This window comes from Emys orbicularis, chromosome 7 (genome assembly GCF_028017835.1).
Source record: "Emys orbicularis isolate rEmyOrb1 chromosome 7, rEmyOrb1.hap1, whole genome shotgun sequence".
Classification (NCBI taxonomy): domain Eukaryota; kingdom Metazoa; phylum Chordata; order Testudines; family Emydidae; genus Emys; species Emys orbicularis.
The window spans coordinates 79,610,973-79,681,938 of record NC_088689.1 but is presented as its reverse complement, the minus strand read 5'-3'; the positions used below and the strand labels follow the sequence as shown (position 1 = coordinate 79,681,938).

General features: G+C 51.5%; 1 protein-coding gene across 5 annotated transcripts; it reads left to right on the top strand.

Moving 5' to 3' along the window:
- Positions 1-51,328: 51,328 nt before the first annotated feature.
- APEH (acylaminoacyl-peptide hydrolase) lies at positions 51,329-70,725 on the top strand. Of its 5 annotated transcripts, none has more exons than XM_065407394.1 (22): positions 51,329-51,372; positions 51,735-51,864; positions 52,955-53,081; positions 57,334-57,424; positions 57,972-58,047; positions 58,319-58,470; positions 58,806-58,943; positions 59,327-59,418; positions 59,829-59,869; positions 60,828-60,949; positions 61,475-61,535; positions 61,886-61,983; positions 62,153-62,204; positions 62,334-62,422; positions 62,862-63,000; positions 63,077-63,160; positions 64,836-64,916; positions 65,459-65,547; positions 65,835-66,025; positions 66,114-66,216; positions 69,880-69,986; positions 70,555-70,725. In XM_065407394.1, the coding sequence occupies exons 1-22, from the start codon at positions 51,361-51,363 to the stop codon at positions 70,658-70,660; spliced, it is 2,181 nt and encodes a 726-aa protein (XP_065263466.1). In that variant the 5' UTR covers positions 51,329-51,360; the 3' UTR covers positions 70,661-70,725. The 5 variants fall into 5 exon arrangements, with proteins under 5 accessions (XP_065263466.1, XP_065263465.1, XP_065263467.1 ...); XM_065407393.1 differs by having other exon boundaries at positions 65,459-65,550; XM_065407395.1 differs by having other exon boundaries at positions 65,459-65,550; positions 69,837-69,986.
- Positions 70,726-70,966: the final 241 nt, after the last annotated feature.

Below are 70,966 nucleotides of genomic sequence, written 5' to 3'. Positions count from 1 at the left end.
CAGTTCCACATAGTTCACCCCAAAGGGCCCATCCCAGGCAGCTTGTAGCTTATTCTTTCACATTGGGATGAGAGCACTGGGATGAGAACAATCACTTGGTCCCCAGTGGCATAGGAGCGGGCCTGTGCTGAGTGGTCATATCAGACCTTCTGCTTCCCTTGGGCCCTGGTTAGGTTCTCCCTGGCCAGACCCATGAGCTCAGTGAGCTTTTCCCGGAAAGTTAGTATGTACACCACCACTGATTCCCCATTGGGAGAGGCCTTCCCCTCCCATTCATCCCTCACCAAGTCCAGGAGTCCCCTCACATAGCAACTCGAAAGGGGAGGACTCCGTAGATTCCTGGGGCACTTCTTGGTATGCAAACAGCAGGTGGGGTAAATACTTGTCCCAGTCCTGCATATGCTGGTCCATAAGTCTTCAGCATCATCTTTGTTAGGGGGCTTATTCCTTCACCCTCTCACTTCCCTGGTCCTTCTCGCATGAACAGAGAGCAACAATATCCAAAGTCCAAAGGCACAAACAATTCGATGTTTATTGGGGTGAACTTCCAGCAAGCATGATTCCAGTTTCCTTCCTCAGTGTCCCCCTTCTCAGCTCTGACACCACAGAGCCTTACCTATTCCCATTCCTCCCTTAGCAAAACATGATTCCAGTTTCCCCACCCCCATTCCCTGTTCCCATTCCCCCTTAGCAAAACATGATTCCAATTTCCCCACCCCCATTCCCTGTTCCCATTCCCCCCTTACTTCCTGATTGACTGCAGACTATGTAGTAAAACTTGAGTTCTGCTTAGCTATACCTTAACCAATCATTTTACTGAAATTTAACTAACCAATCCTAACATACTGTAACATGGTTATTTAACCAATTATATTCCACCACCTTAATTGGTTTACACCCAACAAAATTAATTATACAGCAGACAGAAACAATCACAGAACCAGACAGAGACCATGCAAATAAACATACAAAACAATACAGAAGTGAGGATTTCACAACTACATTTATACAGACATAAGGGTTTTCCAGCTGTGTCTATTGATAAGATTCCTAACAGCCCAATAGCACCTTATTTCCATGTGACTAGTTTGGAATGTGAGGATGTGACCGTTCACTTCTCAGCCCATGGCTGCCTTTGCTACTTAGCCAAAGGCCTTACTTAGCCTAAGAACAGAGCCTCAGACTGTCCCTTACACATACAGAGAGTGATTTTGATTCTCTCTTTTATACTTCTATAACTAGCTAAGTGATAAGAATATACCTAAATTCTTAAAGACAAGCCTGAATATCTATATCCTAACAATCTTCAGGGTCCCATTAAACCTCTCCACCAGCCAGTTAGACTGAGGGTGATATGCAGAGGCCTAGGTGTGCCGGACCCCACATTTCTCCCACAAGCACTGCAGCGGCGCTGACATGAAATTGGGCCCCTAGTCTGTAAGGACCTCCCACAGGAACCCCACTCAGCTGAAGATGGTCAGCAACTCTTCTGCTATGGTGTCTGCCTTGGTGGAGGACAGAGCCATCGCCTCAGGGTAGTAGGTGGTGAACTCCACCACCACCAGAATGTATTTCTTCCCTGCCTGGGGTGCCTTGTTGAGGGACTCCACTATGTCCACAGCCACCTTCTGAAAAGCTTCCTCCATGATGGGCAGGGGCCTCAAAGCTCCCCCTGAGCTCAGCTTTGCCCCTGCTGTCCCAATGAGGGCAGGCAGCGAGCCCGCTGCTCTGGTCACAGCATCAGAGCCAGTGTGAGCCACCTTCCCCGTGTACGGGGGTGGGGGGTGGGGAGCATCTCTCTATCCCACTCAGCTCCAGGGCTCTGGTTACAGACAGGCAGGGCACCTGAGCTTAGCAGCTCCTCCTCCCTGCCAGCCAGGTCATTTGCATTTACACTGACAGCTTCAGTCCCAGCAGATTTATTCTCTGGATTCAAATTTGAATCCTTGGCTGTTACAGGAGCAGGGCCTGGATCCTGTCCCAGAGAAACACAGTCATCGTCCAACAGGACGTCAAAGCTGATATCTTGGATATCTACCAGCCAGCCCGACCCCTCCTGTCTGCACAGGGATCTGGGCCATAGGCAGGGTGAGTGGTTTCATTCCTGGGACCTTCACCCAGGTCACACAGCCCTGTAGCACTCAGGGCCTGACAAGGGGTTTCTTTCTCCCAGAATCTCGCCACTCCAGGAATGTCTCCACATTGACAACCACCTTCCCCTCCCACTGGGTGTCCGAGGGGCCTGAGGCCAGGAGAGTACATGCTGACATATATGCTGGGGCTGGGAGTGGAAGCCTGTCTGCTGATGGCGTCTATTGACTTGGGACCCAGTAAGGCAGCCAAATGCCAGAGCTTTTCCATGGGGTCAACTGTTGTGTATTTGGTTGTCGTGGTAATAGAATCTTGTGTTGCTATGGCAACTGAGTTAGATTATTAGGAAATAGCCCAGCCTGTTTTGGCTGGCTGTTGGTTAGTTCTGTGTGTAGCAATAAATGGCTGCTCCAAGGTTTACAGCTCTCTGTGTCTCCAGTGATTTCTTCCTAAAACTGTTGCCCCCCAAGGATATAACAATGTGGCGACGAGGATGGGATTTCTGTGCTGCCCCAGCAATAGAAGGAAGTAGAAGTTAAGGTACAAAAAAACAAAACAAAACAAACCTTGTTTGCTGCTGGAAGGGGGTGAGAACTGGCTTGTTTGCACTGACTGTGCAAACTGAAACTAAAATCATGGTTACACTTACAGGGCCACTGGAAGCATTTTGAGCTTTTTGTTATTGCAAATGACATTACAGAAGAGAAGAAGGTGCCAATAGTGTTGGGGCTAAGACCTACTCCCTGCTACGCAGCTTACTACACCCTGTTAAGCCAGAGACTAAATCTTACAGTGACATTGTGGAAATCCTGGGGTCCCATTTTTCTCCAAAACCACTGGTAATTGCTGAAAGATATAGGTTCCACAAAAGAGACCAGAAAGAAGACGAAACAGTTGTACAATTTGTAGCAACTTTGAGAAAGCTTGCAGAACACTGTGAATTTAAGGAGATGTTAAATGATGCCCTATGTGACAGGTTAGTGTGTGGCCTGCACAGTGAAGCTATACAGAAGCGCCTATTGACAGAGGCTCAGTTTACCTTACAGAAGGCCATTGATATTACTGTCTCCATGGAACTGGCTACAAAGGAGGCACAATCCATCCGTGCATCCCCTAGGGTGTATAAGGTGTCACAAGAACCTACCCAGAAAACTGGGGGGAGTCAGGAATGTTACCACTGTAGTAAGCCGGGTCACCCTGCATCAGAATACTGGTGTAAGGACCTGTTGTGTCGACACTGTGGCAAAAAGGGACACATTGCGTGTGCCTGTAAACAAAAGAAAAAGAGGCCTGTGGTCTGGCCGACCAAAAAGGGAAATCTGCATACCCTAGAGCAGACCCAGGATGACCAAGGAGACACCTCATCACAAGAAGAAGAGCCACTCCATGTTTTGTCTTTGGCAGTGGGCTCACATGAATACTGGGTAACCCTGTTGTTGGACGGCAAACCTATATGCATGGAACTGGACACCGGTGCAGCCATTTCGCTGGTCTCAGACACTGTGTATAAAGAAAAGCTACAGCATCTTCCGCTTAAAGCAACAAAAACAGTTCTGAAGACATATACGGGAGAAGCTGTGCCCATGTTGGGCACCACTGATGTTAAGGTGGAGCTCAATGGACAGGCTGCTAAATTGCCACTGTTTGTGGTGAGAGGTAATTACCCAGTCTTAATGGGTAGGTCTTGGCTTAGGAAGATCCAGCTGAATTGGGTAGAAGTGCACCGAGTGACTAAAGAAGAAACCAGTCTGACCACTATACTAAGGAAACATGCTGCTGTTTTTGGAGAGGATCTGGGAAGTATGAAGGGAATCACTGTGACATTGAACATTAAACCTGACAGTCAACCAAAATATCTGAAAGCCAGAACTGTGCCATATGCCCTCAGGCCGAAGGTTGAAGCGGACTTGGAACGCCTGGTCACAAATGGAGTCCTAATACCAATTACCCATAGCCCATGGGCAACTCCTATTGTTCCAATAATGAAGAAAGATGGCTCCCTCCGGATTTCCGGTGATTTTAAAGTCACTGTCAATCCAGTGTTGTGTGCAGCGCAATACCCGCTTCCCCACATCGACGACCTCTTTGCAGGCCTGGCTGGGGGACAAAAGTTCAGTAAGATTGATCTGAGTCAAGCATATTTACAGATGCACGTTGATGAAAAGTCCCAAGAGCTGTTGACTATTGTTACGCATAAGGGGCTTTATTGATACTGTCGCCTACCCTTCGGAATAACATCTGCTTCCGCCCTGTTCCAGAGGGCTATGGACCAGATCTTGTGTGGCTTGACAGGAGTCCAGTGCTATCTGGACGACATCCTGGTCACTGGAAGAAATGAGGAGGATCACCTAAAGAATTTAGAGGCTACCCTACAAAGACTGGAAGAGTATGGACTGCGAGTCCGCAAAGACAAGTGCGAATTCTTCCAGCCGTCTGTTGAATATTTGGGACACATCATTGATGCTACAGGTCTTCGTAAGGCCCCTGCCAAAGATAAGGCTATTGTGGAGGCTCCCCCGCCTCGAAATGTTAGCCAGCTTCGCTCGTTTCTAGGACTATTGAACTATTATGGAAAGTTCATCTCACAGTTAGCCACACTGCTAAAACCACTTCACGAACAACTTGGGCAGAACAAGGCCTGGAAGTGGACTGAAGCCTGTGATATTGCATTTAACAAAGCTAAGGATGCATTGCTAAATTCTGAAGTTCTAACGCACTTTGATCAATCCTTACCCCTACAGTTGGCCTGCGATGCGTCCCCTTATGGAGTGGGAGCAGTCGTGTCACACATTATGCCTTCTGGAGAAGAGAGACCTATTGCTTTTGCTTCACGCACTCTAAGCAAAGCAGAAACTAACTATGCCCAAATCGAACATGCGGCATTGGGAATCATTTTCGAAATTCAGAAGTTTCATCAGTACCTGTTCGGACGGAAGTTTACTCTTCTCACAGACCATCGACCTCAGACTTCAATTTTTGGACCCCACACTGGCATTCCTCCATTAGCCGCTAATCGTATGCAACGGTGGGCATTGTTGCTTTCCACGCACACATATGAAATCAAATATCGAAAATCCACTCTGCACGGCAAGGCGGATGGTCTCTCAAGGCTGCCTTTGCCAGTCAACTGTCAAGATATTGCCCAAAAGGAAATCTTTTACTTTGAACAGGTAGAGAATACACCCATCACCGCTATTCAGGTAAAGAAGGCAACTCGAGTTGATCCAGTATTGTCCCAGGTTAGGGACCTGGTGATGCATGGAACATCTTGACGAACGACCTCTCTGGTCTCGCCCGATCTTGTTACCTACACGTCCAGGAGGACGGAGTTATCAATCCAATCTGGTTGGTTGTTGTGGGGGAGACATGTCCTTATCCCACCACCACTGAGATCACAGATGTTAGAACACTGTGGAATAGTGCGCATGAAGGAAATTGCACGAAGCTATTTTTGGTGGCCTGGATTGGACAGTGCTATTGAAGAGAAGGCAAGAGCTTGTATGTCATGTCAGGGTGTGAGGAATGCACCCCAGTGGGCACCCCTACATCCATGGGACTGGCCTGAAAACCCGTGGCAATGTATTCACGTTAACTTTGCTGGCCCCCTTGAAGGAAGCATGTTCTTGATGGTGATAGATGCCCATTCTAAGTGGCCAGAAGTCTCTATAATGCAGTCCACTACTGCAGAGAGTACTATCCAAAAACTTCGAGGACTCTTTAGTCATTTTGGTCTGCCAGAACAACTTGTGAGTGACAACGGACCGCAGTTTGTCTCTCAGGAGTTTCAAAAGTTTATGAAGGCGAATGGGATACACCACATCACTTCAGCACCATATCATCCATCCACCAATGGATTAGCTGAAAGATTTGTGCAGACAATGAAACAAGCTTTGAAATCGGCAAGGGGACAATTATCCATTCAAAAGCGTCTGGACACCTTCTTACTATCCTACAGAAACACACCTCATTCTACGACCAAGGCATCCCCGGCCTTTCTAATGATGGGATGACAACTGCGCACTTGCTTTGATCTGCTGAAACCTTCTGAACCCCGACAAATTGTGCAACGTCAGCAGCAAGATCAAGTCATCAGGCATGCACCCAGAGCAAAAGACCGAACCTTTGGCTTGGAATTATACTTCTGGAGCTAAATGGGTCCCTGCCACTGTCATCACTCAGACAGGACCTGTTTCCTACACAGTCCGGACTGCAGAGGATCTCACCTGGCAGCGACATATAGATCAGCTGCTGCCAGGTCATACCAGTCCTCAGGACACATTTTTAGTTGAGTTGCCAGACTTCACCACCTCTGGCGAGACACAGAATCAAGAGTCACCTGTTCCTGACTTTTCCCCTCCGTTACTGCCAGCGGCAGAAATACCACTCTGCCCAGCACGAGCTGATACCCCATCCTCACCCATTCGCCCTACGAACCCTGAACCCATTGTCAGGCCCGCGCCCAAGACACTTTCAGGTGCAACAACACCAGAAGTCTGCCGTAATCCACCTAGAGACAGAAGGCCTCCTCGTCGGCTGGATCTTTAGCTAGGGCGAACCCATGGTTACGGGGCAAAATAATCCCCAGGGTTTAGCCGGGAATGGAGGCAGTCTACCCTCCTTCTCTAGTTTAGTGTTTGTTTTATTTAGGGGACATTCTTATTAAGGGGGGAGGAATATGTTGTGTATTTGGTTGTCGTGGTAATAGAATCTTGTGTTGCTATGGCAACTGAGTTAGATTATTAGGGGATAGCCCAGCCTGTTTTGGCTGGCTGTTGGTTAGTTCTGTGTGTAGCAATAAATGGCTGCTCCAAGGTTTACAGCTCTCTGTGTCTCCAGTGATTTCTTCCTAAAACTGTTGCCCCCAAGGATATAACATCAACCTGGTTCAAATTACAAGCCCTTCCAAAGGCAGTGAGGTAGGCATCTATATCCCCCCTCCTAAAACTGGGACAGCAATTTAGTAGCTAGGTTCCCTGAAGAATTGGCAACCCAGGGTCTATCCCTACTTACCACTGGGAAAGGCCCTCTGCCTCTCGTCTTCACCATTGCCAGTTCCTGCTGCCATGGGCTCACCTGCTGGTCTTCCTTGTGCTTTCGCTGTTTCTCATGGGCCTCTCATTCCTTCTCACAGTCCTCAAGCTCTTTCAGTCTCAGCTCCAATTCCATCTGTTTCAGATCCACCAACGGGAACTCAGTGAAGACCTCCTGCTGGCTGGGGATGCAGGGCTTAGGGACACCCGCTGCTGCTCCAGCTGCTCCCAGACTCTCTTGTAGCTCCATTTGGGTCAGGAACCTGCTCCATAGAGCAATTCTCCTCCTCCAGCTGCACAACCAGCTGTGCCTTTGTGAATTTTCCAATGCACAGCCCTCTCTCTGCACAGCTCTACAATGCCCTTCTTAAGGAGATGGTTATAGGCCATTTTCCACTGTTCCCGGTAAGTCCCTGTTTTACTGCTACAAGTCACTTACTGCAGGATGCGCCTCGTGCCCTCAACAGTCACATCTATGGGGTTGTATTCTTCCGATCGCTGCCACTAGCTGTCCCGGAGTCACAAATTCGGTGCTCTGAAACTGCTCTGAAAGAAGTCAGTCAGGAATCTAGTGCTGTGTGTCTCCCCTCAGGGAATGCTGTCACCCAGGAAAGAAGCCTGCTTGGCTTCAACGCTTCCTGGATCTGACCTTGGAGCGCTCAGGACCCCTGTTCCATTTCATGAGCTCCCTCAGTGAGTCCACCTGGATGGAACACCTTGAGAAGCCTCTGGGTCTCTGCATCCCAACTTTGCAATCAGCCGTGACTCTCAGCCAGCATAGTGAAATAGAAGCATTTATTAATTGCTAGGAACATGGCATAGAACAGATCTTGTTAACACACAAAGCAGGAAGTTACAGCAAAGTCCATGTGGGGGGGAGGGGGCTCTTGCACTGAGTCCCAAACCAGGAGACTGACTAGCCTCCTGTAATCCAGCCTCAGACCCGCCCGTTGCTCTCCTCCATCATTTGTCTCTTTTCCCAGACAAAAAGGTCACCTGGTCTCCACCTTGCACCTTATTCCAACTTGCTGCTCCTGTTAGAGTGGCCCTGGCCATCAGTTACCAGGCTGCAAAAGTGTCCAACCACTATCTGTATTAATGCAAAACATTAAGACAAAACCTCTTACTTTGTCACATTGGCCCACAGCGTGACTGTGCTGAAAGCAGCAGGGGGCTGCGGCACCCACATCTAATGTGGGTGTGGTTCTGCAAGCTGCAGTTCACACCTACAACTCCAGTGCAGAAGGAAGGGGCAAGGCCAGAGCCAATGGGGGCAGCATGCCGATTCTTCTGCCCCTAATTGCGTGTCACAAGGCCCAGTGGTCCCCAGCCTCACTCTCACCTGCCCGGACCAGGGGCCCATCCCTGTCACACTGTCACAGGCGTACTGGCTGTCATGGAGTCACCGGGCCAATGTTCTGGAACTACTCCATACGAAGCCAGCCAGGCCTCTGGGGGAGCCTCCTCTCTCTGAGCACATGGTCACGAAGGCAAGAAGCTTACACAGCTTCGACCTTCCTGGATCTGACCTTGGAGCATTCAGCATCTCCTTCCAGAAGGCCCTGCACCCCAACTCTGCAGTCAGCAGTGATTCTCAGCCAGCTGGTAAAACAGAAAATTTATTAGTTGACATGAACGCAGTGTCGAACAGAGCTTGCTAGAAGAGAAATCAGTGACTTTCAGCCAAGTCCATCAGATGCCCTGGACTCCCCATCTTCCAGTCTCCCCAAGCAGACTGCCCAGCTTCCAGCAACCTGACCTCAGACACCCCTGTTGCTCCTCCTCCTGGTCTTTGTCTCACTTCCCGGGCAAAGAGTCACCTGGTCGCATCCCCCTCCTGGGTCTCAGGTTACAAAGGGCACCAGTCTTAGCATACGTGCAGGCAGCTGGAGAAGCCTCACCTGCCTCCAAGGGCCTCAGCCAAAGTCACACACCCCTATTCCAACCACCTAGGAATTGGTGCAGCACCCAAGGAAACTGAGGCACACACAGTATTCATGCAAAACAGTAAAACTCATATAGGTTCAACAGTAAGACTCACATAAAACGTAAAGAGGGAAAATCCCCACTTTGTCACACTGGCCTTATTGCCAGGCTTCCTGATGTACTGCTCCATGCTCCCTGGGTGCCTCCTGCAACTTTGACATGAGCGTCCCATGTCTGGTCCCTGGCATGGCTGGGGCGGCCACAGACTGCACTGCTAGGGATTGTTGGCTGTCCCTTCTCCCCACTCACTGCTGGGAGCAGACAGCTCCATTCAGCTCCTCAGGCATCTCACAGGATTGCAGTGATGGCACAATGCAACTCTCACCTAGTAATGATCCAAAGGGCTGAAACACCCACCCACGCTGCCCCAAAGGAGCAGAACTTTCCTCTGCACCAGAGTGCTCTCCCATTGTGCCCGCTTCCAGTGTCCCCCACACACTGACCCCCAGGCAGGGCTAGCACCACGTCACACACCCTGCTCCCCCCACACTGACCCCCGGGCAGGGCTAGCACCACATCCCCCGCCCTGCTTCCTCCACATCAACCCCAGGCAGGGCTAGTGCCACGTCCCCCTGTGACATTCTATACCTTGGGGAGCATATTGTAACCCACATATTCCTCATTTTCATATAATGCTCTTACATGTAAAGCATGCATTGTATGGTATCAGGGGAAAGGTTATGATCTGCTGAAAGTCATTTCTCTATCCATACGCATTAATGATATACATATATGAAGTTATGAGCATTGTGTTGTATGGTTGTCGCTAAAACATGCTGTAAATTGGGGAGTCAGCCAGATATTCGTTCCCCAGAGGCAACAGCAAGGAAAGTAACCAACACCCAGGTGGAGTTTCAAACAACCCATCAACAACCAGCAAGGGAGCTACAATTCAATGACTCACCTGCATGAGGCCACACCAGGGGAATTGTTCAACCTTGGCTGGGGACTCAGCAATGACCCCAGACATGCCTGGACTTGTGTTCTACAAGCACATGGACTGAGGGTCTAAAACAGACACAGAGGCCATGCGCTGGGTCTTTCTCCTGCTCCCACCCACACTGCAAGCAACTAAGGGCTTGTCTACACTGGCACTTTATAGCGTTGCAACTTTCTCGCTCAGGAGTGTGAAAAAACACCCCCGGACTGCTGCAAGTTTCAGCGCTGTAAAGTGCCAGTGTAGACAGTGCACCAGTGCTGGGAGCCACGCTCCCATCACTAGTACCTATTCCCCTCACAGAGGTGGTTTAACGTTGCCAGTGAAGACATGCCCTATGACACTGAGAAGAAGACAAGATTCCAACAGAGGATATTGGCTCAGGTTTAAGGAACAAACCTGTAAATTAAGGACTGCAATATCCAATGGGATGAGAAAAAAATGCTTAATCTAGTTGCTGCCCAGTCTAATAGGGTTGAGAGTTTAGACTGTGTGTTTGTTTTATTTCTTTTGGTAACTAACTCTGACTTTTTGCCTAGCACTTAATATCACTTAAAATCTACCTTTTGTAGTCAATAAATTTGTTTGTTTATCTTTACCTGTAAGTTTGTATGACATATGAGGAAAATCTGCTCAGGTTTTGGAAAGACTGATGTATATCCACTTTCCCATCTTGCACAATGCAAGACGGTATATTCCTGAGGTACAGTGCTAGGAGCTGGGGGGATTTGGCTCTGGTGTCTTTCTCTGTGTGATTCATGAGTGGCTCTGGGAGCATTCATGCAATATAGCTGGGTATGGGGGTCCACATGCTGTTGTGCTGAGTGATCACAACTCTTGGAGGGGTTTCCTGCTGGTCACTAGCAAGGCATTGTGAGAGACAACTCAGGCTGGAGAGAGTTAAGGGTGCACAGCAGTCCCACGGTCCCAGGCTGCACCCCAGGAGGCATCCCGTCACACACCCCCACTGATCCCCCCCACACCGACACCTTGGCAGGGCTAGCACCACATCCCCCGCCCTGCTCCCCCCACACCAACGGCCGGGCAGAGCTAGTGCCATCTCACCCGACCTCAGGTCCCAGCTACACCTGCTCCGACCGCACTGAGCCATGCCCTGGGGCACTTTGGCTGCAGCAGCTCAATACAGGGTGCTGGTGGGCAACTACCTCTGCGCTGCTGAGAAACTGTAAATTCCTCTGCTGTGTGGCTGCAGGGGCCTTGCTACTGCCCTGTGAGCTCTTTTGGCTGGTGGTGGGTTACAAATCACTGTAGTGCTGTGATACTGAACTGTTATTGTCATTATCGTATGAGCACAGGGCAGCAGATCTGCACTTAGGCTGCCCCAGTGTGAGGTCACCCTAAACTCAATCTCACTTGCTAAGCAGGTGTGGGGATGCCAAGTCCCAGTAGAGCTAAGAGGGGGGTGGGGCAGGGTGGCTAGCTGGGTGTATGGTGTTTGCCTGGAAAGTCCTCGATCCCTTTTGACTTTCCCTTTTCCAGTGTTTAAAGGCAGAGTCGGTTCAGCTCAGGTGAGCGTCACTGTGTCTGTTCCATGATGTCTGGAACTCAGTCACTAAAGGCTTTGCCTTAGCACTGGTGCAGGGCCAGTGGTGCGAGGAAAGACAAGCCATTGGCTGCCTGGCCATGAGGTTCCCTGTTCCCCACTGAACTCACTAAAAACCAGGGTTTAGCCGTGGAACCTCAGAACGTGGCCTCGCAGAAGTACTGGTGAGCATCCGACAGTGGCAGCAGTGTCAAGCAGCCAGTTACAGAGGCACACAGCGACCACAGAGACATTGCTAGACATCCCCCACATGATTTGTAAAGGTTCCTTCTACACAACCAAGCAGTGAGCATATGCATGCTGTTAAGCTTAATGGCAAAGTGCTCAAACGTTGGAGGGATACTGTGGTCTGGAGGGACCTGATCCATGAGAAGGATTTGACCAGGAAAAATGGCAGAATTAGAATTGGTGGGAGGTTACAAAGTCCTTGCACCTTTAGCTAAGGTACATATGGAAACTGGTGATTTGCAGGCTGAACTGACTGTTGCAGCAGTGGCACACAATTTTGCGCCGTTTCTACTGGGGAATGATTTTTTTGATGTGGCAGAATCTGTCCCAGGGTTTGTTAGCAACAAGAAGTAATCTTGTGCTGAAAGCCCCTGATGGGAGGGTGAAGTCACAGGTGCTGCTGGGGAAATAGGAGTGTGTCACTTTAATTCCTCTGTAGCAGTGGAGAACGCAGCTTTGGGGGCAGGGATGGTCATAGAATCATAGAATCATAGAATATCAGGGTTGGAAGGGACCTCAGGAGGTCATCTAGTCCAACCCCCTGCTCAAAGCAGGACCAATTCCCAACTAAATCATCCCAGCCAGGGCTTTGTCAAGCCGGGCCTTAAAAACCTCCAAAGAAGGAGACTCCACCACCTCCCTAGGTAACGCATTCCAGTGCTTCACCACACTCCTAGTGAAAAAGTTTTTCCTAATATCCAACCTAGACCTCCCCCACTGCAACTTGAGACCATTGCTCCTTGTTCTGTCATCTGCCACCACTGAGAACATAACCACTTCCTGTAGCCCTGGGGCTTCAGGCAGGTCCCTGCAGGAGGGGGTGGATAGAACCAGCTCCTATCCTGTGATCATCTCCCTGGGGGAGGGGGATGTTCCACCTTGTAATGGGGAGACTGCCCCAGCTGCTGACTGCCAGGAAGTTGCAGTTCAGCAGGGGACAGGTCCTGCCCTAGGGTGCACCAAAACATGTATCCTGGAGATGGAAGTTGGGGTCCTGATGACTGATGTGATGGGAACAGACCCCAAGGGCTCTGTAGCTGAAAGCAAGCCCAACCTCAGTGAAAGGGGGGGATTTTGCTGGACAGTGAAGGGTCTGTCATAGCTGGTAGCTGTGAGCCCACAACTAGATCAGGGTCACATTCCCTTTTGGGGGACACAGGAGAGTCTGCCTCAGAGGGGAGCCCAGAGAGGGAAGTGCAAACGGAAGGTGACGGGGGACAGGTGGGTCTGCCCACCTTTTGTGGGAAGACTTTTCCCCAGGACGAGAGTGAAGGATCTGCATCTGAAATTCCAGACCCCTCACCTGTGGATCAGGGTTTAAGGAAAGACTGAGGGTCAAATCTCCTGGAGGGAAGGAGCAGACCTTTTGGGAACAGAGAAGGCGGTGACCGAGGGGATCTTACCAATCCAAAGCACTCCATTGAGAAATGTTGTCCTGCTACCCTTGTAAAAGATAATACTGTGATGGTTTGGGTCACAGAAACCCCCTTGGGACTGTCACCTGATGTGCTGAGACTACCTCTAAGCCTGTTTTCCCTGCCAGCTTGGGACTCCAGTACCCTGTCTCATTCAGCCAGAAACACTAGCCTGCTACAAACACAGACCCAGGTATGAACCACGTCCCCCACAAGCTGCAGACTTAACTGAAAACAGCTTATGAAGTGCTCCTGTCTATAGAGTATATCAGATTTATTTGGGGTTTGGATAGCTAGGTTTGGATAGCTTGGTTTGCTAGCACCCAGACCCAATGGGATCCAAACCCCAAATAAATCTGATATACTCTATATAAAGCTTATACAGGGTAAACTCATAAATTGTTAGCCCTCTATAACACTGATAGCGAGATATGCACAGCTGTTTGCTCCCCTAGGTATTAATTATTTGCTCTGGGTTAATTAATAAGCAAAAAGTGATTTTATTAAGTATAAAAAGTAGGATTTAAGTGTTTCCAAGTAATAGACAGAACAAAGTAAATTACCAAGCGAAATAAAAAAAAACATGCAAGTCTAAGCCTACTACAGTAGGAAACTAAATGCAGGTAAATCTCACCCTCAGAGATGTTCCAATAAGCTTCGACAGACTAGACTCTGTCCTAGTCTGGGTCCAGCAATCACTCACACCTCGGTAGTTTACTGTCCTTTGTTTCAGTTACAGGCATCTCTTTGGGGTGGAGATGCTATCTTCTGAGCCAGCTGAAGACAAAATGGAGGGCTTTCCAGGGCCTTTTATATTCTGTCTCTTATGGGCGGAAACCCCTTTGTTCTCCTGTGCAAAATAACAGCAACAAGATGGAGTCTGTAGCCACCTGGGCAAGTCACATGTCTATGAATGATTCAGCTCTTTGCAGGCCAATGCCATTGTTTACATGTTAGTTTGAACGTTCCCAGGAAAGCTCAGATGTGGATTGGCATCTCCCAAAGTCCATTGTCAGTTAAGTGTTTCTTGGTTGGGCACTTACTGAGGATAGTCCTTTCTCAAGAAGCTGACCAAATGCTTCATTGAGGCTACTTAGAATCAAACAAGTACATAGCCAATATTCCTAACTTCAAATACAAAAATGATACACACATACAGAGAGCATTATCATAACCACCAAACTACAACCTTTCCATAGACACCACACTTGGTCTCCTCTGTACAAGAATTGGTGCAACCATAGGACCCTGGTTGCAACAATGATCTATACAGTCACAGTTTATGTCAATAACGTCACAAACACTGTCTCTTCAAGGCTGGAGGAAGAAAAAATTTGCATTTGGGAAACTTCACAAGGGATTGGGGCCCAACACAAAGAGATTCCAGAGGGAGCGGCCAAGGGCAGGCATGGTTGCAGTGCACCCTTTCCTTGCCTAAACCCCAAACACATACCTGAATTGAGAACCTTCTCCAAATAAACAGGAGACTCTGTATCGCACTTGGAGTTGCAGCTAGCAAGAGATGTTAAGAGTAACAAGAAGGGTTTCTTCAGGTATGTTAGACACAAGAAGAAAGTCAAGGAAAGTGTGGGCCCCTTACTGAATGAGGGAGGCAACCTAGTGACAGAGGATGTGGAAAAAGCTAATGTACTCAATGCTTTTTTTGCCTCTGTCTTCACAAACAAGGTCAGCTCCCAGACTGCTGGACTGGGCAGCACAGTATGGGGAGGAGGTGACCAGCCCTCCGTGGAGAAAGAAGTGGTTCGGGACTATTTAGAAAAACTGGACGAGCACAAATCCATGGGGCCGGATGCGCTGCATCCGAGGGTGCTAAGGGAGTTGGCGGATGTGATTGCAGAGCCATTGGCCATCATCTTTGAAAACTCATGGCGATCGGGGGAGGTCCCGGATGACTGGAAAAAGGCTAATGTAGTGCCCATCTTTAAAAAAGGGAAGAAGGGGGTCCCGGGGAACTACAGGCCAGTCAGCCTCACCTCAGTCCCTGGAAAAATCATGGAGCAGGTCCTCAAGGAATCAATTATGAAACATTTAGAGGAGAGGAAAGTGATCAGGAACAGTCAGCATGGATTCACCAAGGGGAAGTCGTGCCTGACTAACCTAATTGCCTTCTATGAGGAGATAACTGGCTCTGTGGATGAGGGGAAAGCAGTGGATGTGTTATTCCTTGACTTTACCAAAGCTTTTGATACGGTCTCCCACAGTATTCTTGCCGCCAAGTTAAAGAAGTATGGGCTGGATGAATGGACTGTAAGGTGGATAGAAAGCTGGCTAGATCGTCGGGCTCAACGGGTAGTGATCAATGGCTCCATGTCTAGTTGGCAGCCAGTTTCAAGCGGAGTCCCCCAAGGGTCGGTCCTGGGGCCGGTTTTGTTTAATATCTTTATTAATGATCTGGAGGATGGTGTGGACTGCACTCTCAGCAAGTTTGCAGATGACACTAAACTGGGAGGCCTGGTAGATACGCTGGAGGGTAGGGATCAGATACAGAGGGACCTAGACAAATTGGAGGATTGGGCCAAAAGAAACCTGATGAGGTTCAACAAGGACAAGTGCAGAGTCCTGCACTTAGGACGGAAGAATCCTATGCACTGCTACAGACTAGGGACCGAATGGCTAGGAAGCAGTTCTGCAGAAAAGGACCTAGGGGTCACAGTGGACGAGAAGCTGGATATGAGTCAACAGTGTGCTCTTGTTGCCAAGAAGGCTAATGGCATTTTGGGCTGTATAAGTAGGGGCATTGCCAGCAGATCGAGGGACGTGATCATTCCCCTTTATGCGACATTGGTGAGGCCTCATCTGGAGTACTGTGTCCAGTTTTGGGCCCCACACTACAAGAAGGATGTGGAAATATTGGAAAGAGTCCAGCGGAGGGCAACAAAAATGATTAGGGGTCTGGAGCACATGACTTATGAGGAGAGGCTGAGGGAACTGGGATTGTTTAGTCTCCAGAAGAGAAGAACGAGGGGGGATTTGATAGCTGCTTTCAACTACCTGAGGGGGGGTTCCAAAGAGGATGGAGCTCGGCTGTTCTCAGTGGTGGCAGATGACAGAACAAGGAGCAATGGTCTCAAGTTGCAGTGGGGGAGGTCTAGGTTGGATATTAGGAAACACTATTTCACTAGGAGGGTGGTGAAACACTGGAATGCTTTACCTAGGGAGCTGGTGGAATCTCCTTCCTTGGAGGTTTTTAAGGCCCGGCTTGACAAAGCCCTGGCTGGGATGATTTAGTTGGGAATTGGTCCTGCTTTGAGCAGGGGGTTGGACTAGATGACCTCCTGAGGTCCCTTCCAACCCTGATATTCTATGATTCTATGATTCTATGAACACCTATCATGGTACACAAAGGGATTCGGAAATGCAATAGACATTGAACAAACCAAACTGTGTGAACAGAGTCTGTCTGTCATAAATTGGCTGTTAATCTTGTGTCTTTGGTACTTCATCTATGGGTCAAAACAATGGAGCTTGTTGTCAGATGCTACCGGTGTGGTGCTCTGCTTTCTTCTATGTTGATATCACTCGGCTGCGTGCGTGTGTTCCCTCTGTGTGCTGTCCCAGCTCTGCAGATAGCTGACACAGCAAACCCGATGAGAACCCTCAATGACCACAGACTCTAGTAAGGTACGAAGGCACCTCGGCCAGGTTTATTGTGACCTTGGACACAATTGCAGTTCCCCGTAGATTACTTAGTCTACCGGGCATACTACGAGAAAGTGCCTCTTGGCAATGGACCCGGCTCAGTCAGTGGCGGGACTTTCCACTGCCCCCTCGGCCGGACAAAAACACCACCCCAGGAATACATTCTTATACACAGGTACAAACAAGTTACACATCACTCCTGACGTATTGAGGTACAACCCCTCTACGTAGTAAGGTGCCACCTCTCACCTTGTACATGTTGGTTCGATCAAAACAACTCTATCCATCATTTTACCCTTTTGCCCCTGTCATTGGGATGGGTCGGCCTGTTCCATGTTATCTGTGGAATGTTCCAGTATAGGAGTGTTCTAATATCTAGTGTTCAGTACTTTTTAGGTATGTATCTTTTTGCAGCATCAGCCCTTTCCTTGCCAGCTTCTGTGAGCAGGGCCTGCCTCTGGCTCACAGCTTAACTTTGCTTTATGTTAGCAAAGTCTTGACCATTACTTCAGTTCAGGCCTTAGGCCTCATACCAGGCCTTTGATACCAAGGTTTATATTTCAGGGCCTCCTCTTACTACAGAGCTGATGCTATGGACAAGCCCTATGAAAATGCATAACATACCTGATTTTGGGGGGAAACTTTTGTACATGCTCCATTGGGAGCTCGGTGTCTGGGAGCTGTGGACAGGTAACCTGCTGAGCTGTTTTTAGTTAAAGGCTGCAGCTTTGGGAGCGTGGCCCAGACCCTGGGTCTGTGTTGCAGCAGGCTAGCGTGTCTGGCTCAACAAGGCAGGGTTATGGAGTCCCAAGATGTTTCAATAAGCTTCTTTCACAGACTAGACTCCTACCTAGTCTGGGCCCAATCCTTTCCCCAGTACTGTCCTTGATAGTTCCAGCACACATCTCAGGTGGTAAGCAAGGGTTTTCTCATGACTGGCAGTCCCTTTTGTCCTGCTCCACCTCCTTTTATAGCTTTGGCACAAGGCAGGAATCTTTTGTCTGTGCTTGTCCCCACCCCCACCTCATGCCACCGTAAGACCCCCAGTCTCCATTCTTCCTGGTTTGTCCCACAGGCACACAGGAAGGCTTGCAGGTAAATAAACCGTTTACAACCAATTGTCTGGGTCAATGGGAGCCATCAAGACGCTAAACCACCATTAATGGCACACACTTTGCATAATTACAATAGGACCTCAGAGTTATACTTCATATTTTTAGCTTCAGATACAAGAATGATACATGCATACAAATAGGAGTAATATATTCAATAGTTTTGTTATGATACATTTGTTATGATACCTTACAAGAGACCTTTTGCATAAAGCATATTCCAGTTACATCATAGTCACACTCATAAGCATATTTCCATAAAACATATGGAGTGCAACGTCACACACTCCTCCTGAACTTACTGCCAGTCTTGGACACTGTCCATGGCGGAGGCAGTGCATGTAAAATCCCTGTTTGTCTCTGGTTACATGCCCTCCCAGTACCTTCAGACTCTATAATATCATTCATAGGCATTCTTGTAAAGTTCTGGGTTCCTGGTCCGCAGGTGCCTGAAAACATTTTGGGGTGTAGTATTGCTAACAGAATGCAAACAGCAGTATCTGTTAAAGTTTAGGTATCTTGGCATGTAGCTACCAATGCCACAAGGTGGTGTGCCTCAGTTTCCCATTCCACACAGCAGTGTAGGACTGTTAAGCTCTTGCTGCTGCACCAAGGTCTAAGTCGGTTTACAGGTATTAGCTGAGGAGCATCATGTTTGTGGTACTGTCTTGTTACCATCCCTAGCATGTACAAAAGTGGCAGGGAAAACGGTCTCAGAGTTAATTTCAGCACATAGGTGACAGTCCCAAGGGGGCCTCTGTGACCGAACCCGTCACAATCCCCTCCACAAAAATGGGAGAGGAACCTCTTCAAACACACTTCTGAACTTTGGGGCTTCGCTAAGCAAGGTCAGTTTGTTGGACTTTCTATGATGTTATTGACATGAACTGTGACCGTATAGATCATTGTTGCAACAAATATTGTACAAAGCTTGTTGTTTGAGGTGTCTATGAAGAGGTTATGATTTGCTGGTTATAATTATGCTATCTGTATGTGTGTATCATTTTTGTAGTTGAAGTTATGAATATTGGCTATGTACTTGTATCTCAATGTGTTTGGTTCTAAATAGCATTAGTGAAGGATTTGGTCAGTTTCTTGAGAAAGGAAATTGAATGTCCAGTCAAGAAATACGTGACAATGGACCTTGGGAGACTCCAATCCACATAAGAAGTCTTCCTGGGAACATTCAAGCTAGTATGTGAGCAATGGCTGCTGCCTGCAAACTGAGTCATGCATGGACATGTGACTTGCCCATGTGACTCCAGCTTGCTGCTGGGATTTTCCACAGTAAGAACAAACGTGTGTCCTTCCACAGGGCAAAGAGTCTAAAAGGCCCTGGAAACCCCTCCATTTTATCTTCAATCCTGCTTCTTATTCTGGAGGAATTTTGCTACGCTGAAGCTCTGAACAAAGGACCGAATGACCCATCCCAGCTGTGGATTTACTCCAGAGACTTAATTTAAACCTGCAGTTATTCCATCACTGCTACAAGCCTGAACCAAGAACTTTGCCATTATTGTATGTAATTGATTCCATTTAACCAATTTTAACTCTCACCTATATTTCTTTCTTTTATGAATAAACCTTTAGATTTAAAGGATTGGCAACACCGTGATTTGTGGGTAAGAGCTATGTTGTATATTGACCTGGATCTGGGGCTTGGACCTTTGGGGTCGGGAGAACCTTTTTTCTTTTACTGGGTTATTGGTTTTCATAAGCATTCATCCCCATAAAGCGTGGCACTGGTGGTGATACTGGAAAACTGGAGTGTCTAAGGGTATGTCTACACTATGAAATTAGGTCGGTTTTTATAGAAGTCGCTCTTTAGAAAGCGATTTTATACAGTCAATCATGTATGTCCCCACTAAGCACAGTAGGTAGGCGGAGTGTGTCCTCAATACCATGGTTAGCATCGACTCATGGAGTGGTGCTCTGTGGGTAGCTATCCCACAGTCCCTGCTGCCCATTGGAATTCTGGGTTAAGCTCCCAATGCCTGTTGGGGCAAAAACATTGTCGAGGGCGGTTTTGGGTACATGTCATCAGTCTCCGCTCCCTCCTTCCTTGAAAGCAACCGGAAACAATTGTTTCATGCCTTTTTTCCTGGGTTACCGATCCAGACGCCATAGCACGGCGAGCATGGAGCCCGCTCAGCTCAGCGCTGCTGTTGTGAGTATTGTAAACACCTCGCACATTATCCTGCAGTATGTGCAGAGCCTGGCTAGGAGCCACCAGCACAAGGAGGACATGGAAACAGACTCCTGAAAGCACGGGATGTGGCAATTAGGGCATCATGGTGGCAGTGGGACAGGTTGATACAGTGGCACGCTGATTCTGAGCCTGGCAAACAAGCACATACTGGTGGGACCACATAGTGTTGCAGGTATGGGATGATTCATAGACTCATAGACTTTAAGGTCAGAAGGGACCATTATGATCATCTAGTCTGACCTCCCGCATGATGCAGGCCACAAAATCTGACCCACCCACTCCTGGAATAATTCTCTCCCTTCACTCAGCTGTTGAAGTCCCCAAATCATGATTTAAAGACTTCAAGTCGCTGAGATTCCTCCAGCAAGTGACCCCTGCCCCATGTTGCGGAGGAAGGCGAAAAACCTCCAGGGCCTCTGCCAATCTACCCTGGAGGAAAATTCCTTCCCGACCCCAAATATGGCGATCAGCAGAACCCCGAGCACGTGGGCAAGATTCTCCAGCCAGACCCACATTGACCATTGATACTAATTACCAGCGATGGCACGTTATTGACTTATTGACTAAAATCACGTTATCCCATCAAACCATCCCCTCCATAAACTTATCAAGCTTAATCTTAAAGCCAGAGAGGTCTTTTGCCCCCACCGTTTCCCTCTGAAGGCTATTCCAGAACTTCACCCCTCTGACGGTTAGAAACCGTCGTCTAATTTCAAGCCTAAACTTCCCGACGGCCAGTTCATATCCATTTGTTCTCGTGTCCACATTAGTACTAAGCTGAAATAATTCCTCTCCCTCCCTGGTATTTATCCCTCTGATATATTTAAAGAGAGCAATCATATCCCCCCTCAGCCTCCTTTTGGTTAGGGTAAACAAACCGAGCTCCTCGAGTCTCCTTTCATACGACAGGTTTTCCATTCCTCTGATCATCCTAGTGGCCCTTCTCTGTACCCGTTCCAGTTTGAGTTCATCCTTTTTAAACATGGGAGACCAGAACTGCACACAGTACTCCAAATGAGGTCTCACCAGCACCTTGTATAACGGAAGCAGCACCTCCTTGTCCCTACTAGAAATACCTCGCCTAACGCATCCCAAGATCGCATTAGCTTTTTTCACAGCCACGTCACATTGCCGACTCATAGTCATCCTGCGATCAACCAGGACTCCGAGGTCTTTCTCCTCCTCTGTCACTTCCAACCTATGCGTCCTCAGCTTATAACTAAAATTCTTGTTAGTCATCCCTAAATGCATCACCTTACACTTCTCACTATTAAATCTCATCCTATTATTATTACTCCAATTTACAAGGTCATCCAAGTCTCCCTGCAGGATATCCCGATCCTTCTCCGAATTGGCAATACCTCCCAACTTTGTGTCATCCGCAAACTTTATCAGCCCACTCCTACATTCGGTTCCGAGATCAGTAATAAATAGATTAAATAAAATCGGACCCAAAACCGAACCTTGAGGAACCCCACTGGTGACCTCCCTCCAACCTGACAGTTCACCTTTCAGTACTACCCGCTGCAGTCTACCCTTTAACCAGTTCTTTATCCACCTCTGGATTTTCATATCGATCCCCATTTTTTCCAATTTAACCAATAATTCCTCATGCGGCACAGTATCAAACGCTTTACTAAAATCGAGGTATATTAGATCCACCGCATTTCCTTTATCTAGAAGGTCTGTTACTTTCTCAAAGAAGGAGATCAGGTTGGTTTGGCACGATCTGCCTTTCGTAAAGCCATGTTGTAATTTGTCCCAATTGCCATTCGCCTCAAGGTCCTTAACTACTTTCTCCTTCAAAAATTTTTCCAAGACCTTGCATACTACAGATGTTAAACTAACAGGCCTGTAGTTACCCGGGTCACTTTTTTCCCCCTTCTTGAAAATAGGAACCACATTAGCTATTTTCCAGTCCAACGGTACCACACCCGAGTTTACAGATTCATTAAAAATTATCGTTAAGGGGCTTGCAATTTCTTGTGCCAGTTCCTTCAATATTCTAGGATGAAGATCATCCGGTCCGCCCGATTTAGTCCCGTTTAGCTGGTCAAGTTTGGCTTCCACCTCTGATGCTGTAATGTCAATCCCCCCTCCTTTATTCCCCTCTGTCCTGCTCACTCTATTTCTAAGCCCTTCATTAGCCTTATTAAAGACCGATGCAAAATATTCATTTAGATATTGTGCCATGCCTAGATTATCCTTAATCTCCACTCCATCTACATTCTTCAGCGGTCCCACTTCCTCTTTCTTTGTTTTCTTCCTATTTATATGGCTATAAAACCTCTTACTATTGGATTTAATTCCCCTCGCAAGGTCCAACTCTACACGGCTTTTGGCCTTTCTCACTGCATCCCTACATGCTCTGACCTCAATAAGGTAGGTTTCCTTGCTGATCCCTCCCCTCTTCCATTCTTTATACGCTTTCTGTTTTTTCTTAATCGCCCCTTTGAGACGTCCGCTCATCCAGCTAGGTCTAAATCTCCTGCCTACTAACCGTTTTCCCTTTCTCGGGATACAGGCCTCGGACAGCTCGTGCAACTTCAACTTGAAATAATCCCAGGCGTCATCTGCCTTTAGATCCCTAAGTATGTTAGCCCAATGCACTTCCCTAAGTAGTTGCCTTAATTTATTTAAGTTGGCCTTTTTGAAATCGTAAACCTTAGTCACAGTTTTATTTCTGTTAATCCTTCCATTTAGTTTAAACCGAATTAGCTCATGGTCACTCGAGCCAAGGTTGTCCCCTACAACCATTTCCTCAACGAGGTCCTCACTACTCACCAGCACCAAATCTAAAATTGCATCCCCCCTCGTCGGTTCAGTTACTACTTCATGAAGGAATTCATCTGCTAGCACGTCTAGGAACATCTGAGCCCCATTATTGTTACTAGCATTTGTTCCCCAGTCTATATCTGGAAAGTCCCCCATGATTACACAGTTCTTATTAGTTTTTACTTCCCTAAAAACATTAAATAGTTCTCTGTCCGCATCCAGGCTAGATCCTGGCGGTCTATAGCACACCCCAAGCACTATCTCAGGGGAGGCTCTAGTAGTTCTTTTACCCAGTGTAATTATTGCCCAGACAGACTCCGTCTTATCCATTCCATCACTTATTATTTCTTTACATTTAACCTCATTATTGACATACAATGCCACTCCCCCACCTTTACCTTTCTTCCGGTCATTCCTAAACAGCACATACCCTTCCATACCTGTACTCCAGTCATGACTACCATTCCACCACGTTTCGGTTATTCCTACGATATCAGGTTTCATTTCTCAGACCAGGAGCTCCAATTCCTCCATTTTGTTACCTAGGCTTCTCGCATTGGTGTATAAACATCTTACTGTATGCTGTCTATCCTTTCTCCCATTAGTTATGCAATTTGGTACGGACCCTGTACTGTCCAACTACCCCCTCCTTCTCATGTCCAATCCCCTACCCCTACCTATATCTGTGCTTATCTCTTCACCCTCCTTTTCAGTGTTGGAATTTGGCGTGGAGATTAACTGGACATCTCCCAACCGTCTCCCCCAATTTCCTAGTTTAAAGCCCTTTTGATGAGATGAGCCAGCCTCCCTCCCAGAAGTCTATTTCCTTCCCTACTCAGGTGAAGTCCATCCCGTGAGAACAGCTGTCTGTCCCCGAAAGCCTCCCAGTGGCCATACATCCCAAAGCCCTCCTTATAGCACCACTCCCTTAGCCAGCTATTTATCCTCACAATTCTGTCAGCCCTTTGCTGTCCTTCTCTAGGAACAGGCAGAATCCCACTGAAGATAATCTGAGCCTCAACTTCCTTAAGCGTCTTCCCCAGCCTGGCATAATCTCCCTTGATTCTCTCTAGCGAGAACCTAGCCGTGTCATTCGTTCCTACGTGAAGGATGATCAAGGGGTTCTAACCTGCTCCTTTTAGGATCCTTTTCAACCGCAGGTCCACATCCCGTATCTTAGCGCCCGGCAGACAGCACACCCTTCTGTTTTCTGGGTCCGCCCTGGTCACAGGCCTGTCTAACCTCCTCAGTAAGGAGTCTCCAATCACATAAACCTGCCTTTGCCTGGTGACAGTGCGATCTACCAATCTATCCCCTGTCCCCTGCAGTCGTAACTCCTGTCTGTCTCTATTTTCCCTTATAGTCCCCTTAGTGCCATCCTGTATCCTCCTGGGGCTGAGTATTGATGCTGTCTCCATCAACTCCTCCCCTCTCTCTATTGGACTAGCTGCCCTTCTTTTCTTCCTCTGCCTCCCACCATCAGTTACCACCTGCTGCGTTCCCTCCTCGTTATCCAAACACCCAAACCTGTTCCTGAGTTCTATTTCCCCCTCACTAGCCCTCCTTTTCCTTGGCCTGCTTCTTACGGTCACATGCTTCCACTGCTCCTGTTCTCCCCCCGACATTCCCCCCTCACAGACCATAGCCCCTACTTCTACCTGCACCCCCGAGCATTCCCCTTCTGCCACTCCCTGCCTTTGCTCCATCAGCTGCTCGAATCCCCTTCTAAACTCCACCAGGGTCTCTACCTGCATCTCCAACCCCCGAACCTTTTCCTCTAACAGGTCAATTAGGCGACATTTCATACAGACATACCTCTGGTCAGACGCCCCAGCTAGTATCATGTACATACCGCAGCTGCCACATGTAATCATCTGCATTGTGTCCCCCGCTGCGTGGCTCATGGCCGCCGTGGTCCCAGCCCACTGCTTCTGGGGATACAGAGCACACCAACCTCCGTGCCCCCAGCCTCCCCTTCCACCTCCCCCTGTAAACTCCCACTTAAACTCCCCTGTTAGCAGCCCTGTTTGCCGGGTCCTGGCTGCCGCTGCTCGCTGCTTAAATCTCATCCTATTATTATTACTCCAATTTACAAGGTCATCCAAGTCTCCCTGCAGGATATCCCGATCCTTCTCCGAATTGGCAATACCTCCCAACTTTGTGTCATCCGCAAACTTTATCAGCCCACTTCTACATTCGGTTCCGAGGTCAGTAATAAATAGATTAAATAAAATCGGACCCAAAACAGAACCTTGAGGAACTCCACTGGTAACCTCCCTCCAACCTGACAGTTCACCTTTCAGTACGACCCGCTGCAGTCTCCCCTTTAACCAGTTCTTTATCCACCTCTGGATTTTCATATCGATCCCCATCTTTTCCAATTTAACCAATAATTCCTCATGCGGTACCGTATCAAACGCTTTACTGAAATCAAGGTATATTAGATCCACCGCATTTCCTTTATCTAAAAAATCTGTTACTTTCTCAAAGAAGGAGATCAGGTTGGTTTGGCATGATCTGCCTTTCGTAAAACCATGTTGTAATTTGTCCCAATTGCCATTGACCTCAAGGTCCTTAACCACTTTCTCCTTCAAAAACTTTTCCAAGACCTTGCATATTACAGATGTTAAACTAACAGGCCTGTAGTTACCTGGGTCACTTTTTTCCCCCTTCTTGAATATAGGAACCACATTAGCTATTCTCCAGTCCAACGGTACCACCCCCGAGTTTACAGATTCATTAAAAATTATCACTAACGGGCTTGCAATTTCTCGCGCCAGTTCCTTTAATATTCTCGGATGAAGCTCATCCGGTCCACCCGATTTAGTCCCGTTAAGCTGTTCGAGTTTGGCTTCTACCTCGGATACTGTAATGTCAACCCCCCCTCCTTTATTACCCTCCATTACGCTGCCTCTATTCCTAAACCCTTCATTAGCCTCATTAAAGACCGATGCAAAATATTTGTTTAGACATTGTGCCATGCCTAGATTATCCTTAATCTCCACTCCATCTACAGTCTTCAGCAGTCCCACTTCTTCTTTCTTTGTTTTCTTCCTATTTATATGGCTATAAAACCTCTTACTATTGGTTTTAATTCCCCTCGCAAGGTCCAACTCTACACGGCTTTTGGCCTTTCTCACTCCATCTCTACATGCTCTGACCTCAATAAGGTAGGTTTCTTTGCTGATCCCTCCCCTCTTCCACTCTTTGTACGCTTTCTGTTTTTTCTTAATCACCCCTCTGAGACGCTCGTTCATCCAGCTCGGTCTAAATCTCCTGCCTACGATCCGTTTTCCCTTTCTCGGGATACAGGCCTCCGACAGCTCCTGCAACTTCAACTTGAAATAATCCCAGGCGCCTTCCGCCTTTAGATCCATAAATATGTTAGTCCAATCCACTTCCCTAATTAGTCACCTTAATTTATTAAAATTAGCCCTTTTGAAATCGTAAACCCTAGTCTCCGATTTAATTCTGTTAATCCTTCCATTTAGTTTAAACCGAATTAGCTCATGATCACTCGAGCCAAGGTTGTCTCCTACAACCATTTCCTCAACGAGGTCCTCACTACTCACCAAAACCAAATCTAAAATGGCATCCCCCCTCGTCGGTTCAGCAACTACTTGATGAAGGAATTCATCAGCTATCACGTCTAGGAACATCTGAGCCCTATTATTGTTACTAGCATTTGTTCCCCAATCTATATCCGGGAAGTTAAAGTCTCCCATGATTACACAGTTCCTATTAGTATGTACTTCCCTAAAAACATTAAATAGTTCTCTGTCCATATCCAGGGTAGATCCCGGCGGTCTATAGCACACCCCAAGCACTATCCCAGGGGAGGCTCTAGTAGTTTTTTTACCCAATGTGAGTATTGCCCAGACAGACTCCGTCTTATCCATTCCATCACTTATTATTTCTTTACAGTTTACCTCATTATTGACATACAATGCTACTCCCCCACCTTTACCTTTCTTCCGGTCATTCCTAAACAGCACATACCCTTCCATACCTGTACTCCAGTCATGACTACCGTTCCACCACGTTTCGGTTATTCCTACGATATCCGGTCTCATTTCTCGGACCAGGAGCTCCAATTCCTCCATTTTGTTACCTAGGCTTCTCGCACTGGTGTATAAACATCTTAATTTATGCCGTTTAGCCTCCCTCACATTAGTTATCTGATTTGGTACGGACACCGTACCGCCAGTATGACCTATTAGTCTAGCATCCATCCCCCCGTCTTCCTTATGTCCAATCTCTTCCCCCCGGCTATATCAGTTCTTGTCTCGTCACCCTCCTTCTCAATGTTGTAATTTGGCGTGGAGATTAACTGGACATCTCCCAACCGTCTCCCCCGAATTCCTAGTTTAAAGCTCTTTTGATGAGATGAGCCAGCCTCCCTTCTAGAAGTCTATTTCCTTCCCTACTTAGGTGAAGTCCATCCCTTGAGAACAGTTGTCTGTCCCCGAAAGCCTCCCAGTGGCCATACATCCCAAAGCCCTCCTTATAGCACCACTCCCATAGCCAACTATTTATCATCACAATCCTGTCAGCCCTTTGCTGCCCTTCTCTAGGAACAGGCAGAATCCCACTGAAAATGATCTGAGCCTCGATTTCCTTAAGCGTCTTCCCCAGCCTGGCATAATCTCCCTTGATTCTCTCTAGTGAGAACCTAGCCGTGTCATTCGTTCCTACGTGAAGGATGATCAAGGGGTTCTTACCTGCTCCTTTTAGGATCCTTTTCAACTGCAGGTCCACATCCCGTATCTTAGCGCCCGGCAGACAGCACACCCTTCTGTTCTCTGGGTCTGCCCTGGTCACAGGCCTGTCTAACCTCCTCAGTAAGGAGTCCCCAATCACATAAACCTGCCTTTGCCTGGTGACAGTGCGATCTACTAATCTATCCCCTGTTCCCTCTAGTCGCAACCCCTGTCTGTTCCTATTTTCCCTTATAGTCCCCCTTATGCCATCCTGTATCCTCCCAGGGCCCAGATTTGGTGCTGTCTCCATCAACTCCTCCCCTCTTTCTATGGGACTAGCCGCTCTTCTCTTCTTCCTCACCCTTCCCCCTTCAGTTACCACCTGCTGCACCCCTTCCTCGTTATCCAAACACCCAAACCTGTTCCTGAGCTCTATTTCTCCTTCACTGGCCCTCCTTTTCCTTGGCCTACTTCTCACGGTCACATGCTTCCACTGCCCTTGTTCTCCCCCCGACATTCCCCCCTCACAGACCTTAGCCCCTGCTTCCACCTGTACCCCTGAGCATTCCCCTTCAACCACTCCTTGCCTTTGCTCCATTAGTTGCTCGAACCCCCTTCTAAACTCTACCAGGGTATCTACCTGCATCTCCAAACCTCAGATCTTTTCTTCCAGCAGCTCTATTAGGCGGCATTTCATACAGACATACCTCTGGTCAGGCACCCCCGCTAGGACCATGTACATACCGCAGCTGTCACATGCAATCATCTGCATTCTGTCCCCTGCTGCTTGGCTCATGGCTGCTGTGGTCTCTGCCCACTGCACCTGGGGGAACACAGCACACGGGACACGGCGCCCTCCTGCCTCCCCTTCCAACTCAAACTCCCCTGTTAGCAGCCCTGTTGGCCGGCTCCTGTGCCGCTGCTCGCAGCTGTGCCGCTGCCTGGCTGGGCGGCCGCTTTTATAGGCCCCCTAATCAGCCAAGCTCCGCCCCCTACTCAGGGCTCAGGGCTCAGCTGCCCTCCCAGCACACTGCCCCTACAGGCCTCTACACACACAAGCACAAGATTCCCAGTGGCTGCGAAACTTTCGCATGCATAAGGCCACTTTCATGGAACTTTGTGAGTTGCTTTCCCCGCCCTGAAGTGCAGGAATACCAAGATGAGACCTGCCCTGACACTTGAGAAGAGAGTAGTGATAGCCCTGTGGAACCTTGCAACGCCGGTCAGTCGGGAATCAATTCGGAGCGGGCAAATCTACCATTGGAGCAAGGGACAGTAGTTCAACTATAGGCTGAGCAAGTCCAGAATGGTCGTAGAATGTGCCTTTAGATGTTTAAAAGCCCACTGGCGCTGTTTGCTGACTAGGCTAGACCTCAGCACAACCAATATTCCCATTGTTATTGCTGCTTGCTGTGTGCTCCATAATATCTGTGAGCGTAAGGGGGTGACATTTATGGTGGGGTGGGAGGTTGGCGGCCAATTTTGAACAACCAGACACCAGGGCAATTAGAAGAGTACAGCTAGGCGCACTGCACATCAGAGAGGCTTTGAAAAACAGTTTCATGACTGGCCAGGGTGCGGTGTGACAGTTGTGTGTGTTTCTCCTTGATGCAAATCTGCCCCCTTTGTTGAATTTACTTCCCTGTAAGCCAATCCTCCTCTCGCCTTCAACCACAGCTGGCAAAGGAAGTAAAGTCCCTATTGTTTTGAATCCATGCATTCTTTATTTATTAAAAAAAGGTGAGATCACTGACAAGGTAGCCCGGGTGGGGTGGGGGAGGAGGGAAGGACAACTCAAAGCTGTTTGAATGACAGCCTTCTGTTGCTTGGGCCATCCTCTGGCGTTGAGTGTCTGGGTGCCTGGAGCCTCCCACCCACCACCGCGTTCTTAGCTGTCTGGGTGAAGAGGATATGGAACTTGGTGAGGAGGGCAGGCGGTTATACAATGGATGCAGCAGCAGTCTGTGCTTTTGTTGCCTTTCCTGTAGCTCCATCAGACACCTGATCATGTTCGTTTGCTCCCCCATTAGCCTCAGCATCTCCTGCGTGTTCTGATCACGCTCACTCTATGCTTTCCTGGCCTCTGCCACCAAATGCCTCCATGCATTCAACTGTGCCGTATCAGTGCGGGAGGACTGCATGAGTTCGGAAAACATGTCAACGCGAGTGCATTTTTTCTGCCTTCTAATCTGCGATAACCTCAGGATGGAGTTGATACGGGGATCATAGAAATATTTGCACCTGCGGGGGGATAAAAAGGGAGAGTAAAATTTAAGAAGATACATTTCTGAGAACAAAAGGGAGACTCTTTCACATTGAATCAAGCAATTCACAGCAGACAGCACATGTGCTTTAGGTACAAGGTCGCATTTTCCCTTTAATATTGAGCACCTGTCGGTATGGTGACACATCACACACAGCTGGGCAACAGAATTCGGTTTGCAGGCAGCTATGGTAAGCAAAACGGTACGTGGGGTTGACTTCTTCCGCCTTCATAACATGTGGGAATGGTTTCAAACTGCAGCGCCCTCCTTTCCCATAGCAAGCAATGCTGGTTGGGTTTGCCATTTAAAAGGAGGGGCTGCGGTTTTGGGGTGGATGTGCAGTATACCCCTCCCCCCACTGCGTGGCTATTCTCCAAGCACAAACAGCCCAGCATGAATGGGGTCCTTTTACTGTTCCCTTACAAAAATTCCCCTATTTCAACCAGGTGACCATGAATGATATCACTCTCCTGAGGCTGACACAGAAAGATAAAGACCGAATGCTGCATGAATGTGACCAAAACCCAGGACCATTCACTGCCATGCTTTGTGCTGCAATGATTCCAGACTACTTGCTACTGGCTTGGCATGATAAAGTGTCCTACTGTGGAGGATGAAATAAGGCAGTCCTCCCCAGAAACCTTCTGCAAAGGCTTTCAGAGTACCTCCAGGAGAGCTTCATGGAGATGTCCCTGGAGAAATCCCGCTTCACCCCCAGAAACGTTAACAGACTTTTCCAGTAGCTGTAATGCTACGAATGCATCCCAATTCTTCAGGGCAAATCAAACATTAAACACGATTGCTTTTAACCCCTGTAGTGTAGTTACAAATGTGCACTCACCAGAGGTGCCTTCTCCGCCTTCAGGGTCCGGGAACCTGCCTTGGGAAGGTATTGGCTCCAGGGTGATGAAAAGGTCCTGGCTGACGGGGAGATTCTCCGCTTACCTGCTGTGCATTCTCCTCCTCATCATCATCCACAAAATCCTCCTCCGTGTTGCGCGAGACTCCCCCCTTGCAGTGTCCACGGACAGTGGTGGGGCATTGGTCGGGTCCCCCCCTAGAATGGCATGCAGCTGATCATAGAAGCGGCATATATGGGGCTCTGAGCTGGAGGGACTGTCTCCTTTGTCTTGTAGTAGGCTTGCCTGAGCTCCTTAACTTTCAAGCGGCACTGCTGTGCATCCCTCTACACCATGCCCTGTGCGATTTTGGCATATATAGTCATAGAATCATAGAATATCAGGGTTGGAAGGGACCTCAGGAGGTCATCTAGTCCAACCCCCTGCTCAAAGCAGGACCTAATCCCAACTAAATCATCCCAGCCAGGGCTTTGTCAAGCCGGGCCTTAAAAAGCTCTAAGGAAGGAGATTCCACCACCTCCCTAGGTAACCCATTCCAGTGCTTCACCACCCTCCTAGTGAAAAAGTTTTTCCTAATATCCAACCTAAACCTCCCCCACTGCAACTTGAGACCATTACTCCTTGTTCTGTCATCTGCTACCACTGAGAACAGCCGAGCTCCATCCTCTTTGGCTTTCAGGTAGTTGAAAGCAGCTATCAAATCCCCCCTCATTCTTCTCTTCTGCAGACTAAACAATCCCAGTTCCCTCAACCTCTCCTCATAACTCATGTGCTCCAGCCCCCTTACCATTTTTGTTGCCCTCCGCTGGACTCTTTCCAATTTTTCCACATCCTTCTTGTAGTGTGGGGCCCAAAACTGGACACAGTACTCCAGGTGAGGCCTCACCACGTCCCTTGATCTGGTGGCAATGCCCCTACTTATAAAGCCCAAAATCCCGTTAGCCTTCTTGGCAACAAGGGCACACTGTTGACTCATATCCAGCTTCTCGTCCACTGTAACCCTTAGGTCCTTTTCTGCAGAACTGCTGCCTAGCTACTCGGTCCCTAGTCTGTAACAGTGAATGGCATTCTTCCATCCTAAGTGCAGGACTCTGCACTTGTCCTTGTTGAACCTCATCAGGTTTCTTTTGGCCCGATCCTCTAATTTGTCTAGGTCCCTCTGTATCCTATCCCCACCCTCCAGCGTATCTACCACTCCTCCCAGTTTAGTGTCATCCGCAAACTTGCTGAGAGTGCAGTCCACGCCATCCTCCAGATCATTAATGAAGATATTGAACAAAACCAGCCCCAGGACCAACCCTTGGGGCACTCCGCTTGAAACTGGCTGCCAACTAGACATGGAGCCATTGATCACTACCCGTTGAGCCCGACGATCTAGCCAGCTTTCTATCCACCTTATAGTCCATTCATCCAGCGCATACTTCTTTAACTTGCTGGCAAGAATACTGTGGGAGACTGTATCGAAAGCTTTGGTAAAGTCAAGGAATAACACATCCACTGCTTTCCCCTCATCCACAGACCCAGTTATCTCCTCATAGAAGGCAGTTAGGTTAGTCAGGCATGACTTGCCCTTGGTGAATCCATGCTGACTGTTCCTGATCACTTTCCTCTCCTCTAAGTGCTTCAGAATTGATTCCTTGAGGACCTGCTCCATGATTTTTCCAGGGACTGAGGTGAGACTGACTGGCCTGTAGTTCCCCAGATCCTCCTTCTTCCCTTTTTTAAAGATGGGCACTACATTAGCCTTTTTCCAGTCATCCGGGACCTCCCCCGATCACCATGAGTTTTCAAAGTTAATGGCCAATGGCTCTGCAATCACATCCGAGAACTCCTTTAGCACCCTCGGATGCAGCGCATCCGGCCCTATGGATTTGTGCTCGTCCAGTTTTTCTAAATAGTCCCGAACCACTTCTTTCTCCACAGAGGGCTGGTCACCTTCTCCCCATACTGTGCTGCCCAGTGCAGCAGTCTGGGAGCTGACCTTGTTCGTGAAGACAGAGGCAAAAAAATCATTGAGTACATTAGCTTTTTCCACATCCTCTGTCACTAGGTTGCCTCCCTCATTCAGTAAGGGGCCCACACTTTCCTTGACTTTCTTCTTGTGTCTAACATACCTGAAGAAACCCTTCTTGTTACTCTTAACATCTCTTGCTAGCTGCAACTCCAAGTGTGATTTGGCCTTCCTGATTTCACTCCTGCATGCCTGAGCAATATTTTTATACTCCTCCCTGGTCATTTGTCCAATCTTCCACTTCTTGTAAGCTTCTTTTTTGCTTTTAAGATCAGCAAGGATTTCACTGTTTAGCCAAGCTGGTCGCCTGCCATATTTACTATTCTTTCTACACATCGGGATGGTTTTTTCCTGCAACCTCAATAAGGATTCTTTAAAATACAGCCAGCTCTCCTGGACTCCTTCCCCCCTCATGTTATTCTCCCAGGAGATCCTGCCCATCAGTTCCCTGAGGGAGTCACAGTCTGCTTTTCTGAAGTCCAGGGTCTGTAGTCTGCTGCTCTCCTTTCTTCCTTGTGTCAGGATCCTGAACTTGACCATCTCATGGTCACTGCCTCCCAGGTTCCCATCCACTTTTGCTTCCCCTACTAATTCTTCCCGGTTTGTGAGCAGTAGGTCTAGAAGAGCTCTGCCCCTAGTTGGTTCCTCCAGCACTTGCACCAGGAAATTGTCCCCTACACTTTCCAAAAACTTCCTGGATTGTCTGTGCACCGCTGTATTGCTCTCCCAGCAGATATCAGGGTGATTAAAGTCTCCCATGAGAATCATGGCCTGCGATCTAGTAACTTCTGCTAGTTGCCGGAAGAAAGCCTCGTCCACCTCATCCCCCTGGTCTGGTGGTCTATAGCAGACTCCCACCACTACATCACCCTTGTTGCTCACACTTCTAAACTTAATCCAGAGACTCTCAGGTCTGTCTGCAGTTTCATACCAGAGCTCTGAGCAGTCATACTTCTCTCTTACATACAATGCAACTCCCCCACCTTTTCTGCCCTGCCTGTCCTTCCTGAACAGTTTATATCCATCCATGACAGTACTCCAGTCATGTGAGTTATCCCACCAAGTCTCTGTTATTCCAATAACATCATAGTTCCTTGACTGGGCCAGGACTTCCAGTTCTCCCTGCTTGTTTCCCAGGCTTCTTGCATTTGTGTATAGGCACATAAGATAACTCGCTGATTGTCCCGCTTTTTCAGTCTGAGACAGGAGTCCTCCCTTCTTACACTCTCCTGCTCGTGCTTCCTCCCGGTATCCCATTTCCCCACTTACCTCAGGGCTTTGGTCTCCTTCTCCCGGTGAACCTAGTTTAAAGCCCTCCTCACTAGGTTAAGCCAGCCTGCTTGCGAAGATGTTCTTCCCTCTCTTCGTTAGGTGGAGCCCATCTCTGCCTAGCACTCCTTCTTCTTGGAACATCATCCCATTGTCGAAGAATCCAAAGCCTTCTCTCCGACACCACCTGCGTAGCCATTCATTGACTTCCACAATTCGACGGTCTCTACCCAGACCTTTTCCCTGCACAGGGAGAATGGACAAGAACACCACTTGCGCCTCAAACTCCTTTATCCTTCTTCCCAGAGCCACGTAGTCTGCAGTGATCCGCTCAAGGTCATTCTTGGCAGTATCATTGGTGCCCACGTGGAGAAGCAGGAAGGGGTAGCGATACGAGGGCTTGATGAGTCTTGGCAGTCTCTCAATCACACCGTGAATCCTAGCTCCTGGCAAGCAGCAGACCTCTCGGTTTTCTCGGTCAGGGCGGCAGATAGATGACTCAGTCCCCCTTCATTTATTCTGCTGGATCGGAGTTCTGCCTGCACAGATTCTTCTCCCCATACAGCAATCAGATCCAGTGTCTCCCGTTCGCTCCATGCTACAGCTCGATTGCGATTCTGGGTCTGCATGGTCACCTGTGCTGCTGACCAAACAGGAAATAAAATTCAAAAGTTCCCGGGGCTTTTCTTGTGTACCTGGCTAATACATCGGAGTTGAAAGTGCTGTCTAGCGTGGTCACATTGGAGCACTCTGGGATAGCTCCCGGAGGCCATTACTGTCGAATTGCACAACACTGCGTCGGCACTACCCCAAATTTGACCCAAGAACGTCGTGGGGGAGGAGTACAGCAGTCGATTTTAAAAGCCCTTTAAGTCGACGGAACGGGGTTGGTTGTATAGCCGCATTGCTTATAAAATCGACCTAACACAGCTAAATTCGACCTAACCTCGTAGTGTAGACGAGCCCAGGAAATTGCTTTTATGACTTATGGTTAGCCACTGTTTGGCTGGTTTAGCGTGCCTTAATGATAAAGAAAACCCATTCTTGGGCTGTAATTGCCCTGCTCTAAGCAATTTGTCCTGAATTGATACTCTCAGTTGTGTCCCGCCAGAGGCAGCATCATTACACTTTCCCACTGCAAGGTGGGAAACTGAGGCAATCTGGAGATGGGTTTTTGCTTAGGATTGCTTGTTTTTGAATGTGGGTATGGTGTTTTCCCAAACTAATGCTGGGTTCCCTTTCTCTTTTATGAAAAGTTCTCTTTTGTTATACACAGACATATATTTTCCTAGATTATTATGTGGGGAGGGCGGCACAAGCCTGTTCTGTTTTGTATTTTTAAGAGGAACCCCTAGATGTAGCCCTTATTACTGCCAACTCCCACTGGCAGAAGAGTGACATATATAAACAGCTAACAACTATCTAATAACGCATACCTTAAATTCTCATTTCAACTAGTGCATTGCCATAAATTACGCTCCATATGCCCACCAGGTCACTACCTAGAGAGACAATGTTACCATCACATCACCGTGGAGTGAGGTGTCACCGCTGTCATTCCTCAAATAACCCTTCTCCAGGCAGGTTGGCCAGTCTCTATGGGTATGTCTACACAGCAAGGAAAAACCTGCGGCTGGCTCATGCCAGCGGACTCGGGCTCATGGGGCTCGGGTTGCGGGAGAAGCAGCAATGGGAGGGGGTTACATCTTCCCCAGGAATTAACATTTTGGACTTTGTAACCAAGCTGCAAAACACCCGCAAGGACTCTCTAGAAAGTCTTGCTCGAGAAAACCTAAAGGATGCTCAACAAGAGCAAAACGCCTGGTATGATAAACATGCCAGAGCGTGTTCCTTCAAAGTAGCTGACCAAGTCATGGTCCTGAAAGTGCTCGAGGCCAATAAGATGGAAGCGTCGTGGGAGGGGCCATTTATGGTTCGAGAGCACCTGCGAGCTGTTAATTACCTCATAGCATTCCCAGACCCTACCCGAAAGCCTCAAGTATACCATGTTAATTCTCTAAAGCCCATTTATTACCGAGAAATCAAGGTTCTCCAGTTTACAGCTCAGGAGAGAGACGACGCTGAGTGGCCTGAAGGAGTCTACTATGAAGGAAAAAGCAACGGTGGCGTGGAAGATGTGAGCGTTTCCATGACCCTTGAGCGTAACCAGTGACAGCAAATCCAGGAGCTGTGCACCAATTTCACACCAATGTTTTCAGCCACCCCAGGATGGACAGAACGGGCGTACCACTCCATTAACACAGGTGATGCTCTCCCAATTAGAGCCTAAACCTACCAGATGGCTCCTCAAGCCAAAACCGCAATAGAAGGAGAGATCAAAGACATGTTTCAGATGGGTGTAATCTGCCCCTCTGAGAGTGCATGGGCCTCTCCAGTGGTTCTGGTTCCCAAACCAGGTGGGGAAATCTGCTTTTGTGTGGACTACCGTAAGCTAAATGCTGTAACTTGCCCGGAAAACTATCCAATGCCATGCACAGATGAGCTATTGGAGAAACTGGGATGTGCCCAGTTCATCTCCATCTTAGTCTTAACTAAGGGGAGTGCCACTAGATGACCCAGACAAGGAAAGGTCAGCCTTCATCACCCATGTAGGGTTGTATGAATTTAATGTGCTCCCTTTCGGACTGCGAAATGCACCCTCCACCTTCCAGAGACTGGTAGATAACCTTGTGGATGGATTTGGGGAATTTGTAGTCGCCTACCTCGACAATGTGGCTATATTCTCAGCTTCCTGGGCAGAACACCTGGAACATCTCCAAGCTGTCTTCCAGTGCATAAGAGAGGTGGGGGAGGGATAGCTCAGTGGTTTGAGCATGGGCCTGCTAAACCCAGGGTTGTGAGTTCAATCCTTGAGGGGGGGGGGCATTTAGGGATCTGGGGCAAAAATCTGTCTGGGGATTGGTCCTGCTTTGAGCAGGGGGTTGGACTAGATGACCTCCTGAGGTTCCCTTCCAACGCTGACATTCGATGATTAACTGTTAAGGCCAAAAAGTGTCAAACAGGGTAATGTACCTTGGACACCAGGTGGGGCAAGGAACTATCAACCCCCTACAGGTTAAGGTAAATGCTATCCAAAATTGGCCTGTCCCTAAGTCAAAGAAGCAGTTCTAATCCTTCTTAGGCTTGGCCGGGTATTACCAACGCTTTGTACAGCCAAATTGCCACCCCACTGACAGACCTGACCAGGAAAAGCAGCTAAATGCCGTTCAGTGGACTGAAAAGTGCCAAAAAGCCTTTAACCAGCTTAAGGCAGCCCTTACGTCTGACCCTGTATTGAGGGCCCTGGACTTCAACCAATCATTCATTGTAACCACAGATACGTCTGAGCGTGGTGTGGGAGCAGTTTTAATGCAGGAAGGACCATATCAACAATTCCATCCTGTTGTGTTTCTCAGCAAAAAAAATTCTGAGAGGGAAAGTCACTGGTCAGTCTCAGAAAAAGAATGTTACGCCATTTTTTATGCTCTGGAGAAGCTACGCCCATACATTTGGGGATGGCGTTTCCACCTGCAGACTGACAGTGCTGCACTGAAGTGGCTTCACACAAAGAGATTAACAAAAACCTTCGATGGAGTTTATCTCTCCAAGACTTTGATTTTAAAATACAACACATTTCAGGAGCCTCTAACAAAGTGGCTGATGCAGTCTCCTGGGAAGGTTTCCCAGAATCAGCCAGGTAAAAATGTCCCTGTATTCTATGTCATTGTAGTCCTTGAAATGTAAAAAGTATTGTTTTGTTCTTCATGTAATTATTGGTAAAATTAGAGGTGCCTGTATCTTATTAACTCTGTTTCTTAAACCTCCAGAAAGAAATCCCAGCTGGTGGGGACCCTATAAATAAAGCTCCCTTTGATGGACACACAGCCAGCCAGTTAGCTGTAAAATCACTCTTGGTAGCTGTTCTTTAGTTGGTTTACCTGTAAAAGGTTAAAAAGTCCCACAGGTAAAGGAAAAAAAATTGGCACCTATCCAAAAGAGCCAATGGGAAGGTAGAACTTTTTTAAATTGGCAAAGAAACTTTGCCTTTGTCTGTTGTTCTCTGGGCTGGAGGGACAGAGCAGCCATGCTATAAGCAGCTAAGTCAGGTATGATTATAAGTCATCAGATCATGCCTAGAACTATTTATCTGAACTCCAAATGTGTATGTAGATCAGAATAGGTTTAGCTAGACATGATTAGGGTTATTTTTTTTATTTCTTATTGGCTTGTGGACTCCTCTGTACTAACCCCAGATGCTTTGTTTGCTTGTAACCTTTAAGCTGAACCCCCAAGAAAGCTATTTTGAGTGCTTGTTTTTGGAATTGCTCTTTTAAAATCTAGCAAAAGCCTACGTTCCAGATGTATTTTTTCTTTTTGTTTTTAATAAGATTTACCTTTTTTAAGAACAGGATTGGATTTTTGGTGTCCTAAGAGGTTTGTGCATGTTGTTTGATTAGCTGGTAGCCACAGCTAATTTCCTTTGTTTCCTTTCTCAGCTCTTCCCCGGAGAGGGGGTGAAAAGGCTTGAGGGCATCCCACAGGGAGGAATTCCCAAGTGTTCCTTTCTGGGTTCAAAGGGGGTTTTGTTCCATTTGGGTGGTGGCAGCGTTTACCAAGCCAAGGTCAGAAAAATGCTGTAACCTTGGGAGTTTACTACAAGCCTGGAGTGGCAAGTATTAATTTTTTTAATTCTTGCAGGCGCCACTTCTGCACTCAGAGTGACAGAGTTGGGATTCAGCCTTGACACCACTCTAGTTGCAACCAAGATTTCCTGAAGTCTACAATTTTACTCCTCTTTAGTTCTGCCCTAGATGATGGTGTCATCCACTGAAGTGTCAAAACCATTACTATGATATACTTCTGGTGCTGAAGCCATGCTGAATGATGAATCTGTATCTTCCAAATAGGATATTAAATGTGCATAGTTTTGAGCTTTCTTCAGTTAGTTTTAGTTGCCAAAATCCTAAGGAGACATCCAATTTACTGAACTATTGAGCATTTGCAAATGAAGCCATAATCTCTTCTCTGGTTGGCAGTTTGAAATGTTCTTTTTGTACAGCCTTGTTGAGGTCTCGCGGATCTAAGCTTATGTATAGCTGGCTGTTGTTTTTCTCCACAATGACTAGGTTGCCATTCCACTGGCTCCTCAATTATTTGTATTACTTGTATTGCTTCCATTCTTGTGAACTCAGCCTTGAATTTATCATGGAGTACAAATGCCCCTTTCTACATGGATGGATAACTGGAGGAAACTGCTTGTTTAGCTGGATCATATGTTCACCCTGCAAAGCAACCCAACCCTTAAAACAGATCACGATATTCGTGAATGAGTGCCTCAGAGCCAGGTTCAGCATGCTCTAGTAGTGAGAGCACCAGTTTTGCCAGACAGTTTTTCACAGGCAGCCAGGCCTAAAATTGGTGTCACCAACTTAGATACCATAGTAAATGGGAGCCTGCACATGGTGTTTTTATAGCTGATGCTAGCAGTGCACCTCCCCTCCACTGGTATATTTGTTCCAGAATAACCAGTAACTTTCATTTTTGTTGGTTCCAGTTTCGATCTTATTTTCAGTCTCATAATCTTGTTCAGGTAGCATATTAACCTGAGTTCCTGAGTGGAATAATTGTTTCATTCACTTTCACTGCACTTAAGGCAGGCCTAAGTATTATCATAGTAGACCATCCCTGACAGGTGTTTGTGTGACCTGCTCTTAAAAATCTCCAATGACAAAGATTCCACAACCTCCCTGGGCAATTTATTCCAGTGCTTAACCACCCTGACAGGAAGTTTTATCTAATGTCCAACCTAAACCGCCCTTGCTGCAATTTAAGTGCATTGCTTCTTGTTCTATCCTCAGAGGTTAATGAGAACAATTTTTCTTCTTTCTCCTTGTAACGGCCTTTTATGTACTTGAAAATTGTTATCATGTCCCCCCTCAGTCTTCTCCAGACTAAACAAACCCAGTTTTTTCAATCTTCCCTCATAGGTCATGTTTTATTTATTTATTACTGACCTCGGAACCGAATGTAGAAGTGGGCTCATAAAGTTTGCGGATGACACAAAGTTGGGAGGTATTGCCAATTCGGAGAAGGATCGGGCTATCCTGCAGGGAGACTTGGATGACCTTGTAAACTGGAGTAATAGTAATAGGATGAAATTTAATAGTGAGAAGTGTAAGGTGATGCATTTAGGGATGACTAACAAGAATTTTAGTTATAAGCCGGGGACGCATCGGTTGGAAGTAACGGAGGAGGAGAAGGACCTCGGAGTCCTGGTTCATCGCAGGATGACTATGAGTCGGCAATGTGACGTGGCCGTGAAAAAAGCTAATGCGGTCTTGGGATGCATTAGGCGAGGTATTTCTAGTAGGGATAAGGAGGTGCTGCTTCCGTTATACAAGGCACTGGTGAGACCTCATTTGGAGTACTGTGTGCAGTTCTGGTCTCCCATGTTTAAAAAGGATGAACTCAAACTGGAACAGGTACAGAGAAGGGCCACTAGGATGATCAGAGGAATGGAAAACCTGTCGTATGAAAGGAGACTCGAGGAGCTCGGTTTGTTTACCCTAACCAAAAGGAGGCTGAGGGGGGATATGATTGCTCTCTTTAAATATATCAGAGGGATAAATACCAGGGAGGGAGAGGAATTATTTCAGCTCAGTACTAATGTGGACACGAGAACAAATGGATATAAACTGGCCGTCGGGAAGTTTAGGCTTGAAATTAGACGACGGTTTCTAACCGTCAGAGGGGTGAAGTTCTGGAACAGCCTTCCGAGGGAAACAGTGGGGGCGAAAGACCTCTTTGGCTTTAAGATTAAGCTTGATAAGTTTATGGAGGGGATGGTTTGATGGGATAACGTGATTTTAGTCAATAGGTCAATAACGTGCCATCGCTGGTAATTAGTATCAATGGTCAATGTGGGTCTGGCTGGAGAATCTTGCCCGCATGCTCGGGGTTCTGCTGATCGCCATATTTGGGGTCGGGAAGGAATTTTCCTCCAGGGTAGATTGGCAGAGGCCCTGGAGGTTTTTCGCCTTCCTCCGCAGCATGGGGCAGGGGTCGCTTGCTGGAGGATTCTCTGCGACTTGAAGTCTTTAAATCATGATTTGGGGACTTCAACAGCTGAGTCAAGGGAGAGAATTATTCCAGGAGTGGGTGGGTCAGCTTTTGTGGCCTGCATCATGCGGGAGGTCAGACTAGATGATCATAATGGTCCCTTCTGACCTTAAAGTCTATGAGTCTATGAGTTTTGTAGATCTTTAATCATTTTTGTTGCTTTTCTCTGGACTTCCTCCACTTTGTCCACATCTCTCCTGAAAGGTAGCTCCCACAACCGGACACAATACTCCAATTGATGCCTAATCAGTGCTGAGTCGAGCAGAAGAATTACTTCTTGTGTCTTGCTTACAAAACTCCTGCTAATACATCCCAGAATGATCGCATTTTCTGGAAGCATTACACTGTTGACTCATTTTCAGCTTGTGATTGACTATGACCCCCCCAGATCCCTTTCCGCAGTACTCCTTCCTCAGGAGTCATTTCCCATTTTGTATGTTTGCAACTAATTGTTCCTTCCTAAGTGGAGTACTTTGAATTTGTCCTTATTAAATGTCATCCTATTTTCTTCAGATCAGTTTGTCCAGATCATTTTGAATTTTAATCTTATCTTTCAAAGCCTAACCAAAAGAAGGCTGAGGGGGGATATGATTGCTCTCTTTAAATATATCAGAGGGATAAATACCAGGGAGGGAGAGGAATTATTTCAGCTCAGTACTAATGTGGACACGAGAACAAATGGATATAAACTGGCCGTGGGGAAGTTTAGGCTTGAAATTAGACGAAGGTTTCTAACCGTCAGAGGGGTGAAATTTTGGAACAGCCTTCCGAGGGAAACGGTGGGGGCAAAAGACCTCCCTGGCTTCAAGATTAGGCTAGATAAGTTCATGGAGGGAATGGTTTGATGGGATAACGTGATTTTAGTCAATTAGGCAATAACGTGCCATCGCTGGTAAAATGAGGGTCCGGCTGGAGATTCTTGCCTGTATGCTCGGGCTTCTACTGATCGCCATATTTGGGGTCGGGAAGGAATTTTCCTCCAGGGTAGATTGGCAGAGGCCCTGGAGGTTTTTCGCCTTCCTCCGCAGCATGGGGCAGGGGTCGCAAGCTGGAGGATTCTCTGCGACTTGAAGTCTTTAAATCACGATCTGGAGACTTCAACAGCTGAGTTAAGGGAAAGTGGGTGGGTCAGCTTTTGTGGCCTGCATCATGCAGGAGGTCAGACTAGATGACCATAATGGTCCCTTCTGACCTTAAAGTCTATGAGTCTATGAGTCTAAAGCACTTGCAACTCCTCCCAGCTTGGTATCATCCACAAACTTTATAAGTGTACTCTCTATGCCATTATCTAAATCTAAATGATGAAGCTATTGAACAGAACTGGACCCAGAACTGATCCCTGCGGGACCCCACTTGATATGCCCTTCCAGCTTGACTGTGACCTACTGATAACTAAGGCTCCATGTTTGTCACAGGGGTCGCGGATTCTGTGACTTTCTGTGACCTCCATGACTTCTCCAGCAGCCCTGTGCAGCTGGCCCAGGAGCCATCTGAGCAGCTCAGGCACCCCGCGGGTCACTTGCACTGGCTGCTGCTGGGGCAGTCTCAGGCCCCACCCCACCCCTTGGCCCCCCCGCCTCTTGGGGACCTCCTGCCACCCAGTAGCAGGAGTTTGGGTTTGTGGGAGGCACGGCTTGGGGCCGCTGCTTATCTGGAGAGGGGGCTCCCCTAGCGCCACATGTTGCCTCTGCTGGCAGCCAGGCACCATCCACTCAGCTCCCATTGGCCGCAGTTCCTGGCCAATGGGCGATGAAGAACCGGGGCTTGGGGAGGAGCAGAGGCAGTACATGGAGCTGGGGTCACTGCTTCCCAGTAGCTGGGTAGGGAGCCTGCCTCAGCCCCACCAAACCCCGCCTCCCCGGCCGCAACTTCCACCCCAGCACACGCACGCCCCGGGCCACAACTCGCCCCCCGCGCCTCCCTCCCCAGCACCCGTGGTGCTTCCCCAGGCCGTGCCCCCTCCCCAGCCCTTACCATACTTCCCCAGGCTGCTCCTCACCCCCCGAGCATCCCCATCCCCTCAGGCCATGCCCCCCTCCCCAGCACCCACAGTCCCCCCCTGGGCAGCGCTCCCTCTCCAGCACCTGCAGCGCCCCCTGAGTGCCACCCCCCCACCCCCCACCCCCGTTTTAAGCAGAGGTATTTTTAGTAAAAGTCATGGACAGGTCACGGGCCCATGAATTTTTGTTTACTGCCTATGACTAAAACTTAGCCTTACTGATAACTACTCTCTGGGAATAGTTTTCTAAGCAGCTATGCACCCACCTTATAGTAGCTCCATCTAGGTTGTATTTGCCTAGTTTGTTTATGACAAGGGCTTGGGAGACAGTATCAAAAGCCTTAATAAAGCCACATCTATGGCTTCCCCCCAAAAAAAGCTTGTTACCTTGTCAAAGAAAGCTATTAAGTTGGTTTCACATGATTTGTTCTTGACAAATCCATACTGAGTGTTACTTATCACCTTATTAGCTTCTAGGTGTTTGCAAATTGATTGCTTAATTATTTGCTCCATTATCTTTTCAGGTGCTGAAGTTAAACTGACTGGTCTGTAATTACCCGGGTTGTCCTTATTTCCCTTTTTATAGATGTGCACTATATTTGCCCTTTTCCACTCCTCTGGAATCTCTTCTGTCTTCCATGACTTTTCAAAGCTAATCGCTAATGGCTCAGATACCTCTTCAGTCAGCTGCTTGAATATTCTAGGATGTATTTCCTCAGGCCCTAGTGACTTGAAGACATCTAACTTTCCCAAGTAATTTTAACTTGTTCTTTCCCTATTTTAGCCTGAGATCCTACCTCATTTTCACTGGCATTCAGTAAGTTAGACATCCAATTGCTACTAATCTTTTTGGTGAAAACTGAAACAAAGCAAAACTTTCTTGGGCAGTATCCAGACCCTCTCATCAGGTTTTCTTACTCACGCACATCTAACTCCTCAACCTGGGTGTCTTCAGCTGAATGCACTTCTCTTTTCTGCATTTGGGATCTTCAGTGGTTTGCAAAATGATTATTTCCCCCACAGGTATGACAGTTTCCCAAAGAAAAACACTGTTTGGGGGGGTCATGCTGTGATCCACACCTGCCATATAACCCAGCCTCTCCCCTAGTAGTGATTTTTCATAGCAGGTGGTTCCACTCTTTGATTTGACCTTTTCTGGCTATATTATGTTAGCCCCTTCTGGTGAATTCAGCTTTCACAGTTTCTGCTGCCCTGCATATCTGGAGAGATTTATCTAAAGTTAAATCTCCTTCATCATAGAATCATAGAAGATTAGGGTTAGAAGAGACCTCAGGAGGTCATCTAGTCCAACCCCCTGCTCAAAGCAGGACCAACCTCAACTAAATCATCCCAGCCAGAGCTTTGTCAAGCTCAGCCTTAAAACCCTATAAGGATGGAGCTTCCACCACCTCCCTAGGTAACCCATTCCAGTACTTCACCACCCTACTAGATTCAGAGTGGTAGCCGTGTTAGTCTGTATCAGCAAAAACAACGAGGAGTCCTTGTGGCACGTTAGAGACTAACAAATTTATTTGGGCATAAGCTTTTGTGGGCTAAAACCCACTTCATCAGATGCATCAAGTGAAAAATACAGTAAGCAGTATATATATATATATATTACAGCACATGAAAAGATGGGAGTTGCCCTACCAAGTGGGCGGGGGGGTTCAGTGCTAACAAGGCCAATTCAATTAAGGTGGAAGTGGCCTATTCTCAACAGTTGACAAGAAGGGGTGAATATTTACAGAGGATATTAAACTACAAAATGAGGTTGGCATAACTATGTTGCTCAGTACTCTGAGCAGCATAGCTAACCAACTTAAGTTCCATGTAGATAGCACTGGGTCAACGGAAGAAGTCTTCTGTCAACCTAGCTACTGCTTCTTAGGGAGGTGGATCAGCTATGCTGACACTACCTCCGATCGGTATAGGCCGTGTCTAGATTGAAGCTGCAGTGGAGCAGCTTTGCCACTGGAGCATTTTAAATGTAGACAAGCCCTTAAAGTTGTTATAAATTTCCAATGCTTCCTCCTCCACAACGTGCAAAAAGACAGATAATTTCACGTTGTCATTTTTCTCCTCTGCCCCTACGGCTGCTAAATACAATTCAAATCTATATTGGAATTTTTTCTGGTTCTCTGCAACATTGTCTGACATTTGCAGACTGCATCCATTTTGGCTTTCTTCCTGTCTTAGGCTAGTCAAGCTACTATTGTGTTCATAAAATACAAACAAAAGCCTTTGTCATTCTCTGTTTGCTGCTCCATGTCTTCCTGTTCCCTCTGCTTTCAGTTTCAAACCCAGGAGTTAACCTCAAAACTCCTGCAAGTCTCTTTCTCATTCAGCACTTTTGACACCATGTAATGGTCTTGGGGTTCATTAAACAACAAAGCAGTAAATGAGAAAGGCATAAAACTTTTAATAAAATGTACGCAGGGTCTGAATGAGCTCTTCCCTGATATCTAGTGATGAGCTGGGGGAGAGGCCTTCAGGAGACGACCTTGTTTGCATAGACATGTTCACTCTGCCTAGGTCCGCAGCATGATGGAGCTGCTTTGCCCAAATGATCACTTTTGGCTGGTGTTGGCTAACAAATCACTTTGTTATTGGGGCAGCGGTAATAAAGGGTGTTATTCTTGTGTGAATAAAGGGCAGCAGAACTGTGCTTGGCATGCCCTGATTGAGTGTTTCACCCTCAACTGAATTGCACTCACTAAGCAGCCGGTAGGAGGTGGCAAAGACCAGTGTACGCGAGAGAGGGTGGAGACAGGTGTTTCTACTGTGTGGGTTCTGTCTAAGGATATTAGACATCATTTGACCCTCCTCTTCTCTGCTGCACCTCTCTAAATAGCTCTCTTAATAAAAAGGAACATGGATTCCTCTCCTGTTGTTACCTAGCCCGTGGTAAATGAAACACTAGTGCACGGTTGGGTTCCGGGGCAAGACATTGGTCCATAGCTGGACTGCAAAATGCTGTTGGCCGGGACTGATCACAGCCAGTGAGACACTGACTCACTCAGACTAGGGTGTCTCAACAGAAAATTGCCACAGCTGAGAAAGCCCTAAGGGAGGGAGACCGCACAGATGATCCAGCTGCCCCAGGCATGCAACTCTGGGAGAGAGACGAAGGGCCAAAGCCACTAGATTGTTGGGGATTGCGTGGCAGGGAGGTGTGAACCAAAGCAGCAGAACAAAGGGAGTCAGACAGGACTCGTGACAGCTATCTCAGGACCCATCCAGTTCTGAAACCGCATGGGTCTTTGGATGAGTTAAACCATAGGCTCCCTATGGCCCCAAAAAGCCATACTGGGTCACGGTAACAGCCATGCATCATCCAAGCTATGCCCCCAGGGCACTCAGAATGAGGAGTCACAAAGAGGGTGATGACAAGTCCCAGTTTCAAACATTGCTTTGTATTCAGCAGCTGCCTCACTGGCCATTAGCTGTCCCCCAGCTGCCACAGAGCTTAGATTGTAACCAGCATGTGCATGGGATGGTAGACCAGAACCCCTCTTCAGACCTCAGCACCGTTCTTCTCTCATGAGCCCAGCTCCGCCTGGGAAGGAGCAGAGCTCAAGATGTTTTATTATGGAATTCCTTTGATCTCTTGACACTGGAGGCCATTTCAGGACAGGGATGGAGAGACTACTCCAAACTGAGCCAGGCACCTTAGCTCCATCTCTCTGAACCAGTCCATCTCCTCTGCATTTACCCTGTGAGCAGGAGCTGTTCTAGGCAGTGCATTGTACCTCAAAAGCAGCAGATGCTGTGTAGGGAGTTCTAGGCAGCTCTCTGTGCCACGTGCGTTACAGAGCATGCTGCCTGGGCTCTGATCATCATTCCTCTCTGCTGCTTCATTGAACTGTCCCACAGGCAGCTGTTTGATTTTATCATGGATTCAGACTCCTTTGCTCCCACATACTCGCCCCATAGATTGTCAGGGTATACTACATTGGAAAGAACCTTGTTTGAAGACTGTTCGCAGGGGCTCTGCCCCCAACTGGCTAGCCCAGCACTGCCCACCACAGGCTTCTTGCACCTTCCTCTGAGACACATCTGACAGGATCCTGGGCTAGCTGGACTCTGACACTGATGCAGCTGGATGGTTCCACTGACCCCAGTGCCCCCTGTGCTGTGACTGAGACAATCCAGCCCCACACGCACACAGAGGGGGCAAGTCACTAAAAAAGTCATCAACATTTATTTTGTTTGCAAATTTCACTTAAAACTTGCTCCCCCAAATCAAGGAGGTAACACCCTAAGAGCTGCCTGCTCCGCTCATCAAGGCCCCAGGCACAGACAGCTCATCATCCCCAAGGGCAAAGGTGCTCTACTGTTGCCCCTGCCGGCAATGGGGCAGACAGACACAGTCTGCAGCTCCACCTTCTTGCCCTTGGATGGCACTTAGCCAAGGCCCCGGCCCCTTGAGCTCATCAACGATCGCAAGGGGATCAGCCCTGCGGTCCAGGCCAAACATCAGCCCTGCTTCCCCCACTCTGCCTCCCTATGGGCCCTGGCAGGTCACAAGAGACGTTTCCTTCCTGTGACCCCAGCAACCAGCTGCTGTGTCCACCCTGGAGGAGGCTGCTGCTTGGTGGCTGGGAGTGATCCTCAGAGAAAGCCTGTTGGCACTCTGCACTGGGAAGCACTGGAGAAGTGTCATCTCCTGCGCAGACTCCCTGGCCTCAGGCCACTTTGCATGCACCAAGGCTGTGGCAGCCACGAACTATCCATGAGACCCTGAGTGCCAACTCCAGAACCCCCGCCAGCCAGCTAGGTAGGGCGCAGGATTCCACCCGAGAGGCCGTCTAACCAGGAACTGCCCTCTGTGACATCATGAGGGCGATGAGGCCGAGGAATGGCCATCACAAACTCTGCCCCGACTCCAAGGAGATCGACTGCACCAAGGCAGAGTGCAGGGGGAGTCCATGGAAGCACAGCAGTGCAGCTAGGAGTGGGAGCTAGGCAGCCCATGGTACAGGCTAGAGGAGCAAAAAGTGCTGCTCATCCCGGGACTCTGTCCCTTGGAGCAGTTCTCTTCGAGGAGATGTGTGCGATCACTGGTGCCCACAGAGCTGTCCTCAGCGGTACGGCAATGGGCTCTCCCTGTGCTCCAAGCTGGCGACTGCTTGCCATGTGGCAGGGGAGGGCGGGGGGAGAATGGGGACACTTTGCTTGGGGGGACAGGCGCTAGTTCTCCGGGCCAGAAGTCCAACCCTGCCCCCCTCAGCTATTGCGCTCCTGTTGTTCAGCCCACAGCTTCCTGCTTCTTGGGAGAGGCTCCACTCCTGCTTCTTTCCCCCCCCCCCCCCCAGCCCTGGCACTTGCTGTTTATCACCATCCCTGGCCTGCGCTCCTTCTGCCCACCCCACGCGGATGCAGCTCTTGCTCATCAGCTGCTCAGCTCTGGTTAGAGACATGCAGGCTGGTGAGGAAATGCCAAATTAGTGTGTCACTCTGCAATCCACACGGATTGCCACGTGCCCATGGCAGCTTCCCACTTGGCTTCCCAGTTCCAGGCCTAACCTTGCAATGCTGCTGGCTGGAGCAGTGGTGGAAACTCCAACTCAGCACTCAGGGGCCCTGGAGACCTCTGTCATCAGCAGGCTGGGGACAAAGAGATTGACTGAAGTCATTCCCTGCTACAGGCCAATTCATTAGAATTCACAGCAAGCCCGAGAGGCTGCACAGCTTTCCTGTGGGCGTGGTGCCGCTTGTGTTATTCCCAGCTTAGGACTGGCACGCAGACAGCCAGACCCACACACAGCACTCAACACCATGTGAGACGCCCACAGTGCAGGGCAAGCATGCTGCTGCATTCTCCCAGCCAACCTGCCTGAGCCCCCCAAGAAACTAGATCTCCACAGCTAACAGAAAAAGGGGCTGGACCCACTCCAACAAGCACGCCATGGCCCACTCCCACAATGCACCACTCAACCTCACTCCCACTAGAATGGCTGGACAGCCCCACCCTGGCCAGCTCTACATGCTCTCCGGGTGGCACCAGTGCAAAGACTCGGGGTCTGGCCAGCACGTCACAAAGATCTGCTCAGAGGAGGGCTGCCCACGCTGCAGCACAGCCTGGGGAGAGCTGACAGGACATGATCTCTAGTGTAGAAGCGGCCACTGCACAAACCCAGAACTGGTACACAGGCCTCCCAGTAGGGCTGTTGCCTATATTGAAAGACAGCCCAGGAGATGTCCACTCTAAGCAAGCCTTCCCTCTGACATGGCAAACTGTGTGCTCGGCCCTGCACCTCAGTGACTGGTTCAGGCAGGGCAGACACAGGCCGGCACAGTCCACAAAAAAGGACTCAAGCAGCAAGCTGTGCATACTGGATCCCGACCCGCTCCTGGCTGCTGGGGACAGCGTGCAGCAGCCGTGCCTGAGCCCAGGGCCGGTGCATCCACTAGGCAAACTAGGCAGCCGCCTAGGGCGCCAAGATTTGAGGGCACCAAAAAGCGGTGCCCAAAATGTCTGGGATACTCACCCGGCGCCGGCTAAATGTATAACCCTCTTTGATCAGCTCCGGCCGGCCAGGAAGTGATGTCATTCCTCCTCCGGCCGCCAGGGGCGCTGCGCTGCTCCCTGCTGCTCTGGCTCTTCCCCAGGGCCCAACCCCTCCCCTGAGCTCTGCAGCAGGGCCGGGGCTGCAGGAAGTAGAGACCCGGCCCCAGCCATGCTGCTGGTGAGTGCTGGGGGGTGGTTCCCCCCTGCCCCCAAGCCAGCCCCAACCCCCCGGAGGCCTGCACCCCCTGGAAGCCAGACCTCCCCCCTGCAGACCTGGGGCACCCCCACACACAGGGGGGCTGCGTAGGGCCCAAGAATATCTAGGGACGGCCCTGGTACCTGCCACCCTGCCCTCAGCCAGCCCCACAGCCCCTGCCCTGCCTGCAGCCAGCCCCGCACCCCCGCCTCCATCCAACTCCTGCAGCACCCCCGTGCCCCAAGCCAGCCAGCCCCACACCCCCGTCTCCAGTCAACCCCGCACCCCATCTCCAACCAGCTCTGCATCCCCCCTGCCCTGCCCAAAGCCAGCCAGCCCCGCACCCCCCTTTCTCCAGCCAGCCCCTGCCGCACCCCCGGACCCAAAGCCAGCCAACCCCACACCCCCATCTCCAGCCAACCCTGCACCCCAGCTCCGCATCTCACCTGCCCTGCCCAAAGCCAGCCAGCCCCACACACCCCGCCGCAAGCCAGCCAGCCCCACACCATGTCAGGTTATTCATTTATTTTCATTAAATATGTAATCTAAATAATGAAATTAATAAATTTTCAAGCTGAATATGTATTAATTCTAATGAACAATGCCATATTATGCAGTATTCATTTCTAAAAGTTTATAATAAGCGATGCTCCGGGGGGAGGGGTGGGGTGGGCACAAGGTGGAAGTTTTGCCTAGGGCACAAAATATCCTTGCACCGGCCCTGCATGAGCATGGTTAGCGGTGCTCTGGTGCCAAGAACCAGCGGACTTTGGAGACCCTCCCAGCCAGCCCAGGCCTTGCTGGGCATTGCCCGTCCTGCTGCCAGAGGGCAGCCGGGCCCGTAGGCTGGGCCAGGAGGGCAGAGACCGGCTGACACTGTGGGGGGGGGAAGGCCCGGAGTCGCAGCCCGAAACCCTGAGGGCACGGAAGAGCGCTCCGTCGGGCGGAGAAGATGCGTGCGCGAGTAGCTCCCACCTCGGGGGCGCCCCAACGCCAGACCCCGCCCGCGGCCAGCGCACGGCCCCGCCTCCAGCTCCGCCACCGACCAGCGCCCCCCTCCCGACCAGCGCTCCGCCCCCTTAACCCCCAGCCCCGTCTCCAGCTCTGCTCCCAGCCAGCGCCCCGCCTCCAGCGCCTAGCCCCGCCCCCCCGGCTGGTCTCTGGGCTCCGCAGGGCGACCGCGTTCCGTTCATCGGCTCGCTGCGGAGCCAGGTCCAGCACGATGCCCCCGAATGGGGACAGCGCACGATCTCGTTGTTGCCGGGTAATGGGGGCGCGGCTGGACGGCAGCTGCAGGGGGACACACCTGTCCCTGCCCGCGCAGCGCTCTTGGGGCGGGGCCGGACCCTGGCCAGTGGAGGCCCCGCCCCCCGGTCCGGAAGTGCCGCGTCAGGACCCCCAGCGTCCGGACTAGCGTCAGCGACATGGAGTCACCGGTGAGGGGCTGGGTCCGCCGCCTTCCCACAGTGCCCCGCGGGAGGGGCCTTGGTTGGCAGGCCAGGCCAGGCCAGGCCAGGCGAGGGGAGAGGGACGCAGGGACTGGGGGCGAAAGCTCCACCACCCCCCGCCGTGACCTCCGTGTGACCCCCAGGGCCATGACCTCTTCCTGCGCACACAGCCCCCTCTGGGCTGCGTTCCCAGTCCCTGCACTTCCGGCATGCTGAGCTCTGACCCTTGCGCCCAGTGCTCCCTGCCAGCGAACTCCGCGTGCGTCCCGCTGCCCTGGTCTTTCCCTGCGCGGTGCCTGGCTCGGCGCTCCCTGCCAACCTCCCTATGCTGACGGGCTTTTCCTGCGCAGGTGCTGAGGAGCCCGGAAGAGGTAGCAGCGCTGTACCGCGAGCTCAGCCAGTGCCCCTCGCTCTGCAGTGCCTGCATTGGGCCCGAGGTCACCACTCAGTATGGGGGCAAATATTGCAATGTCTATACAGGTACCGACTCCGCTGCGCCCTGCGCGTTCCAGGGCTCCTCTGTCCCAGTGTGGGGAGAACGGAGGGCTGGAAGCAGAGGGTCCCCAGGAGCAGAGGGCAGCTGCATTGTTCCTAGCTCTGGTTCAGCTTCGCCATGGGAGGCCCCCCAGGTCCCTCATCTCTGAGGTCAGGCACCAAGGCGGTGATGGGCCCAGACTCCAGGCTGTCCGCTTGCCAAGTGTCAGTCTCAGAGGAAACCACCCCAAGACCCTGCTTGGGGCTCTTCACGTGTGTGAAGGGATTTGTGGCAGTTGGGTCCTTCAGATCAGCACACCGCCCCCTGGGCAGGTTCCCTGGGCTTGGGCTCAGCCCTCCCATCCCTGCAGCTGGCGCCAACAGAAGAAGCAGTGCATGATGGGATGCTCAGTTGTAGCAGAGAGCGCCGTGCTGCCTGTCTGTTGCCTGCAGCCCCCTCTCTTACAGTCAGCAGAGACTCGGTAGAGACACTACAACTCCCCCTCCACTTGTCACAGCAGCATCCGGCCCTGGCCTTCCCCAGTTAAGGGTTCCATGGCCTTCCGTGTGGCTTCCCTGGCCTGGCCAGCCCTGCTTCCTGAGTCACGGCTCCTGGCTCTCCAGACTTCTGTCTTCTCTCCACTCAGAGGCCTGTCTGAGCCATGGGACCTGCCCATTGCCATATGACATTGATCCCTTTCTCCAGCTAGAGAGGTGTGCCCTGCAACAGAAGCTAGACTGCGGTCCCCACGTGCCAGCTGTGGAGTTGAGGCACAGACAGTGACAGCTGATTTTCAGAGGTGTCCCCCGTCCCAGCTGCAAAGCGCTAAGCACGCTTGACCATCAAGCCATAAGAGACTGGGCCAGGATCACACAGAGCTAGGGTTGAACCCAGATCTCCTGATCCCTAAGCTGCTGCCTTAGCCTCAAGCCCAGCTTGCTTCCAGGTAGCACAGAGAGTGCCAGGAGTGCAGGCAGGCAAGGTGCCCTGCTCTGCACACGGGCCATCCCATCTGGTATCTTTGCTGTAAGGCCAAAGGAGAGGGGAGCGGTGCCAACCCAGTGCAGGCGGCAGCTGACTGCCCTCTCCTTCCAGAGTGGTCTCAGCAGGACCTGGAGAGAGCCGAGAGTGTGAAGTTCTGCCGCCAATACCTCATCTTCCATGACAGCCAGGCCATCGTGTACTCTGGCCCCTCGGGCACCTGCAGTGAGATCAAGGGAGAGTGAGTGTCTCCGCCCTGTCCCTTTGCCAGTGCCCACCGTGTGCCCATCGCCATCCCCACAGCTCTGCTAGAGCCTGGCCTGGCTTGCTGCCCAGTGTGGGCATGGCTGGGCGGGAGGTGGGGGCTGCCCTGCCATGGGATGTGGGCAGCTGGGGAAGAGCTTGGGCTGCGTTGCCTCCTGCCAGGGGGCTCCAGCAGGAGGGACAGAACCAGAGTGTGGCTCTGCACCTGGCAGAGGCCCCCTGCTCAGAGTGCGGAAGGTGGGATGTCCTGGGGGCCTTATGTCTAGCCCTGAATCGCCCCTAGCTCCCAGGCTGCTGGCTGGGGAGGCAGAGTCTTCCACTACACTGCCCTGCTCCCTCCCCTGCAGCTGCCCCTCCCCTGTGTCCTTGGGGGTGCTCCAGGCTGGGTTGCTTGCGAAAGGCCACTAGCAGAGTTCGGGGCTCTTGGCTGCGCCTGCTCCCGCCCCCTGGAGGAGGCATCTGGGCCACCTCGGGCCCCCTGTGCCCACTGCTTCTCCAGCTTTGCAACGGGTAGCCCCAGGTGCCAGGCCTGCTGTCCCTGCCTTTTGCTGCGCCTGCTGGGAGCACCTCTCCATTGTGCTGTGTCCTGGTGTGTGTTTAGATGGGATATGGGAGCCAAAGCGTTCATATGACCCAGTCCCTGGCCAACAGTAAACTGTGTTAACCATGGCCTGGGCTTTAGGATCTGGAGACCTCAGCTTGCATAGTCTCAGGGCAAACAGCCCAGCAAACACCCTTTAACTTGTACTGAACATCCAGAAAGGAAGGGAAACCAGCTGAAGCTTTTGAAATGGAAAACATTGAGTCAGGCTTTCATTGTAACAACACCCCATGTTCCCTTTCCCTTTGGCAGGAGGGGGCTCCCCGTGCCAGACAGTCTTGTAGACAGGGTTATAGCTGGCAAATAACTTCCTTTTGTTTGTTTTCAACCTGCTGCCTATTAATTTCATTTGGTAACCCCGAGTTCTTGTGTTATGAGAAGGAGAAAATAACACTTCCTTATTTACTTTCTCCACACCGGTCATGATTTTATAGACCACTATCATATCCCCCCTTAGTCCTCTTTTTTCCAAGCTGGAAAGTCCCAATCTTATTAATCTCCTCATATGGCAGCCGTTCCATTCCCTAATCATTTTTGTTGCTCTTTTCTGAACCTTTTCCAATTCCAATATATCCTTTTTGAGAACGAGCGACCACATCTGCACGCAGTATTCAAGATGTGGGCATACCATTGATTTATATAGAGGCAATATGATATTTTCTGTCTTCTTAACGATTCCCAAGATTCTGTTCACTTTTTTGACTGCCGCTGCACATTGAGTGGATGTTTTCAGAGAACTATCCACAATGACTCCAAGATCTTTCTTGAGTGATAACAGCTAATTTAGATCCATCATTTTATATGTATAGTTGGGATTATGTTTTCCAATGTGCATTACTTTGCATTTATCAACATTGAATTTCATCTGTCATTTTAACAATAAGGAGTCCGGCGGCACCTTAAAGACTAACAGATTTATTTGGGCATAAGCTTTTGTGGGTAAAAAAACCCACTTCTCCAGATGCATGGAATGAAAATTGCAGATACAAGCATAAATATATATTGGCACATGAAGAGAAGGGAGTTACTCAGCCCTCGTCCCCTAGTGCCCCTCTTCTACTTACGCTTCATCATATGGACCCACAGGAAGGAGTCCCTTGAAGAATTCCACCTGGATTTCAACAATTTCCACCCCACCATCAACCTCAGCCTGGACTAGTCCACACAAGAGATCCGCTTCCTGGACACTAAAGTGAAAATAAGTGATAGTCACATAAACACCACCCTATACCGGAAACCTATACTATACTTACTTACATGCCTCCAGCTTCCATCCAAGACACATCACACGATCCATTGTCTACAACAAAGCCCTAAAATACAACCGCATTTGCTCCAATCCCTCAGACCGAGACAAACACCTACAAGATCTCTCAAGCATTCTTAAAACTACAATACCCACCTGGGGAAGTGAGGAAACAGATTGACAGAGCAAGACAGATACCCAGAAGTCACCTACTACAGGACAGGCCCAACAAGGAAAATAACAGAACACCACTGGCCATCATGTACAGCCCCTGGCTAAAACCTCTCCAGCGCATCATCAATGATCTACAACATATCCTGGAAAATGATCCCCCAATCTCACAGGCCTTGGGAGGCAGGCCAATCCATACTTGCAGACAGCCCCCCCAACCTGAAGCAAATACTAACTAGCAACTACACACCACACCACAGAAACACTAACCCAGGAACCAATCCCTGTAAGAAACCCCGTTGCCTTCTCTGTCCCCATATCTACTCTAGCGACACCATCATAGGACCCAACCATACCAGCCACACCATCAGGGGCTCATTCACCTGCACATCTGCTAATGTGTTGTGTGCCAGCAATGCCCCTCTGCCATGTACATTGGCCAAACCAGACAGTCTTCTATGTAAAAATATAAATGGACACAAATCAGACATCAGGAATGATAACATACAAAAGCCAGTAGGAGAACACTTCAATCTCCCTCAACATTCAATAACAGATTTAAAAGTAGCCATTCTTCAAAAACAGACTTCAAAGAGAAACTGCAGAGCTACAATTCATTTGCAAACTTAACGCCATTAATTTGGGCTTGAATGGGGACTGGGAGTGGCTGGCTCATTACAAAAGCAGTATTCCCTCTCTTGGTATTGACACCTCCTCATCAGTTATTGGGAGTGGACCACATGCACCCTGACTGAATTGGTCTTCAACATTTGTTCTCCACTTGTAAGGTAACTCCCTTCTTTTCATGTGCCAATATATATTTATGCCTGTATCTGCAATTTTCACTCCATGCATCTGAAGAAGTGGGTTTTTTACCCACGAAAGCTTATGCCCAAATAAATCTGTTAGTCTTTAAGGTGCCACCGGACTCCTCATTGTTTTTCTAGATACAGACTAACATGGTACCACTCTGATACTATCTGCCATTTTGTTGCCCAGTCACCCAGTTCAGCGAGATCCTTTAGTAGCTCTTCACAGTCTGCCTGGGACTTAACTATCTTGAGTAGTTTTGTATCATCTGCAAATTTTGCCACCTCACTCTTTGCCCCTTTCCCCAGATCATTTATGAATATGTTGAATAGCACTGGAGCCAGTACAGACTCCTGGGGGATATCACTGTTTACCTCTCTCCATTCTGAAAACTGACCATTTATTCCTACCCTTTGTTTTCCTATCTTTTAACCAGTTACCAATCCATGAGAGGACTTTCCCTCTTATCCCATGACTTCTTACTTTGCTTAATAGCCTTTGGTGAGGGACCTTGTCAAAGGCTTTCTGAAAATCGAAATACACTATATCCACTGGATTCCCCCTTGTCCATGTGCTTGTTGACCCCCTCAGAGAATTCTAGTAGATTGGTGGGGCATGATTTCCCTTTACAAAAACCATGTTGACTATTCCCCAACAAATTATGTTCATCTATGTGTCTGATAATTTTGTTCTTTACTATAGTTTCAACCAGTTTGCCCGGTACTGAGGTCAGGCTTACTGGCCTGTAATTGCCAGGGTCACCTCTGGAGCCCTTTTTAAAAATTGGCATCACATTAGCTATCCTCCAGTCATTTGGTACAGAAGCTGATTTAAATGATAGGTTACAGACTACAGTTAGTAGTCCTGCAATTTCACATTTGGGTTCCTTCAGAACTCTTGGGTGAATACCATCTGCTCCTGGTGTTTAGTTTATCAATTTGTTCCAGAACTCTGACACCTCATTTTCCCCCAAGTCTATTTGTTTTCCAGCCTCCACAGGCAGAGGGGTGGAATAGCCCATTGACCACCAATTAGGCCAAATTTCCGACACCAGGTTTGGTCCACTGATTTCTGGTCCCCTCCTCCTCGTAGTTACCAGGCGTGACCAGAACACCCAGTCCTTTGGGGACCTTCGTACATATTTTCTTGCACCATTTTGGATGACAGGTCACTGTGACAGCTTGAACGTTCACTCTCCTGCACGACTGAGCTCACATCAGGGTCAATTGCAGGCCAAATTATCACAACAAGCCCCAGCTCCACCCCTCCCAGCACCCCTGTGGGGTAGGTTAGCGCATGTGGGTCCAGGATCCTATGGACTCCCTGAGCCCTGGCCGTGTGTCTCCTGTCCCCAAGCCATGCCATGCCCCCAGGCCCACTCCAGCCTGTCTCCCCCTGCAGGCTGCTGAGCAGGGAGTCTCCCAGTGGGGCACTTAAGGCAGTTTTGCGGAAAGCCAGTCCTGGCAAAGGCGAGGAGAAGCAATTCCTTGAGGTGAGTCGATAGGAGGCTGGGGCTGTGGGAAAAGCCCTGGGCAGAGTGAGGGCAGCCCTCGGCATCCTTGCTGTCTGGGGCTGAGGTGCCTTCCTGGCCTGACCATGCTCGGGACTCAAGGAAGAGGTCAGCCCCTGCTGCTGACGGCCCCTCCTCAGGCCTGGCTTTGGGGTGGAGGGATCCCTTCTCTGTAGTTCCAGCAGGCCGCTGGGGTGGGAATCCCTGTGGCTCTCCCCTCAGCATTTACCAGGCACTGCTCATGGCACACTGGGGCCCGGCCAGCGGACCTGACCCTCGTGGGATCCCGGGCTGGTGTGGGGCAGGATGGCCAGCCCACTCCTTCTCTTCGTGGATGGAGTAAGCCAGTGCAAGGTGGGGCCCTGCTCCCCACTCTACAGCCAGGCAAACTGCCACCCCAGCTGGCAGCTGTTGCCAGCAATATCTAGCACAGCTGCCTGTTCCCCCGTCCTGTGCTGCCATTCCCCTGCCATCTGCCCTGTGACCCCACAGTCCTGGGGCCTGGCCCCTGATGTCTTTGTTCCCCCAGATATGGGATCAGAATCGCAAGGTGAAGAGCATCAACCTGATGGTGCTGGAGAAGCATGGCAATGTCTATGAGGATGGTGAGGCTGGGTCCCCACGGATCCGCCTTCTCCCTGAATTGGGGGAGGGGTTGGGTCTATGGGGTGGGGCAGGATGGGGGATGGCTGGCCAGGCGTGGGGAGGGCGGCGAAGGGGGCCCCGCAGCCATCTGGCCGGGCCTGGGGAGGGCGGCGAAGGGGGCCCCGCAGCCGTCTGGCCGGGCCTGGGGAGGGCGGCGAAGGGAGTCCCCAGGCCCCATGGTGGGGACATTGGGCTGTGCTGCCCCACAGGGTCTGACTAGCACTTCCCCAGATCAGTTTGGCTGCTTGTCCTGGTCGCACTCGGAGACTCACCTGCTTTACGTGGCCGAGAGGAAACGGCCCAAGGCCGAGTCCTTCTTCCAGAGCAGAGCCCCGGAGCTGAGCAGCGGCTGTGCTGATGAGAGACGCGACAAGGCTGTCAAGGTGTGTGGGGTGCAGCTGGAGGTCCTGAGTTGGAGCTGTGGGTGGGCCACTCGCCCCACCCCCACAAATGGCCGGAAATCCAGGCATGGTGCTAGAGCCCTGAGCAGGGACTCAAAGAGCAATTCCTGGCTCTGCCGCTGAGTGCTATGCTCTACTTCCCTCGGGGATGCTGGGCCTGTGGGGCAGGGGATGGCTGTCCTGTGGGCTCTGGCAATGCTATTAGAGCCAGATCGGCCCTGAGTCCGAGGCACAGGGCTGTCCTGCTCCAGAAAGCAGGAGGACTGGGGGTCGGGCGGTTCCCCAGGGGAGGGGGCACTCATGGCTCTGTGTTCCAGGGGGAGCAGTTCGTGTACCACGACGACTGGGGCGAGGCGCTGGTGGGCAAGAGCATCCCGGCCCTGTGCGTGCTGGATGTGGAGAGTGGCAATGTCTCGGTGCTGGAGGGCGTCCCGGAGCATATCTCCCCTGGGCAGGTCAGCATGGGCGTGGGGAGCCAGGCGCTGGCAGTGCCCGACTGGCACCTGCTGGCTGCCCAAAGCAGCCCCCAAACACCTCTCTGTCTGTTCCCTCTGATGCCAGCTGCCCCTGCCAGCATCCACAGGTCACTCAGTTTCCATGAGGGACTGATGTGCCTCAGCAGGGGAATCTGTGCCCCAGGATGTCAACCAGCAGGGTGGGGCCATGCTTTGGTTCTCTGGAGGACACCACTCATGGCTTCATTCCCTTAAACAGAGTGGGAGAGTTTCTAGCTGCTCTTGGGCCCCCTCTGACACTCCTTCCCCCCAACCAGGTTCTTCCCCCACCTTCTCTTTCCCCACCCCTCTTGATCATTGGCGCTCTCCCACTTTGCCTGCAGGCCTTCTGGTCCCCTGGTGACATGGGTGTGGTGTTCATAGGCTGGTGGCATGAGCCCTTCCGCCTGGGCCTGCGGCACTGCACTAACCGCAGGTGAGTGCCCTGTGCTGCTGCCCCTGCCTGAGCGACCGGCGCAGGGGAGAGGAGCCTCCCCATGTCTGGGTGTGCCTAGGCCAGTGGGACCCCTCAGAGAAATGCCCTTTGAGGCGCCTGCAGGCTGGGGCTGCTCTGCCAGGACAGAGGGCCAGACTGGGGATTGACCCGGCCCTGCTCCGAGAGCTGGCCCCAGCTTGCGGGCATCTGCTGCAGTGGCCTCTGAGAAGGGAGGGGCTGCCGGGGGGCTGGGGCTGCCAGACTCAGCCTGGGGAGCTGCAGCTCCGATCTGCCAGCTGGGGCAGGGGCAGGAGTGGGGGCTGGGTTGGCTGCTCCCATCGGGTGTAGGGCAGGAGGGTTGGGCAGCTGTGGGGCCCGTGCAGTGATGACCGCGCTGCTCTGGTTCCCAGGTCAGCGCTGTTCTATGTGGACCTGACGGGAGCGAGGTGTGGTGAGTCACTGCTGCTGCTTTCTGAGCCAGTGCCCTGCCCGTGTGCCCCCCACTCTGCCCATGGTCTCCACTGTGCCCATGTGCCCCCTGCCCACATGCCCCCATCCTGACCACGCCCTACCTGTGTGCCCCCTGCCCTGCCCGCAGTCCCCACTCTGCCCACGTGCCCCCGTCCTCCCCCTGCCCTGCCGGCATGCCCCCTGCCCGGCCTGCGGTCCCCGCCCTGCCAGTGTGTCCCCTGCCCTGCCCGCGGTCCCCGCTCTGCCCACGTGCCCCCACCCTGCCTGTGCCCTTCCTGTGTGCCCCCTGTGCCCTGCCCGCCTGCCCATGCACCCCCTGCCCATGATCCCCGCTCTGCCCTTGTGCCCCCTGCTCTGCCCTCGTCCCCTCATCCTGCCTGCACCCTGCCCGTGCCCTGCCCTCATGTCCCCGTCCTGCCTACGCCCTGCTCGTGTGCTCCCCGCTCTCCCCATTCCTCACGATGCCCGTGTGCCCTCTGCCCTGCCCACAGTCCCTGCTCTGCCCACATACCCTATTCTGCCTGCGTGCCCTGCCCGTGGTCCTCTCTCTGCCCACGTGTCCCCTTCCTACCTGTACCCTGCCCGTGTGCCCCAGGTCTGTCCATGCCCCGCCCTGCCTGTGTTCTCCCCCTGCGCCTGTGGTCCCCGCTCTGCCCATGTGCCCCCATTCTGCCTGCACCCTGCCCGCATGCCCCCTGCCTGTGGTACCCGCTCTGCCCACGTGCCCCATCCTGCCCGGTGCCCCTACCCTGCCTGTGTGCTCCCCACTCTGCATGCTCCAATGCCCCTGTCCAGCCTGCGGCCTGCCCGTGTGCCGCCATCCAGCCTGAGGCCTGCCCTGCCCGACCCCCGCCCTGCCCACCTGCCTGTCCTCCGCCCTACCTGCCCCCATCCTGCCTGTGCCCACACTCCTCTCCCGGCCTTCCATCCCGCTGCAGAGCTGCTGTCAGATGACACCAAGGCCGTGTGGTCCCCACGCCTGAGCCCTGACCAGTGCCGCATTGTGTACCTGGAGAACGGTGTACTCGGGCCCCACCAGCAGTGCAGCTGCCTCCGCATGGTGAGTGGGTCCCGCCAGGCTGGGGAGCCAGTACCAGGGGTTGGGCGTCAGGCTCTTTGCCGCCCAGCCAAGGCCGTGTGGGCCATATCCGCCAGTGGCACTTCCTGCTGGGATCCGGTCATCGGTCGCATTGCATAGGCTGGGTGCTTGGGCTTCTCCAGCACTGCCATAGCCGAGTGTCTGTGCCCGTGGCGGCATAACGAGAACCATCTTCCCTGGGCATGTCACCCTGATACATGGGCCTGGCCCTGCTCGCTCTGCTGGTGCCCACTGCTCCCCACAGGGTCACACCTATTGCCCCCCAGTAAGGCACCGGATGGTGCCCGTGGCACAGTGCTGCTGCTCCCTCAGGTGCCCGGGGGGAGCTGGGAGAGGCCTGCTAGAGTCTAGCTAACCCAGGGCAGGCTCCCCAGCACACTGGGCCTCCCCATGAGCAGCCGCCAGCCCTGTCCTGGATCCCCCAGAAGGGAGGGGGCAGCATTGCAGAACAGCCCCATGCTGAGTGCCCCCGGCCATCTCTTACAGTATGACTGGTACACGAAGGTCACCTCCACCGTGCTGGATGTCGTGCCCCGGCACAGCCAGGGTGAGTAGCCAGCCAGGTTCACTGGGACCGAGGGAGGAGCTGTGCAACGGGACGATGAGGCAGGCTGGGCACCCAGGGACTGGCGCTCTCCCCGTGTGAAAGTTAGCATACGGCGCTGTCTGCTCAGGAGGGGCAGTGGGGTGGGAGTGAGGGGAATCGGCAAGGTTGGCGGGGCAGGGGGCTGCGGGTCGGGAGTGAGGGGCACTGGCAGAGCTGTGGGGGCAGGGAACTGAACAGGAGCTGCGTGGGAAGCTTGGTTCCATGTTGCTGGCCATTGGTGCGTGTGCCCTGTGCCAGCCTGGCTGGTGTGCAGGGGACAGCGCGCTGAGCCTGGGGCCCTCTCCTTGCAGGAACGTTCACAGGGATCTATTGCCCGGCGCTGCCGGGCCTGTGCTGGGCAGCCGATAGCCAGAGGGTCGTGCTGGACACCGCTCAGCGCAGCCGGCAGGTACTGGGGTGGGGGACTGGGGCAGGGCAGCCCCACAGCTATGCTGCCTGCAGGCATACGCAGAGCCTGGGGCCCAGGCCAGCCCTGAGCAGAGAGGCTGGGGGTGCGCTGGGCCCTCCCTGCCTCTGGCTCGACCCCAGCTCTGACAAAGCTCTTGGTGTCGCACTAGGAGCTGCTTGTGGTGGAGACGCTGACTGGCAGCGTGACCTCCCTGACGACGGGTAAGTACCCGGCAGCCTGCTCTGCTCGCGCTGTCCCTGGATGCCCAGTGGGAGGGGCTGGGAGCCCTGCTGCCCCCAGACTCTTCCTGTGAGCTCCAGAGCATGACCTAGGCATCTGTCCCTCTGCAGGCGCCCCCCTGGGCAGCTGGTCTCTCCTCACCATTGACCGGGATCTCCTGGTGGCCAGGTTCTCGACCCCCAGCTGCCCCCCTACATTGGTAAGGGGGAATGGGCCAGGGTGGGAGGCTGTGCTATGATCTTTCACCCCACATGCAGACTCAGGAATAAAAATTTACTGGCTGCATCCACACCACACGCCAGCCAGCATCCCAAAGCGTTTCCCTGCTCAGGCGCTGGGCTAGCAGGGAGCAGTGGGGCAGGAGTGAGGGGCACCAGCAGAGCTAGGGGGTGGAGCCCAAGGCTGGGCTAGCAGGGGGATGCAGGCATTGGCGCTGCATGCAGGCTGCTTACTCGTTCAATGCTATCAGTCTTTCCTTGTCAACCCCCCTTGCCAGCTGCAGCCATTTCCTCCCCAAATGCTGCCAGAAGATGTCTGCAAAAGCCCCCCGAGCATCCTGCCGCCCCTCCCCTGGCGGGTCATGTCCCCACTCCCCGAGCATGCTGCGCCTACCACTGATGGGCTCTTTCCCCTGGCAGAAGGTGGCCTTCCTCCCCAGGGCCGGGCGGGAGGCCCAGGTGCACTGGGTGTGTCTGGAGGACATGACCCCCATCCCGGAGATCAGCTGGGCGATCCGGCCCCTGCAGCCCCCCCCAGACCAAGAGAACCCAAAGTACGGTGAGTGCCGTCGGGGGTCGGGGACTGGGCCCTGGAGGGCTGGCTCCAGCGCTGACATCACACTCTTCCTTTGCAGAGGGTATTGATTTCGAAGCCATCCTGCTACAGCCCAGCAAGGGGCTAGGGCCGAGGAAGCTGCCCCTGGTGGTCATGCCCCATGGTGAGACCCCCGCCCGGCGTGCCCCTCCCCCCCGTCAAAGACCCCTGCCCTCCCAGGCTGTGTAGGTCTGATTAGGCCTAATTTTGAAGCTAGAGCCAGGTGTTGTGCTCTCCTCGACCCCCGCATCAGTGCTGCCACCTTGCTCTGGGGGGGTCCCCATGCCCACCCGTCTGCAGCTGTTCCCCTCCTGCTGTGGGGCCGGCTGTCCTTCTGTGCCATGGGTTGTCACGGCGGCTGCAGGCCACTGCTCCTTCACTGGGCGCTGATTTGCAAGCACATTTCCCCCTCCCCCCCCCCCCCACTGCAGAGGGAGGGGATTGGCCCCAACCCAACCAGCGCCCAACGATGACAGGCAGGTCCCTCTGGGTTCGGGTCAGGGGGCAAGGTTCTGCCCTGGTGGTCGTGTCCATGGAGAGTCCCTCCCTAGGCAGCTTGCACCGGTTCCTAGGAGGATGGCAGGCGGTTGGGTCAGATCTGAGTGAGGCGCTGCAGCCTGGCGTATGGGGTGGCAGCCCTGCTCGGCTTTGGCACCTGCCATCAATAGTGCAGGGAGGCATGTGCTTGCCGGCCGAGGCCCAGATCCCACCCTCGGCACTGCTGGCGTCATCACAGCGGGCTGCCGGCACCCGCTGGGCTGAGCCTGGAGCAGGGTCAGGGTGGGGATACCACACCCTTCGTGGCAGGGACAGAGCTCAGGGAGAGGTGGGACCGAGAACTGTCCCCAGGCTGGATGCAAGAGCCCACCCAGCCCCATAGGGAGCGCAGCCACACAATGGTCCTGGTCCCCCCCAAACCTTCAGCCCCACGTGGAGCGCAGCCACCCCACGAGCCTAGGCCCCCAAACCCCTCAGCCCCATGGGGAGCGCAGCCACCCCACAGGCCTGGGCCCTTCCCAACCCCCCAGCCCAATGGGGAGCACAGTGACCTCACCGGCTTGGGCTCTCTGACCCCCACGGACCCACAGGGAGCACAGCCACCCCACAGGCCTGGGCCCCTGACTCCTCAGCCCAATGGGGAGTGCATCCACTCCATAGGCCTGGGCCCTCTGACACTCCAGCCCCACGGGGAGTGCAACCACCCCACAGACCTGGGCCCTCCCCAACCCCCCAGCTCCACGGGGAGCGCAGCCACCCCACAGGCCTGTGACCTCTGATCCTCCCCCAGCCCCACGAGGAATGCAGCCACCCTCTGGACCTGGGTCCCCAAACTCCTCAGCCCCACAGGGAGCGCAGCTACCCCCAGGCCTGGGCCCCCCAACTCCAAAGGCCCTTCCCTCTTCTTTTACTCTTTTGTCCCCATAGTAATTGTTTTGGAGGGTTGGGGGGCCTCAGTTTCCTGTTTTGCCCTGGTCCCCAGAGCTCTGTCGCCCTGTTGAGCGTGTCTTGTCCCCGGTTCCCAGACAGCCCCTCGTGCCAACAGTGTCGTTCATTCGCCATTCAGGGAGTAAGCGGGGCCAGCAGATGCCCCCCTGGTCCATGCTCCCCTGAAAGCCGCCTGTTCAAGGCAGTCGTGTGTTGGGGGAGCCTAGCAGCACAATCGCTTTGCTCACCCAGCTCTTCCCCCTCCCTGCCAGACACCATGTCCGAACAACTACACTACACACTCCCTACGAGCCCCTTCGCTCTGGGCTCTGCCCCATGCTCCAGCCCCTCACTCCTCTGCTCTCGCCTTGCAGGAGGCCCACACTCTGTCTGCACAGCCAGCTGGATGCTGTACCCCGCGGCGCTCTGCAGGATCGGCTTCGCTGTGCTCCTGGGTGAGTCCTGCCGGAGCCACAGGGGGTAGGCATGATGCAGCCAAGGCCTGGTGAAGTGGTGGCTGTGGGCTCTCTAGGCCTGGCCGTGTTCGGCCCCTGCCAGCTCCCTGGGCACAGCACCCTGGGGAGGAACTGCTGGGCCAGGGCTTACTCAGAGTGTGCCCTGGAGCCCCCTGGAGAGGGCTGAGGGCACAGCTGGGCCGAGGCACAGGGAGCCTGAGCTCCTAGAATGCAGCACCAACATGGGGATGGCCATTCGGGACAGCACCCCGGGCACCGTCAGCATCCCTGGGGCAGCCGGCAGGAGGGCGCAGTGCCCAGGCCAGCCCAGCCCCACAGCACTCGGCTGCTCCCCCCCTCTCCCTGGGTTGCAGGCCTGCAGCTAGGTGCCCCTTGGCAAGGGGTGGGGTCTCCTGGTGGGCACCCTGCTCCCTGAGCATGGCTGGGGGCTGGCTGTGGCAAGCCAGCTCTGTACCCTCATGAACCCCTGCTGCAGGGGGGCTGGCAGGGGCTCTCCCGTCACACTGAACTCTCTCCCCCAGTGAATTACCGCGGTTCGCTGGGCTTTGGCCAGGACAGCGTCGCCTCCCTGCCCGGCCACGTGGGCTGCCAGGATGTCAAAGACGTGCAGGTAGTGGTTGCCCCCCAAGCTCCCCCGCAGGGGCTGGGACAGTGTGACCCACAGCCAGGGGACCAGGCTGCTCCCTCTGGGCACCTCCCGCCCAGGAACTTAGTAGGGGGAGATGGGCTCAGCCAGCCTGTCAGGTCCTGGCCCCATCCCAGCGCTTCCCCCCTGCCCACCCTGGGCGCCCCCTTCCAAGCCTGGCTGCCCCCTTCCCTGAGACCGCCCTGGCCGCCCCCCCTTCCCCGAGACCGCCCTGGCCGCCCCATGGCACTGTCCATCTCATCCCATTGCAGTACTGCGTGGAGCAGGTGCTGCAGGAGGAGCCCCTAGACTCAGCGCGGGTGGCACTAGTGGGTGGCTCACATGGGGGCTTCCTTGCTTGCCACCTCATCGGCCAGTACCCAGGCACCTACCAGGCCTGTGTGGCAAGGAACCCGGTCGTCAACATGGCCTCCATGATCAGCGGCACCGACATCCCGGACTGGTGAGTGCCTGGGGCTCAGACCCTCCCCACCCCCTGCACCAGGCACAGCCTGGGTCCCGCTCTGAGCTAGGCTCTGTTGCCTCTGCAGGTGTCTGACTGAGGCCGGCTTCCCCTATGCACCCGACACCCTCCCGGATGCCTCCCACTGGGCAGAGATGCTCCACAAGTCACCCATGCAGTACGTCGCCCAGGTATGGAGCCCCACCACCGCTCAGAGACTCTGCACCCCCCTGTGACGGGTTCCCCGGGATGCAATCTAGAACTGGGGTACTACTGACCCCTCTGTCTTACCAAGCTGGGTTCTCTCTCACACTGTGATGCTGTGACAAACTGCAAACCTCTCCAGGTCCTGCACGCACACAGCCATCCACAGGCAGGGACACACCCAGCTGAGTTACATGAATGCTTTTGACAGACACTAATGATCCAGCAACAGAGAGTCTCCAACCAATTCCTCCCAGCACCCCAGCCTAGGACCCCAGGGCTGTACTGTCTTGCCCTGGTCAGAAGCCTGGCCAGTGTAAATTCATTACTCAGTCTGCCACTTCTACAAAGGAAAGTGGACATGCACCAGCCCTTGCAACCTGAGCAGATTTCCCAAGCACTTCAACCAAAATGCACTGTTTTAGGTAAAATATAAAACAGATTTATTAACTACAGAAAGACAGATTTAAAGTGATTTTAAGTAGCAGGCATAGAGATCAAAGTTGGTTACCTAGGAAATAAAAGTAAAATCACAATCTGAGTTCTATAAACTAGACAGGAATTGAATCAAGCAGTGTCTCACCCAGATAGATAATACAAGCAGGTTACAGATCTTCTGTACACAGGCTGGGACTCCTTCAGCCTGGGACCACCTCCCCAGTTCAGTCTTTGTTCTCCAGATGTGTTTCCAGGTGTTGAGTTGTGGGGGGAGAGAGGCCAAGCGATGATGTCACTTCCCCCTTTTATAGCTTCTTCAAGCTTGCTGGAAAGATCCTTTGCTATGATGTGTGTCAAGCAGTCTCCATTATCTACATGCTATCTCTGGCCTTGGCTACACTCGGGACTTCCCAGCGCCAGTGCTGCGAGAGCTCTCTCGCAGCGCTGTATGTACTCCACCTTTCCGAGGGGAATAGCTTGCAGCGCTGCGAGCGAGCGTGCAGCACTGCAGGCTCTGATTACACTGGCGCTTTACAGCGCTGTACTCGCTGCACTCAGGGAGGGTCGTTTTCACACCCCTAAGCGCAGCAAGTTGCAGCGCTGTACAGCGCCAGTGTAGCCAAGGCCTAAGAGAGGTATCCATTGTATACTGGAATTGTCCTTGGGAGTGTGGATTCCTTTAATGGGCCATCAGCAGCGTCTGGCTGTTCCATTGTGGCACCTGAAAGACTGGTTGTGAGTGTTCCCAAGCTCACAACATATTTCAGTGACACACACATTTTAAAACTTCATAACTCCACATACAATCATGGGGTAGTTTGACTTCTATATTTGGGGGGGTGGCTCCAGTCAAGCCAATAGGGCCACGCATGGGGGGGGGGGCAAATTCTGTGCCGGCCCACAGGGGCGCCATTTCAGATTTTTTGGGGAAGGGGGGAGCAACTTTAACTGTGATTCCAGGGGCTACTTAAGTAACTGAAAACTGTAGTAGTTTGGGGTTTTTTGCAGATAATAATTTAGAAATCATCTGACAGGAGCACTGTAACTAATTCCTATATCAAGAAAGAAAATTAAATAAATATTAGACCCACTCAGCTCTAATACTAACATGTTCTGACATCTTGTGGCAAGTCACTTAAGGGACACTGGTTAGGTTTATATTGTAATATAATTGTGTATATATATTGTAATGTATATTCTTACTCAGATACTCTTGCTAACATCAGAAGGGACCATCGTGGTCATCTAGTCTGACCTCCTGCACATTGCAGGCCATAGAACCTCACCCACTCGCTCCTGTAATAGACTCATAACTGCTGGCTGAGATACTGAAATCCTCAAATCATGATTTAAGGACTTCAAGTTACAGAGAATCCACCATTTACACTAGTTTAAACCTGCAAGTGATCCATACCCCATGCTGCAAAGGAAGGTGAAAACCCCCCAAGGTCTCTGCCAATCTGTCCCGGGGGAAAATTCCTTCCCAACCATTAATATAATGATCAGTTAGACTCTGAGCACATGGGCAACACCCACCAGGCAGATACCTGGGAGATAATTCTCTGTAGAAACTCAGAGCCCTCCCCGTCTAGTGTCCCATCTCTAGCCGTTGGGGATTTTTGCTACAGGCAGTCGCTGATGGGCCACACACCACTGTAGGCAGTCCTGTCATACCATCCCCTCCATAAACTTATCAATCTCAGTCTTGAAGCCAGTTAGGTTTTTTGCCCCCACTGCTCCCCTTGGGAGGCTGCTCCAGAACTTCACTCCTCTGATGGTTAGAAACCTTCGTGTAATTTCAAGCCTAAACGTGTTAATGACCAGTTTATATCTATCCTTTAAAGGCCTCAAGTGAGCCTCAACTTCCAGCTGTTTTAGTTCCAAAAGTCTCTGATGTTCTTTCTCTGCTGCTTGCAGTTTGTACAGCATCAATTTTGCAACTGCTTCACTCTCACCCATCTTTCTGCTTTTCTGTCCCCATTTCCCTTTCCTGAAATAAGCAAACAGAAAATAACAAACCGGTAACCTTCCCTTTGACGGTTCTTAGCCACCACACTTAAAATCTCTACACCAGTGTATGAAATGCAAATCTCACTCAGAACAACAAACTGTGCATTTCACCCTGCTCACTGTGCCACTGTGACCGGTTCCCCAGGGTGCAACCTGGAACTGGGGTACTGCTGAGCCCAGTCTGGCTTACCAACCTGGCCTCTCTCCCCCCATAATTCAACACCTGGAAGTACATCTGGAGGAAAAAGACAGAACTGGGGAGATGGTCCCAGGCTGAAGGAAAGTTCCAGTCTGTGTATGGAAGATCTGTCACCTGCTTGTATTGTATGTCGAGGTGAGACGCTGCTTGATTCAAATCCTGTCTAGTTTATAGAACTCAGATTGCAATTTTATTTACTTAACTACAGAAAGATAGATTTTAAGTGATTATAAGCAGTAAGCATACAGATGAAAGTTGATTACCTAAGAAATACGTTTTAAATTTTTTTCCTAAAACAGTGCATTTTGGTTGAAGTGCTCGGAAAATCTGCTCAGGTTGCAAGGGCTGGTGCCCATTCACTTTAACTTGTAGAAGTAGCAGACTGGGCAATGAATTTACACTGGCCAGGCTTCTGACCAGGGCAAGACATACAGCCCTGGGGTCCTAGGCTGGGGAGCTGGGAGGAATTGGCTGAAGTCTCTCTATTGTTAGTTCATGAGTGACTGGCAAAAGCATTCATGTAACTGAGCTGGGTGCGTCCCTGCCCGTGGATGGCTGTGTGAGTGCAGTACCTGGAGAGGTTTGCAGTTTGTCACAGCAGCAGTGTGAGAGGGAGCCCAGGTTGGTAAGACAGAGGGCTCAGTGGTACCCCAGTTGCACCCTGTTTTAGTTCCAAAAGTCTCTGATGTTCTTTTTCTGCTGCTTGCAGTTTGTACAGCATCAATTTCGCAACTGCTTCACTCTCACTCATCTTTCTGCTTTTCTGTCCCCATTTCCCTTTCCTGAAATAAGCAAACAGAAAATAACAAACTTTGACTGTTCTTAGCCACGACCCAGTTGCACCCCGGGGAACCCGTCCCACCCCCCTGCTCTGAAACCCTGTTCAGAGACCCTGCCCCTGCCCCTCTCTCCCTGGTCAGAGATACATACACCCCTCCTCATCTTGGTGTGGGCCCCCAGTGCTGGTTGTGGGACCCAGGTCTCTGCACCGCTCTCCCCACAGGTCCGGGCACCTGTGCTCCTGATGCTGGGAGAAGAGGACAGGCGTGTCCCCCCCAAGCAGGGGCTGGAGTACTACCGTGCTCTCAAGGCCAGGGGCGTTCCTACCCGGTGAGTCCGCGGGGGGCAGGACATGGGGATTGGCTGGGGGGAGAGAACTGATTGGTGCAGGGGCCATGGCTGGAGTGGGGGGAGACAAGCTGGGTGCTCAGGAGCAATGAGGCCAGTGGGGCTGGTATCACCAATGGCACACCAAGCGAGGGAGCACCAAGGGAGGAAGCAGATCACTGCGGCGGGAGGAAGCTGGAGTTATATGAGGGAAGCTGGCTGGAGGCTCAGATGGCTGCGGGGAGTTGGTATATCCCACATGGGCGGGGTGGGTCCCGATGCAGGAGTCCTGGGGGAGCTGGGGGGGGGGGGGGGGGTCCAGGTTGCATGCTCCGGCAAGCAGGGGGTCCTGGTGTGTGCCCAGGTGGATGGGGGGTCCTGATGAGTGCCCTGACAGGTAGGGGTCCCTGGGGAGGTGATGGGGGGGAGGGGAGTCCTGGTGCATATGTGGGTGGGTGGGGGAGGTCCATGAGGAGGTGGCAGGGGGTGCAGGTCTGTGCCCAGGTGTGTGTGGGTGGGTCCTGGAGAGCTGGTTCCGGGGTACCTCGCCAAGCCCTCTCCTTCTCCACAGGCTGCTGCTGTACCCCAGGAACAGCCATGCGCTCTCCGGCGTTGAGGCTGAGGCCGACGGCTTTATGAACATGGTGCTCTGGCTGCTCCATCACCTGCAGTGCTGACGGGCTGTGCTCCGCCTCTGCCCGAGCCCTGTAACCTGTTTCCAATAAACCCACAGCTCATCTTGTGTCTGAGTCACCTCATCCCCAAGGGTGCGGCCTGCCCCTGGGAGGAGGGGCTGGGTCTCCATTGCAGCAGGGGCCCCCTTCGCTAGCAGGCTGTGGGGCTGGGGTTGGGGGAGGAGCCACCAGGGCCCCTCCTGCAGAACTGGGAAAGGCCCTGGGGAAGGAAGGTAGGAGGTGTCCCAATGCAAGCTCTCCCCTCCCTGGGCTGGCTGGCTTTACACTGCACCTTGAGAACAGACCATC

Bases quoted from the DNA above. Each gene is read 5' to 3' on its own strand.
- APEH (XM_065407393.1), top strand. The intron at 59,870-60,827 runs GTGAGTCACTGC...ATCCCGCTGCAG, and splicing joins CCTGACGGGAGCGAGGTGTG to AGCTGCTGTCAGATGACACC. The intron at 65,551-65,834 runs GTGGTTGCCCCC...ATCCCATTGCAG, and splicing joins ATGTCAAAGACGTGCAGGTA to TACTGCGTGGAGCAGGTGCT.